This window comes from Pectinophora gossypiella, chromosome 21, assembly GCF_024362695.1.
Source record: "Pectinophora gossypiella chromosome 21, ilPecGoss1.1, whole genome shotgun sequence".
Lineage (NCBI taxonomy): Eukaryota > Metazoa > Arthropoda > Insecta > Lepidoptera > Gelechiidae > Pectinophora > Pectinophora gossypiella.
In genome coordinates, this window is record NC_065424.1 from 7,435,715 (window position 1) to 7,498,096 (window position 62,382).

Sequence of the window (62,382 nt, forward strand, 5' to 3'; positions counted from 1 at the left end):
TAATTGGTTCACCATCGCTAATTTAAGGGCGACGCTCTTGTCGGTGTAGCATTCTCCATGCTACTTTTTAGGGAAAAAAGCAGTGGTTTCTCTGTTGCCTTCCGCCCCGCAGTACTCTGTCTGACGCGAGTGGGATGGCGCATAGAGTAGTCACTTTCAAAGTCGTACTACGACTCCTGTCCTCCGCCTCTGAATAGTACTGACAATTACTGTTCCCCTCTGTCAGGTTCTAGGTTACAGTCCCTATGACCTGCCCCTTCCATCCTGAATTGCCGTACCGATGGCTCCCATCTCCGCCTTTGCAACATCCTAATTGGTTATATCTCCGTTAATATCGAAAGTAATGGGCGATGACACACATTTCCCATAGGAAGAAAGATGCATGAAACTTTCAACGCTCGCAAACAACACGCTAAAATAACACAGTTCGGTACTATAAATCAACACCACACCAGCAGGCCTAGCACGCTATGTAAGCGCAACGCGACGCGACGCGACCCTATTTTTCACTAAAAAGTAATGAAGAATGCTACAACGACAAGAGCGTGGCTCTGATGATGATGATTGCTTATACAGACAGCCAAGAAAATTAAAAAACAGATACGTATTTTCACATGAAATGAGAAAATTGATAGTATTTAACATCATTGTGTGTGAATTTCGACAAACATCCGTCTTGCTTTTTTGTAATTATTTAGTGGAAATTTTTATATGATGTTGTTGTCTTTTTTTTTGTGTGTGGCGCCCTTTTATAAGAAACTATTTCTATTCTAAATTGTGTGACACACTTAAGTATCGTATTCAAGTCGCGAGCAAGTGTATGCGTGAACGAGGAAACTTAAGTCGTCTATGGTATAGGTTTTCCTATAAATACCATAAAGTCGTCTATCAAATTTGATAACTTGCGCTTTGACATTCACTCGCTCTACTCGCGCAGATAGCGTGCTGGGCGTGCAGCTTAACAATCAATCAATCTATTGCATGGGTAATCCTGTCTATGTAAATGCGAGAAATAACGCGGACCTTCACCAATAGACTGCAAAAAATAATGCAATAACTGGATTGGGAGCGAATAAAAAACATAGAACGTGTTCAGTTTTATCTATCTACATAAACTGCCTATATACGTCCCACTGCTGGGCACAGGCCTCCCCTTAATCAACCGGAGGGGGTATAGAGCATACTCCACCACGCTGCTTCACTGCGGGTCGGTGGAGGTGTTTTTACGGCTAATAGCCGGGACCAACGGCTTAACGTGCCCTCCGAAGCACGGAATCATCTTACTTTTTCGGACAATCAGGTGATTCAAGCATGAAAAGTCCTTACCAAACAAAGGACAGTCTCACAAAGTGATTTCGACAATGTCCCCATCGGGAATCGAACCCGGACCTCCAGATCGTGAGCCTAACGCTCTAACCACTAGACCACGAAGGCTGTTCTCTATGTTTATCTATCTATCTACCTATCAATCATTTCCGCGTCATGTGGCTATTGGAGGCCTGCGATATTGGCGTTTCGCGCGCTATGCGTAACCAACGCGGTCAAATCCATAGGTAGATAACCACATAAACTATGCTTCGGCTATAAATCTTCATGTTAATGTGGATAAGGCAGTAAAAAACGGATAATTACTAGAGCAACACATGCAAAACATATGCCGCGGTGAATGGCCGAGTTTGCTCACACTCGCGAGATGGACGCACTAACAAATAAACAGAACTTTTTTATACATACATACTCCCTCCGGTTGGTTGAGGGGAGGCTTGTACCCAGCAGACGCGGTTGTGTGCAATTGCGTTCCCGTATCCCCGCCACACGGCGGCAAAGAGGAACACCGTTGGGTTTTAGTGGGTATACCGGGTGGCGACACCCGGGGAGTCCCACATAACCACGTCGTCCCCCCGGGCGGCGTGGTATGCGTAACGCATTTCCCAACGTCAAAAAAAAAAGGCTTGTACCCAGCAGTGGCACATATATACGTATAGGCTATTTATGTTATGTATGTTTATGTTTTTGCGCTTGTCACTTGTAGATCTATAAAAACTTTTGGTGTTCACTACTTGGTCGGATTCACTTGGTAAGACTCTTGGTAAGCTAATTTCTAAAACTATGTATAAGTACTTAATAATAAATAAATACTTAATAAATACTTAATAATTAGGTTGCCTGGAAGAGATTGCTACTTAGCAATAAGGCCGCCTATTGTACTAATTCTATTTCTCTTTTGTTTTGTATTTTGTTTTTTCCTGTTTGTGCAATAAAGTATTTGTTATGTTATGTTATGTTATGTAAAATTAAATGTATGCAAACAAACATACCCCACCTTAGTAATAGATCATTTAAATAGAAAAGTAAAAATATATGGTATTATTTTGTCTATGGCAATTCTGCAAGGATGGAGAAAATAAAAACAACGCAACCTGATTTATAGTGGTTTAATTTCCGAACGGCCTCTGTGGTCGAGTGGTTGAGCGTCGGGCTCACGATCCAGAGGCCCCGTGTTCGAATCCCGGTGGGGACACATCACGAAAATCACTTTGTGATCCCTAGTTTGGTTAGGACATTACAAGCTGATCACCTGATTGTCCGAAAGTAAGATGATCCGTGCTTTGGAACTACTTATTGATGTAAGTGAGTAATCGTTATATGAGCCATGTCAGGGTCCTTTGGCGGCTCAATAATAACCCTGACACCAGGGTTGCTGAGGTTGGTAATCCACCTCACAACCCACACGATAAAAGAAGAAGAATTTCCGTTATACAAAGTAATTCCTGCAAGAAAACACCATCAACCCATCAAAGGATATTGCTAATATTGACATCAAGTGCCATAGAATTCATCCTAGGGCATAAAACAGAGACTAGGCGTCCTGTCGTCGACCTAATCTAGACTAGAATCAGTTAATTATAGTACAATCAAAGGACAGACTAGTTTAGCAGCTGCACAGAGCGGTCGATGACCTTTACGAGAAGATTTTGATCTAGTGTCACACCACATTTAGATTGAACTGTCTTAAGGGGCCTCTACGTGTTGGCTTCGGCCCCACGCACGCCTTCCAAAAGTCCGGGCCTCCATAGGCCCGAGATATGAAAAAGACATACAATAATAATAATAATAAAACACTTTATTGCACACAAATTCACAAAACATTTAATTATTATTCTTATTATTTTTTTTTCTTATTTTTATTTAATGGCAGTAATAAAAAAAACAAGAAATCAGCTGCGTATCTTCTAGTGCATATCGCCGCCTAATACTGGCGCCGGGTCCAATCCCGGTACCGAACTTGCACCAATGATTTATTAATTTATCTTAAGTGCAGTTTTCACTAACACAGTTGGTTCGACCATTATACGGCTCACCACCTATAACGTTGGCCTGACAGAAAGCTCAGTGAGCTGCGGGTACTTAGTTCATCTTGCGAAGGATGTACCTCTAACTACCCCAATTGGGATTAATACAAGGAACAAAAATAAAATTGCTATCCAAAATTCTAGGCTAAGTAAATTAAATTCATCTTTTTTGGGGTTTTGTATACGTTTTTACAATAAAATACCAGACAGTATTTTGAATTTGTCAGAAAATAAATTTAAAACTCATGTGAAGCTTACTTTATGTAAAAAAGCTTCTATAAGATTAATGATTACTTACTTACCTAAATGATAAAAATGTCTGGTATTAATTGTGTCTCTCTAGTTATTAAATAACTTGTAATGTAAGTATACTACGTTGATTTAAAAGATGTGTTGCTGTTGCAGTTTCTTGTCGTTTCTTCTCTTCAGCCATAACACCTTGCGAAATGACGTAAGTAGATTCAAAAATGTTATATTGACCTTCAACAAGTTTATCTGTGATAATTACGTTGAATAAATGTTTCTGACCCTGATTCTGATATATATATAGGTATAACATATTAAGTAAATGAATGAATGAAGATGCGTGGACCAGCAGTGGGCCACGTCCCACCCACTTCCCACTCCCCTTGACCGTGGGCCTCGTGTCTCGGTTTTTGCACAATTTGTCGACCGAGCGCTCTGTCTGCGAATAACGGTGCTTTTGTTGTGTTGATGTAGATTGGCGCTAGTACAATAATACACTACAATGCAATACAATAAAATATAAAAAAACTCTTTACTGTACAAAAGAATCAAATAAAACAAGTGTTTAGACATAGGCTTATAGTCAAAAAGTAAAATAATTTATTTTTATTCCTCGTGTTTGATATGAAATATGTAGCAGCTACGTGAATTCACAGAAAATGGGCTTCTAAAGCCAAAAGTATTTCATTTAACGGAATGAAGATTTATTTTACATAAATCGATCAATCAAAGTAGATATTTAAATATTCAATTCCCCGTGGGGCTCGTGAAAGTAACTGAGTGTTGCCTGGTTGTCTCGATGTTCCCGACTATCAAAGGCCGTAGACAAGGTGTATAAGCTGACATGTCAAAGGTTGCCTGAAATAAATTGCTGCCGCCTGTTGTACTCTTTCTTTTTCTCTTTTGTTCTATAGTTTTGTATTTTCTGTGTGTCCAATAAAGTATTTGTTACGAATGACATGTTGTGTCGTCTTTGTAATCGTTTGCAACTTGGCCAAGTCCCCAGGGTTTCTAAGACCCGAGATATATGTCGCGATTTGCTGTAAATTAGTGTTAACTTTCAGTATCCCGCTTTTATTAAATTCGACGCAAGAACTGGGTACCTTACACCGCTGCCTACCCTTTTGAGGACATAGGCGTGATGCTATGTTAATGTTGCTACCTATGTCTTGTTAATGCCTAAAGTTTTTTTAAGTCATAAGTGTCTTGTGCTTTATGTCAAAAAGTAAGATAGGGGTAAAAAGCGTTTCGCTTTTTTCACCCCTATCTCGCTATTTGACACACAGCCCCAGGCAACACTAGTTGTTCCTCGTCACGAGCCAATCCTCAGCGGGCGTGCTACGACCACAGACTGCTGATCGTCAGTTTTGTTTCACCTTGCAACTCTTGCGCTCCATTTTCATTTTAATTACGTTTAAACGTGATTCTGATATACTTTTCCTAGTATAATATCAAGTACTTATTATCTACTTATCGTCGATTTATGGTGAAAACTACGTAAGCGTTTTCCACTTACGACTTTTCTTTTTAATTGTATAGCCTTCCAATTTCATTGGATAACAGACATAATATGCCAAAACATTGTAAGCTGATTTTATTAGAACCAAAAAACTGACATTTAAAAACAACAGAACTTAACGAATATGACAATATGTTTAAAAAAGAACAAAACTTGGGACGACCAAGGAGGCCGTGGTTAACACGTATACAGAGTGTTAGTGACATCGTAACGAATACTCAGTGGGATGATTCAGACCATGATTCTGAGTGGATATCAAGTGAAATTTCCTGTCGGAAAATTCATGAAAACTTTAGTGTTTTTTTAATTAGTTTCCGTTCCATACTTTTGCGACGGAAAATTCCACTTGATATCAACTCAGAATCATAGCCTGAATCATCCCTCCAAGTTTTCGTTACGATGTCTCTCTTTGTACGTATATAGTATACGCATTTACCATTGCGTTATCAAGTTAATCCCGATACTGGGGCGACATAAAGAACCACAATGACTACCTATACACAGTACAACAGTGACTGTTTTTTATCTCATTTTATAGCAATCTACACTGTCTAGGTCGGGCGGATGACCCTAAATGACTAAGTACTTAAACCTAACTGTTCAGGTAATCCACGGAATTTGCTAATGGCTGTGTAACAATGCCCGGTAAAATGTCGCCGCCATTTTGGTCGGCCATTTTGTCATTTGGAGCTGGCAATGGAAAATTTAAAGCGATTATCGTCACGCGAGCCTTTTTAAAATTATTTTCTAGTCCTTCCTTGCAAGTGGATAAAAAGTAAAAAATTAAAAAATGAATCAAATCAGTAATCGAAATCATTTATCCAACGTAATGAGGGACATTCCAATCGACGTTCCCCAAACACACGACAGATGGCGTTGTTCACTTTTAACGCGATAATTACCTATTTTCTCATTTTTCAAAATAGTAATGTAATGGCAGAAGCATATAAGTACTTATAAAACTAATTGTCGATACTTGGATCACATTATGTATAGAATGATGTTGCTACCTATATTGCTTCCCTTTATTTTGATCAGAATAATAATGTGTGGAAGTTTTAATTGTACCTTGGTGTAAAAAGGGCCATTATTTATACTCAAAAGTAAAGATAAAAGATGCATATGTCTGTTATTCATGAAATTAGAAGTTCCAACGCCATACCTATATCGTGTTTTTCCTCATTATCACGGATAAACTTGTTGAAGGTCAATGTAACATTTTTGAATTTACTTCTTATCGCAAGGCTGAGGAGAATAAATGGCAAGAAACTGCAACAGCAACACCTCTTTTAAATCAATGAGTATAACTAGAGGAACACATTAAATCTGGCCAGTGCCATCCAGGTATATTTTTATAGAACGTAGCCTGGAAATTCCCTTGTTAAATTCAGGACTTCCACAGATGTCGAACCAAGCGTTGTAACCGCTAGAATAATAAATATCGCTTAACAATGGACAGGTGTTTCGTTCATCTCTTGGTGGCTGAATAGCTTTTTTGTCCACATTTTGCGTTGTACCTTGTGTTATTCAAAGCATTGCAATTTTTTAAATAATAAAAGTTGCAGTACTTATAAATCCACCGTAGTTAAGGCTGCATCGGGCCCGATTGATCGGGTGTGCAAAATGTATGGTGAAACCGCGGCCTCTCCCACAACCCTCCATTACATCATTACACAACCCGACCCTGACTTAAAAAAAATATATAGGTATTTCGGGTGATAGCAATTGTTAGTAACAAAAGTCTTATATCTATGTTAGTAAAAATTATAATCAATTAATCAATTTGTTTTTTGTTTGTGTGTGTGTGTGTCGTATGTGTTTTACTGTCATTCATAAGTTAAAAAACAGGGTTTTTTTAAGTGACTTATTGTAGATTTGTACCTCGACTTGGGTTGAGTATTATTATATCGTACTTACTGGTTGAAGCAACGGCCTCTGTGATCCAGTGGTTTAGCGTTGGGGTCAAGATCCGGAGGTCTCGGGTTCGAATCTCGGTGGGGACGTATCACTAAAAATCACTTTGTGATCCCCAGTTTGGTTAGGACATTACAGTCTGATCACATGATTGTCCGAAAGTAAAGATCCGTGCTTCGGAAGGCACGTTGAGCCGTTGGTCCCTGTTAGTTTTTACTGATGTATGAATACCGATTTCAGGTGAGGTCTAGGACCTTGATGTCACCTCATCTAAGGATGGAGTCTACGGAGGTTCGAGCGAACATCTTACAATACGAGTTTTCTTATCGTGTGGGTTATGAGTTGGATTACCAGCCTCATCAACCCTGGTGTCAGGGTTATTATTGAGCCGCCAAAGGCCCCTGATATGACTCATACGAAAACACGGGAATACGGGTCCGGGTACTCATGAGAATACGGGTGTTACTGACTATTTTAGGGAATCTGGAAATGCATCTCTGTGTGTGGCCCAGTGTTGCCAAAGGCTGGCTGCTTGCCACCTGCTTAATTATAGCTAATGATGCTGAAAGATACTTCTGGTTTGACGTGTCAAGTTTAAAATGTCAAAATAGACCAATTTTTTAAGAGTTAAGATATTGAAACCAAAGACCTTGTATAGAATAGACGGATAATACACTTCTCATCAAAAAAATCGAAACACTTCCGTTTTCATTGTTTCTGTCCGAATTTAACACAAAAAAGAATTCATACGATGAAAAAAAATACATAAATGTATAGCTGGCAGTTTGGCCATTACAGTAATAAGCGAAAATTCTAAATTCAAAATTAGAATTTCATTTGTTTATCTTATAAACGAAATGAATCACTGTTTTGAGACAAATGTGTGTTTAGGGTTGGAGTACATTTAGCGTTTAAAAACTAAAAATTGGCGCCTATCCTTAAACTTTTTGTTTTTTATTTCAATACTGTGACTTTGGGACGTCTGAAAAAAGGTTTTTTTTCTAAAACGTATGGATACTTCGCCCACAGAAGCCGCCCAAGTTGTGGCATTGCTGGATTCTGTCCTTAGTCAGCGTGTTGTGGCTGCAAGACTGCATCTAAGCCTGTCATCTGTTCATAGAATCTATAAACGTTATCGGGAGACTGGTTTGTTCACGCGCCGTTCAGGATCTGGCAGGAATCGGGTCACTTCTGAGCGAGATGATCGATTTATTGTAACAACTTCTTTAAGAAATCGACGCCTTAACGCTTTTCAACTGCAGCAGCGGCTTCGTGTTGTACGAAGGGTGGCTGTAAGTGACTCTACAATTAGAAGAAGGTTGAAGGATCGTGGACTGGTACCGCATAAGCCAGCAAATGGGCCGAAATTAACTGCAGACCATCGAAGAGCGCGCCTTAACTTTGCACGTGAGCACCTAAATTGGTCATACCTACAGTGGAGCAAAGTTCTCTTTTCTGATGAGTGTAAAATTATGCTGTATGGTAACGACGGAAGGAACAAGGTCTACAGAAGAGACGGAGAACGCTATGCACAATGCTGCATTGAAGAAAAGGTCAGCTATGGTGGCGGTTCGTGGACGGTTTGGGGAGGAATCAGTGCCGACGGTAAGACAGAGCTTGCTTTCGTGTCTGGGCCACGTCTGCCTGCACTAAACTGTCATCGGTACGTCGAAGAGTGTCTCGAGCCTCATGTGATGCCCTATGCACATTTTATTGGCAACGGCTTCATATTCATGCACGACAATGCTAGGGCTCACACCGCGGGCGTCGTACGAGATTATCTTAACGAAGTCGATATCTCTATTATGGAATGGCCAGCAAGAAGCGCGGACATGAATCCCATTGAACATCTGTGGGATGAATTAAAGAGACGAATTCGAGCAAGAGATCCTGCCCCAGAAACACTTAGCCAGCTGCAAGATGCAATCCAAGAGGAATGGGACAATATACCACAGCATGTGATCGTGACTCTCATCCGATCGATGAAGAACCGTATGGAAGCAGTAATTAGAGCTCGGGGAGGGAATACAAGTTATTAAATAAACGTTTTTTAGCTTTTTTTTTCATTTACGTGTGTTGTTTTATCCATTTCCTTTATACTCCATACTTAATAAAAATGACTCATTTAACAAAATACGAAACCTATGAAAAATTCATTTAAATTTAGAACATTAACATTAAGATTTGATAAGCTCATATTACTCACTATTAAACGACATTTAACATTTATTCCTAAATGTACACATTTTTCTGATAATCCTGACAAAACGTAAACTTGCAAGGTGTTTCGATTTTTTTGATGAGAAGTGTATTTTAGAGTGACGATCAAACTATCACAGCTCTCTTTCTTCCCTATGGCAACAATCTCTGTGGAAAAAAGAAAAAAACATAGACAAACACCGCTGTCTAGAACGTCAGTGTTTACCGTTTTGAGATGTTGTGGTAGCCAGCTGGATACCAAACCTGCCGTTAGTTTTTTGGTGTTTTGGGACGTTATTTTAACTTTTTATTTAAAAAAATCTGGGAAATAGTTATTCATTATGAACCATGGCTTGCGAAGCTATTGGTTGTGAGAGTAGAATGGGTGTTATAATGGAGAACGATCAAATAATGTCTCACCATGGGTAAGTTATCGACCACATAATACATGTTTGTGTGCAAGAAATACATTACCTGGTCTGGTTTTTGTAAAGTTTATTGAGCCCTAAACACGATGCAGACGCATATTTTCAGCAAAGCCGTCACATTTGTACAAATAATTGATTTCACATTTTACGTTAATCAGCTTTGACAGATCATGTACCCAAACTATTATAAGTAGTGTTGTCCTTTGATGTCGATAACATAATATTATGTTTGAATGTAACATCTACATTCTACATGTTGCGTTATTCTATTCACGTTTAATTTATTTTTCGACCTGTTTCCGATTTGGATGAAGATTACATAAAGATATTGTATTTTCCAGATTTCCTAAATATCCTAATTTACGAAACAAGAAATTAAGAAACAATTAGATTCAGACCATGAAACGAGATGATTCTCTCTTCTGAAGGACGCCTTCTCCTTATTTAAGCCTGTGCTAATTACATTTCGATGTATCTTGCTTTCTATCGAGCAAGATACCAAACAAAAATATTACATAGAGATGCAGTACCAACAATATTCACTCACATGTCTCACATAAGGTGAGTTTAAGTTTAGTTATAAGTTTATAGATAAATTTGCAGCTATTTCGTTTTTGTATTCTACATTAGCATAGAAAAAATAATTCAATACAATACAAATATTCTCTATTGCACAAAATAATTAGTATGAATAACTATTTTGGTAATTACCTGTGATTATTCCTTCTATAAATAATTAGTATGAATAACTATTTTTGTAATTACCTGTGATTATTCCTTCTATGTGCAATGTGTAAACATGCAATGCTTGTGTATTTGTGTGCTCCACGTTAATATGTGCCATTCTTGCAGGTAAAGTTATAACGACCAGAGCCGACACTATACACTTCTAAAGAAAGTGAACAAGAGGAAATATTTTTTTTTATCACCAAAAGTCGGAATTGTTCAGTGCTTCGTAGTCATTGTATTCTAACTATATTGAATAAAAATCTTATAAAGAAGTATTTGCTTTTATTCTTTAATCGCATTGAGATAATCCCCGAAATATACTAGAAGGTCGTCTACTTCTTGTATCGAGAGCCGATTCGATTTCCGGTCAAGTCAATGAAAAACGTGTATTTAATTTTTATAAAAGGGTAGGTATGTGATTTATAGCAACCAAAGGGTGGCCGCAATGTCGTATTAAAATGATACTATAGTATATGTGGACTAGATGGACCGTCCTCGACCTCCTCGGCCATAACACCTTGCGAAATGACATAGATTCAAAAATGATAAATTGACCTTTAACAAGTTTGTCCATGATAATTACGTTGAATACGTGGTTCTGAATCTGTCACCGCAACGTACGGTTCTTCTTAGGTATCTTTCTATCAGGGTACAAACAGGTATCGTTTTAACTAATTCACTTGTGGTTCTACCCACCCAGGTATGGATACTAGGTCGTTATTTCTGTATTTAATTAATCATTCAATTTGTAATGTATATTTTTTTAGATCTTGGACTAACATGAAATATTTAGCCGATAATAATGTCGATAAAGACATGGAACGGCACTAGTGGTTCTGATACAAAAACATATACTATAGGTACGTTTCTATAACAAACCCGCTACGCGAGTACAAAAGACGTTACGACGATAGTATATTTATCTCTTTTTAACTTATGACGGCTCACATGAGTGCGAAAGACAAAACCTATGTTTTTCTTTCGTCTTAAATATGCTCCGTCTATTCTAAACAAGGTCTTTGATTGAAACACACATTGGCCCAGATTCTTTCTTTTCCAACGGATAAGAAAATGACAGGTATAACTTAAAATAAAATTAGTTGGCGTCTGCACCATTTACTTATTTATTATGGTGCATCAACAGATTTTTTTTTGACGTGACTTATTGTAGATTTGCCGCAAATGGCATTGACTACTTGGCCGGACAAAGGTGCATCAACAGCAGTACATACATAAACACCCAAAATAAAAGTTCCGATATGCCCGCCAATTATAGACGCACACAACACTGACTAAAATAATTATAAAAAATAGGAACTTAAGTTTACAAATTGAAAAGAAGAATAATTGAAAATAAAATTACATTACCTACATATTTACCTACACAAGTTATAGGTAAACATCGATATTCCTTTAAACTACACTGCGGTTGGTTGGTGGTATCTGCTTTCGCGGCACGGTAACGGCACCGCGCGCGGCGCGACTATTATCTACGGCTTCGACCAATAAACGCAGCGAATGCTATCTACGTTGATAGACGTCGAACGGCTATTGGCCGACCGTCGAAGCCCTCGATATAATAGGGTAGTTTCCAACTAGTCAAATCAGTTACTTTTTACTAAACGTCAAAACACGAAATTACTACGGAATTTGCATGAAAAAGCAAAATGTGCCGTCATATAAAAACGTGACAAAATGTCGCACTTATTATTACAATTTTCTTTATTAAAATTCATAAATTAGTTAAATAGAAAAAAGATAACGTTTTTTGTCAGTTTTACATCTGTCTTTATTTAGTAATCAGAGTTTCATATATTTTATCTTTGACCTAGGAAATTACCCAATTTGCGCCGCGCGTAGTGTGGATGTCATGCTGCAACTGCTGCTGCCCTGCTGGGCAAGTTGGCAGCTACTAGGTATCCATTTTATCGGCGTAGGTAAATCATTATAGGTACCTACAATCATGCTACATTATAACTTTCTAGTTATCAGTAAGTGTTTCTGAACAAAGCCGGGGACAGACGACAAACATTTCCTTGTTGACTACAGAACACCAAAAATGACAAAACATTAAAACTATCAATAACAAACAACAAAAAGAAAAATACTTTTCCTCGTTGCTTGCAGGATTATACTTCGTAGAAACACAAGTTGATAATTATCGGCTGAATAATACATTCTTCCATTGCCGTCGTCGGCCGTGCTTGAACTTGTGAATCATGGCCGCGGGGTTGCCAGCGCGAGGTGGGAAAATTACCCAGCTATTGATTTAGAGGGGGTTGCACTACGTGCATCGACCTTATAAAAAAAATATATACTTACTATAGGTAAATCTGTCAACTTTATGTGTGAAAGGCTGGAAGGATCCAGCGATGGTACTCTGGGTCTATTTATTTCCGTCTGGAAATTGAATATAATAAGTTCAATTTCCTCGCATAATAATTCATTTAGATTAATTAAATTAATTAAGTTTAGGTGTTAATCTTAGACAAATAAAGTCAATATTTAGCTAATGCGTCATTAAAACTGCAAAAATATCCTATTTATTATCTTTTTAAGATAAGTTAAGTAGGTTAAGTAGGTATGACTAATGAATGAACTTATTATTTATGACCTTACGCTAGTAGCATATAGGTAGGTACTATGTTTCAACTGGATATTTGCGTACTTACTAAGCTTTTTTGCGCTGATACTAACGACGTATTTAATGTAATCGACAAGCAGTGCTCTGAGATTTATCCTGTAATAATTTATTTATTTACTTGCCAATTTATTTTTATTCAGGGAGCTTATAGCATTATTTACACATTCAAAATCTTTATAATAAATAAAGGCTAATTAAGAAGATACCACAGACAGAAGCGTGCCATTAAGGATTAATTCTTCTTCTCTTCTTCTATCAGGTGGGTTATGCTTACCAACCTCATCTATCCTCATGGATATATTTTTGATATTAACTGCAATATTCTGAAACGATATTATTTAGACAATCCTTGTGGATAATCTATCAATCACGGCAGAACAGGACCTATATCTATTGACAAACACACAACTCCAACAACTTAGGTCAGTACCTAGATAAAAATATATTCCGTAATACAAAATACTACCAAATCATTAGTTAACAAACAAAAGCTAGTCGCAAACCAATTCTCCGCAACTTGCGGTAATTATTTAAAGCTGGCCACACACACCCCGAGCGGCATCGCGAGCTGTCGTCGTTCCTCTACTCCACTTCCCTCGGTGACCGCGCGCCGGGAACAGTCCAGTTCAGTTCTCGTCGAACCGTCGCTCCGGCCACTAGTTACTCGTAGTTCATAGGAAATAAACAGACAAAACCATGAGGGAAATAGTGCATCTTCAAGCTGGCCAATGCGGGAACCAGATTGGCGCCAAGGTAAGCAAGGACCCTTTGCCCTTCATTTACTTTTTTAATCCGTGTTTTAAAGTGACAGTTGATGTGCCATTCAAAATTCAAATCGCACTTTCCTTGTGCACTTAGCAGAAAAAAACATCTTTTGCATTTTTAATAAGGTGTTTTATCATTTACGGTAATTGTATGATGAAGTTTTAATTTATACCGCTTTTATTGTTTACCCGAGTTAGAAGATAAGTTAACTGTCACTCATCGGGTCTTCTTACTTTTTTATGGCATTTGCATTTGAATTTTCACCTCGTTAATTGTGCATTTTGATTTATCTTTAAATAATTACTTGTTACTTGTTAGCAGGTTTTTCTGATTTGTATCTACTATTGGTACATTTTTTTCTTTAAGACGTGTGTAGGTATATAGGTTTTGAAGATCTTTAGTCAGCTATAATGACATATCGCTGATCTAGAACTTCATTTTCGTGGAATTGCATTGTGTTGATTTAGTACAATAAGTAGTTCTTTATAATAATTCCAGTTGCTTGACAGCTTTTCAGGGTTCGTTAAAAGCTTGCACGACAAAATATCGAAGTTTGAGATTGGATGGATCGAATATTCTTTGTCTACTATCACAACTGCGATATACTTACCTACCGTTTATATATAACTTAAATTGACAAAGAGACAGATCTTGTAAATAAAAACCAGCAAATCATAGTTGCAATATTTTCGTCTGAAGACAACCTGCCGTGCCACAAAACAAAAAAAAATAAATAAAAAATTTCATGAAAAAGTTGACACGTAAAAGACCCAGACATTTTTTTTTTAAATCTTAGAAAGGCTTGCCAACCAGCTAGTGACTTTCATGTCGAATGGTAACTGTACCGGCGTGATTGTACGCTTTTTTGCTTTTTTATTGGAGCAAGGCAAATGATATGCTTTCTACAGCCGGCGCCTAGAACACTTAGTTTTCGGTTATTATTTTTTTAGTTCTCTTTCAAATTATACTTTAGTCTAGTAAATCTGTGTGTTTACGGTTTTAATTCAAATCATTTTAGGATTTAATTGATTCATTTGTTAAGTTCCCGTGGCTATAACGGGTTGGACAGATACATATTATTGTTAATGTTATGTTATAAATGCAAATCATATTTATCCCCTGTTCAGTTTAGGATTTTATGCAGGTATTTTGAATGTGCGATCGGGGTTTTTTTGAACAAATACAATAGACCCTGTCAGAGCCGACTCAAAATAATAGACCCGCAATCAAACTCGGGATACTTAGAGGCTGCATCCTTAAAGATGTCGAAGACTAGACAAGGTGGTTACCTTGTCTGATGGCCCAACTGGGCACTCAGGCCCTCAGCGCTCCCCATTTGTCCGGCCAAATAGTTAATCTGCGGCTCGTAGTTAACTCGCGTAAAATAAATAAATAAGAGACTTCTAATAAATTTTTTTTGACGTATCTTCGTTTTCCCGCATATGCCCGGACAAAGTATTGCCAACCCGGCGGCCATTAGAGCCATCGGCCCACTAGAGTCGATTAATTATTTCAAATACTTATAATCCCCTGAGACGACGCGCCGAGCTGAGGTTCGCGTCCAACTGGGCATCCACAGGCAAGTTAGGTATCTTAAATTTTGTCCCGAGTGAGCCTTCAGCGCTCCCCATTTGTCTGGCCAAGTAGTTAATACCACCTGCGGCAAATTAACAATAAGTCACGTCAAAACAGCGGCTACTTATTACAATTACACAATAGGGCTAGTTTCCAACTAGTCAAATCAGTTATTTTTTACTAAACGTCAAAACACGAAATTATCATGGATTTTGTAGGAAAAAGCACACTGTGACGTCATAGAAAAACATGATAAAATGTTGGACTTACGTTTTTCTTGATTAAAATTCATAAATTAAACTTGCCTATTGCATCCGATATCCAATTAATTAGTTTACTCTTGTAGCAGTAATGTAGTTTCTTGTAATGTTAATTAGTACGCTGAATGTTAGGTGTGAAAGCTTAACAGGGAATTTTACCAGAAATAGAAGAAACAATATTGCTAAGCTGGATTGGGAGCTAACATAAAACATGGGTGTTAAAAAGGCCACATTCAAGCAATCCATCTACGTAAAAAGCAATATTGCCATTGTACAACGACACATTTACGACAATAAATTTCATTTCATTTCATTACACTTACCTACTTTTTGTATGCGTTAATGTCAAATCCCAAAAGGTATTTATTTTTTAGATGAATTGCTTCAATGTGGCCTCTTTAGATCCCGAGATAACATGCCATACCACGAATCATAATATCCATTGTGTTAGGACTTTTTAGGGGGGTTATAAATGCCAAATAGCAATATATCTTTATGAGATTAATTGCTTCATTGTAGACTGTTTAGCCTCCCTGGTCACTTGTGGGTCTGTCCACTACCTTAGGGATTGCTGACGTGAAGTATAATACTCAATATGAGTGTATGTTAACTGAACAGCTATACTTACCAATCAGTTGAAAGTCTTCACTGTTAGCCGTCTGTCTGAAACGGTAAGTTAATTGAACGAAAGTTACCTAAATAAATTAGTTTAATAAGTACTACCGTTGCAGGAACAATCTCGCGATACTTTCGATAGCACTAAGAGATAATACTTAGTTAACAGATAGACATGTTGAAACCAGTTGAGAAATGTTATTAGATACAATTAAGTTATCATCGGTCGTTGACCTCGGGTTCAAGACAATGAAACGTCATTTCCGACCTAACGTGATTTTTATATTAAGCTATTATTATTACAAGAGCCGTGGAATTGTTTTCTAATTCATATTTTGAACATAAATGATTATCACGTGCTTAGCGGTGAAGGAAAACGTCGTGAAGAAAGCCACGAGTACCCAAGAAATGCGTTTCGGAGATATTTAATGTGATCTAACCTATATATATTGGTCTGGTTTTCCCTTCGACTGTTGAAAGGTCAGACAGGCAGTCGCTTATTTTAAAAACCGAACCCGTCAATTCTTCAGGGGGGTTTTAATGGCCACATTGAAGCAATTCATCTAAGAAAGCAATATTGCTATTTGACGTTTGTTTGCATTGCGCACCTACTTTTATATGCGCATATGTCAAATTGCAACATTGCTTTCTTAGATGAATTGCTTCGATGTGGCCATTTTAACCCCCAAGTTAACGCTAGGGAGATGATGAAATAAATAATGTGTGTTAAAAAGACCACATCGAAGCAATTAATTTTAAAAAAGCAATATTGCTATTTGACGTTTGTTTGCATTGCGCACTTACATTTATATGCGCAGATGTGTGTGGTGTTGTGTGATGTGTTGATGTTGTGTTGTTGAAATATTGTTTTTTTAGATGAATTGTTTCGATGTGGCCTTTTTAACCCAGATTCTAACACAGGTGATAGTTGCTACGTGCTACGATGGATATATTGAACCATATGAGTTTCTGGCTGTACAGTGCTATACCGTGATCATCAGAATCGTCATCTAATGATAATCGATGAATCGCGCCTGTCATTACCGACTATCAGCTGAAACGTTCGCGACCGTTACAACCGTTATTTTATCGTCAACTAGATAGGGTTGTCCAGTTTAATTTTGTTTACGATTTTATCGCAATCTGACAGCTAGAGGTGATGGGCTATTATTTTATTCTGGGTGCCATGGTTAACTTATTCGCCAAAAAAATTTTTTTATATTTATGCTATTGTTTGTTAGTATTTCTTACTATTATAACAATAATAATATTTAAATTACATTTTACAGGAATTTGCAGCGATGTTTACCAATTATTTTTCACTTATTTTTATATTTATACTAGGGAGGGTGCAGAAAAACAACAACTGTGTTACTTTGTTACATTATGTAGTTTTATTATTGGGAACGTTCACATTAAATTCAAACCTTTTCTTTTTTAAATTAAGATAAAAGATTTTTGACCTTATATTATTAAATCACGAAACATTTCAGTCTAATACATCTTTTTATGGTTAGGTTTACCACTTCGTTACCTAATTTTGATTTTATGAGATAAACTTTTGCAATAAAATAGAAAACAATAGCAGTTCAAGCATTTTATTTATGGAGGCCATTTATATATTAAAAATTATCAAAAAAAGTCAAAAATTTTAAAACATACTTAGATAGTTTTAGTTCTAAGTCTGAAAATGTCTCCATAAAAATGGGGGACAAAAAAGTAACGCAGTAGGTTAGTAAGTAACATAATGGTAAACTTTCCGCATCTATGGTGTTTAACTTACTAAAAACAATTAAAAACAGAATTCAATTAAATTGAAACCATAACAAATTAAACAAAACTCTCTTAGAATAAAATAAAATCAAAACTTCTCAAAAAAACAATATTAAACATACATTAGTTTCTGTCTGAGTCAAATATATTTAATGGGACATCAAATTCATTCAATTCGTTTTCAGCAAATTGAATTCTATAGTCTCTGCTTACCCCGGTGGGAAATAGGCATGAGTTTATGTATGTATGTCATCATCGTCATCAGCCTTACGACGTCCACTGCTGGGCATAGGCCTCCCCCAAGGATCTCCACGACTATCGGTCCTGCGCTGCCCGCATCCAGTGGCTTCCCGCGACCTTCACCAGATCGTCGGTCTACTTTGTAGCGGACCTATACTGAGCGTCGTCCGACACGTGGTCGCCATTCTAGAACCTTTCCGTCCCAGCGGCCATCGGTTCTCCTCGCTATGTGTCCTGCCCACTGCCACTTCAGCTTTGCAATTCGCCGAGCTATGTCGGTGACTTTAGTTCTCCTGTGGATCTCCTCATTTCTGATTTGATCGAGCAGGGAAATACCGAGCATAGCTCTCTCCATTGCCCGCTGAGCGACACCGAGCCTCCTCACGAGACCCATAATAAGCGGCCACGTCTCACTGCCGTAGGTCATCACTGGCAACACGCACTGGTCAAAGACTTTCCTCTTGAGACACTGAGGTATTTTGGACGAGAAGATATTCCGCAGCTTCCCGAACGCTGCCCATCCGAGTTGGATCCGACGAGAGATCTCTTTCTCGAAGTTGGACTAACCTAACTGGATTATTTGTCCTAGGTAAATGTACTGGTCTACAACTTCGAGTGTAACGTTCCCAACCTGAACTGGAGTGGGTGCGACATGGTCGTTGGACATAATTTTTGTCTTTGTCATGTTCGTGCTAAGACCCACTCGTTGGGATGCGTTACTGAGATGCTCGAGTATGGTGTTCAGGTCTTCCAGGGTCTCAGCCATTAGGACTATATCATCAGCAAATCGAAGGTGCGTCAGGTACTCGCCGTTGATGTTGATGCCAAATCCTTTCCAGTCCAGAAGCTTAAAAATATCCTCCAATGCAGCAGTGAACAGTTTCGGAGAGATGCCATCTCCCTGTCTCACTCCTCGCTGCAGTTGGATCGGATTAGAGCTCTGGTTCTGTTCTCGAACTGATAAAGTGGCATTTTGGTAGAGGTCCCTTAGCAATTCGATGTACCTATGGTCCACTTGGCACCTCTGAAGAGACTGCAACACCGCCCAGGTCTCGATCGAATCAAAGGCTTTCTCATAGTCCACAAACGCCAAGCAAAGTGGCAGATTATACTCTTCGGTCTTCTGTATAACCTGCCGCAGCGTATGGATGTGGTCTATGGTGCTAGAGCCTTTTCGGAAACCCGTTCGTTCGCTTCCCGTCTTAACGGCATTGATCACAGAGACATCATTGAATATGTGCTTTTTCGTCGACATGATAAAATCGATCTCGTTTTTATAATTTCCACTGGGACTTATCCAGGTCCATTTGCGGGTGCGGGCTTTCTGAAGAAGGAGTTCATCATATAGAGGTTCTACTTCTCCATAAAGTCCGCCAGCATCCGGCCTCTGGTGTTCCGGACCCCAAATCCAAATTGCCCTACTCTCAGCTCGTTACCACAACGCTTCCCCGACTGTGCATTAAAGTCCCCCATCACAATCGTGTAGTGGCTTTTATGGCTATGCATGGCTTTAGAAATCTCCTCATACATAGTCTCCACTTCGTCATCGTGGTGTCCCGAGGTCGGAGCGTATACCTGGATGACAGTCGGCGAATATCGAGATGATATTCTGAGTATCAGGCACGCTACCCTGCTCGAAACACTACCGATGGTCAACACGTTGTTGACTAGGGACTTGTGGACGATAAACTCGACACTCTGTAACGAAATAATTATAAATTAAATTATTAAAACTATTAAATTTGTAAATATTGAGCAAAAACTTTGAGTATTTCCACTGCGTTGCGATGGCTACAACTGCGTTACATTTCGCAGTAACACAGTGCATCGGTAACTCAGTTGTAGAAACCACGTGTATTCTAAAATAGCACTCATATGGTAATTCATTTTATAAAACAGATCGTGTACAATAAATATTTGCTCCTTTTTTTAAAGATATAACGGAAAAGATTATTCAATATTCAAAAAACTCACCTATCACAGCGGTCACGCAGCGGTCTCCCAATTAATACACGCACCTATCCCGCCGGCGTCCTCGCGACTGACTCGGCGAATTTCCAAGCCACGCACTCCCCCCGCGCCCCAATAATATTTGATTATATGTTATACGACTTTTGGCGCAAATGCATACAAAATTCTAATTTTAAGACTCAGTTTCGTATGGTAACATAGTGTTCGTAATTTTTTGGTTTGCCGCGGGGACACAATAAATATTTTGGAATAATTAAAAACTGATAAAGGAAAATAATATTTAGTATTGTTAAAGTAAAGATTAAATTACGTGTTATTACCGCAAATATTACATTTTAATAGCGTCTTGAAGAATTTTTAAGTAATGTGTGTTTATATGGAGTAAATATATGAGAGGGACAGTGGAATTTTGTAGGGAAACAACTGCGTTACTCAAAAGTACAACTTAGTTACCGTGTTTTTGGTTAAATTCAAATAATTTTGATAAAAACGTGGAACATAAAAGTACGAGTATAACATCAGAAATGTACCAATAGTGTAATTATTGAAAAAATAAATGTTTGCTTTATAAAAATCGTGTTTGAACGTGAGAGACAGGTTATGGGACCCAAAATAAAATAATAGCCCATATATGTTGGTAGCTCGATGTTGGTACTTTTTTTTATTACTATTTAAACTTTTTTCCTGTAGAAATGCTATTTCATTGTTAATGTTCTCAAGCTTTTTGACACAGTAAAATATTGAAACAGTCTACCATTGTAATAGAATAAAATGGAATCAGGAAGGAAAATACATAATTTTCCTTTAATAAAACATACCTATAAAATACTAGTCAGAAAACTCCCCTCAATCAACCAAGTGCATGTGCATGGAGCATACTCCATCGCGCTACTCTACTGCAGTTAAAAGTATATTGGCTAGAAGCCAAGCAAAGATCAAACTAAAAAAAATAATACTTAATCTAAAAGTGGTTGTAAGAAAAATGATACGTCAACTTGCAACACCCAACATTTATTATCCTGACAGCCCTAAGGAATTAAAAATAGAACGATTTGAAATATTTCAAACATGGAATCCATACGCGTACGTGACTCAAATCGTTAATTACCAGACAACGGTTTATCATAGTTTATTTTGTAAATAGTTTTCTAAAACAATATTAGATATCTTCAGGTGGGTTTTTTTAGGTAGATATATTTTTAGGTATCTTTTTAGGTGTTTTCTTCTTTTTTATTACCTACCTACTAAATAATTAGATTTCTATATCAATTAACCTGAATTCACGTCTATAATGATAATGTCAATGTCAACTGATAATGTGTTGCATGTAATTAGTTTAAGCAACTTTGTAAAAATATTTGTGGTTGAATAAACATCTTTTAATTTATTTATAATCCCTCACGGAGTAGGCAGAGACAACCCAATCTTGCCAGGAGACAAGTTCCGTTCCAATTTGGGCTTAATAGAATACTAAACTTATATCTAAATATTTTAACTCACTCACGGGTACTAATATATACACTTTGAAACCATGTCACATTAACTTTTTTGACAAATTAAACCGCAAGTCTCATTAAATGTCAAATATGATAGTGCGACAGGGTTCTAAAGTGGGTACATGATATTGCTCATGACTACGTAGTATTATTCCTTATTCTATGTCATGACTGTACGTTCGTATGCTAGGCACATGTCTCCCCTCAATCGACACCCCCTGCCACCCTTCATTAAGAAATATTATAATTTTAATTACCTACTTATAAATTGCAATGAAACAGGAAAATATCTGCATTCCATCCTAGTAAAATGTGTGCAGTTTATCCTGTTTTTGTATTAGGCAAAAAGTGTAATATTATATGTTCGTCTAACTAGTTTGCTTCGACTGATGAAATCGATGTCCATTGTTGTGTGTAACGACTAACATTATACTTAAATAATTAAATTTCACCGCTGTATACATTGAATTTAATGTAGAGGGGTTCTAAAAGGCCACATTAAAGCAGTTCATCTTATAAAACAATATTGCTCTGTTCCATATGCTGGAATTGCGCCTTTACTTTTGTACGCGCAAATGTTAAAAAGCCACATTAAGGCAATTCATCTAAAAACATAAATTGCTTTTGTATGAATTGCCCCAATGTGGCCTTATCCCGTAGTTACGTAAGCATTTTTCTTATGGCCGGCTTGCTTTCAGGTGTAACAAAAGGTCATTAAAAATTAAATAAAAATTACAGCAGTTTATCTGATTTTCGTAGGTACTCACTGAATCCACATAAACAAAGGACAATAGAGATGTAACAAATGGTAACTTTAGATAGCTTTAAAATCTCTTCCAACCTTTGCTTTTGTGTTTATATGAGTCTTCAACAACCAACTTAGATACAAATCCTACATTATAAATCCTAAAATATCCTTATTAAGGATCTCATTTGCGCGAAATAAGACGTCAAATGGCCAAATTAAGGTGTGCGACCATATTGGCGGACATAAGCAGGCCGGAAGTACGTTACTGGCGGGTATGGGACAATGACTGGCCAAGACCATGTCGCGGTTAGGGCTGCCTTCTAGTGCACAGTTCACAGTTTGATATACAACAGGCATAGGTGTGTAAGAGGTGTAAGTTAAATAATTTCAAATACATTACATTACACACACATTACACTACATACACATACTACACACACACACACACATACATACTACATTTACATACATACTACACTACTACTACACTATTATTCACATACACATAAACATAAACTGCCTATATACGTCCCACTGCTGGGCACAGGCCTCCCCTCAATCAACCGGAGGGGGTATGGAGCATACTCCACCACGCTGCTCCACTATTATTCACATACTACATTTTTATTAAATTTTATTTTTTCATTTATTTTTGTTTTTTTAAGCGAAATTTAAAAAAAATTCCTGAGTTTACGTTTTTCTGAGACAATATCTATGATAAGAATCATAGATAGTGTAAGAACACTAGGCAAAGCCTGTATCGAATTATGTTCACTCAATAGCTACACCTCATGTAAAAACTTAAAACAATATATACTTAAATTTACGTGTTATTCTTTATGTCTTTACGGTGCAGAGTAGTTGAGTTTGCTCCATACCCTCTACGACTGATAGAGGGGGTCGGTACTCAGCAAAACGTATAAATGCTGTTTTGTTCCGTTATTTTTCAGCAATGGTAATATAAAAAGTTGCAGTAGGTAGGACACAAAGATAGTACACAGCCTCAAGAGAAATATCAGGAAAAGGTGACTGCTGTCAGTTATTTTAAAAAGTAAAGTTGTGCAACCCTAGTACAGTACTGCAATATTTAATCAAGGTAGATTCAAAGCACGCACCTCGCCGCTTCCACGCGTGAATCATTTTGAATTTAGAATAGCACGAATGTAATTGATTTTTAACAGCCAATTTATTGAATAAATTATAATAGATTTCTTTGCATAAACATATTCGTACTCATTGTTTATAATTAAAATAAGAACATATTTAAATAACCAACAGTAACCGTCAGCTAGCACCGGCCATAATAAATCAACCCCTTAGGCTCTGTGTCCAAGGTCCGTGCTATCAGATATCAAATTAAAAAATAAACCCTGAATTGTCAATTTTGTTCTAGACAAGATAATAGGCATTAGTCATTTTTCAAGAAGCCTTCATGAATTACAAATTAAAAACAACAATGAAAAATTAATTCCCTTGGAGTCTGGAAAATACCGGATTAATTGGGTCTAGGCTTGTTGTATCCAATGCCAATAGTCTGGCTGAATGTTAGTCGATCCTTTGCCTGGTGCAGTGACAGACGTGTGTGAAGTTTCCTCATTCGAAATAATTGTTTTGTAAGTATTTTCCTGTTTCCTTCATCATTTTAAATTCGATTTTTAAAATTCGTGAGGGTCATTTTTGTAGGTGTTTCTAATTGTTTTCATATTGCGCGAGTTTCTCATACCATAGCGTTTTAAAAAGTATATTTTAAGGAAAAATATACGAAGATCGTGGTAAACACATTTTATCTATGTTGATACGTCAAACGCGTCACTAGTTCAACAACATGGCGGACAGACTAAACCGGACTAAACTCGCGCCATTTTAATTTGTTTGTCATACTTTAGCATAAGGAAAACCTTACACTGGATCTGCAGCTTACTATTATTATTATAACTACTAATTATACAAACACTTACAAAAAAGTTTCAATTAAATAAACGATCCAACGCCCACTACGGAAGCACTTTTAAAGACGCATTCACGTCATAACATATTCCCATAACAATGTATACGTCATATTTTTCCACAAGAACCTGATGTTTCGTCACAATTCATAATCAGAAACCATTGCAGAAATCAGAATCATTTATTCAACGTTATTATCATGAATAAACTTGTTGAAGGTCAATATAGGTAACATTTTTGAATTTACGTCATTTCGCAAGGTGTTATGGCTGAGGAGAAGAAATGACAAGAAACTGCAACAGCAACACATCTTTTAAATCAATGAGAGTATACATTACAAGTTATTTAATATCCAGAAGAACACATTTAATACCAGACATTTTTATCATTTAGGTAATCATTAATTTTACAATAAACTTTTTTACATAAAGTAAGCTTCACATGAGATTAAAATTTATTTTCTGACAAATTCAAAATATTATCTGGTATTTTATTGTCAAAACGAATACATAACCCCAAAAAAGATGAATTTAATTTACTTAATTTAGAATTTTGAATAGCAATTTTATTTTTATTCCTTGTATGTATGCCTTTCACAGTTTCTAGGAAGGATAGATACATTTTTACGTACGTGCTGTTCCTGCATGCATCTACATACCAATACTTATAGTTAATTATCCATTGTTTGTTTACTTCTTAGTAAAACATTGTCAATGTTCGTCAGATAAAAACATCATTCGTCATTTCATCATCAAATGTCCCGAGCACCTAATATGTTCCATTGGGCTCTTAAAACAACAAGGACTCTAAAAAGGCCACATTGAAGCAATTAGTCAACGGGAGACTTTCCAGGCTACGTTCCTCAAATATAATTTATATGGCGCTGTATACGTTCCTCAAAATCAATACTGCTCTGCTTTAATGTGGCCTTTTAACGAAGCATTTTTTTTGTTTTGCATAATGCTCTCATTAAAAAGGCCACATTAAAGTAATTCATCGAAAAAAGCTATTTGCTATTTGACATCGCTGACGTTGCGTACTTATGCGCCAATGACAAATTGCAATATTGCTTTTTTGATGAAATGCTTCAATATGACCTTCTAAGACCCTGTGTTTATGAGGTCGGTCTTTGGTCTCACAACCAAAACGAGATAAGAAGTGGCATTAGAAAAAGATAATAAGTCAAATAAGTTAAGCATGTTCTCATTACGTATCTATCTATTAATCTTACTATACCTACCATACTCCGTTGCATTTTCTTATCTAAAAAATCGTATAATAAATAAGACTAAATATGCCAACTCATCGCTCAGAAAACAATAAGATAACATAGATAAAATGAGTTTAGTCATCTGATCTCCACAGTACTATGATATTACTCAGTTTACTCAACTCAATATAACTCTGAATCATGAACTAAATTGCTTTTCCCAAGAACTACCTACTTTAGGAAATTGGTTTTTACTTTACTGAATCACTGATGTCTGCAAAATGTTGTTTATCTATCTGTTCAGGATAATATATAATAAATTGATATGACTAAATAAATCTTCTATCGTGTGGGTTGTGATGTGGATTACCTACCTACCCCATCAAACTGAGCCGCCAGGATTATTATAGGCTCGTGACATGACTCATGTAACGACTACATACTTACATCAGTAAGTAATAACTAAATAAATGGTAATGAAAGAAAACGTAGTCACGCCCATAATAGCTATTGGGGTGGCCAGAATAACAAGCCACACAACTTATAGCCGTCGTGTTCAACCTACGCTGATCACGATGTGCCGGCATTTCGTGATTTGCCTGGTTATCAATACCAGCCATTTCGTTAAAAGCATAACGTTTGTCGATTTAACCATATTAACGATAAGTATAATACATTAGAGATTATGGACTTCCATTTGCTTTGATCCTGACATGATTTTTTTTATTCTTCCACATTCACAGTCACACAGAAATCGCATCTTCCGTATGCGACACGGCGGTTTCATATAAAATTTTCCGGCCCAGAACGCTTGCGTTACCGCATCTGTGTGTATTGAGCTTAAGTTCTGTTGTACAAGGATAGTGTTTAACTTTCGATAGGGTGCTGGTTAAATAAGACAACAGCCTGTAGTTTCAGGAAACGCATATATTGTTTACAATCAAAGACCAAGTATTGTTACAATATTGCCATATAAGTAAATAATTATTTAAAAACTAAAATGTTGGAGTTGCCAACAGATAGGTAAATAATTATGACAATAGCAATAGCTGTGGGTAATGTCAGTCCTTTTTTTACTTAGTAATTCGAGATGAGTAGTATCTTGACGATGGTTTTTCGAGTTTTGAGTTTTTTGTAGTCAATTACTATGCAAATAAGCGAGTATTTTGCGCTTCTTTATTGCCTCACCTGCTATTGAAGTAGATTTTTAATTGTGCATTAAAAAAAGTGATGAATTTGGGCAGGAAATTAATATGCTTAGCAATTTAGCATATAGGCACCTAATAGTTAAAGTTTCAGGACCTTTAATAAAATAGTGCTTGAGTGTATGTATAGTCATAATATAATTTACAGTGAAAATAACGGCCTCCGTAGTCCAGTGGTTGAGCGTTGGGCTCACGATCCTGGGTTCGAATTTCGGTGGGGATGTATCACAAAAATCACTTTGTGATCCCTAGTTTGGTTAGGACATTACAGGCTGATCACCTAATTGTCCGAAAGTAAGACGATCCGTGCTTCGGAACGCACGTTAAGCTGTTGGTCCCGGTTACCACTTACTGCTGTAAGTACGTAGTTGCTACAAGAGTCATGTCAGGGGCCTTTGGCGGTTCAATAGTAACCCTGACACCAGGGTTGATGAAGTTGGTAGTCCACCTCACAACCCACACGATAGAAGAAGACAGTGAAAATGGTACCGATTCTGGCGGAGAAAATCTAATTTTATTTTAGTTTGATAGCTCTAAAGATGATGCCGTCTTTTTCTTTCGACAAGTCAAAGAAAGAGATAAAATCAGCTTTTGAGATATCATTAGTTTATGAAAGTCTCGGTTAACAGCTAGATATTCAATGCAAGCGTAATAGGACAGAACCATAAAAAACTAAAGAATCAAGTTCGAATAACTAACTGATAGTTACAACTTAATAATACGTGGATGACAAGCAAAATGCAACATATAAATCAAAAAACAATGCTAATTAAAAAGATATATTACACGGTAGACAAATTTTGAAATGATAAGTTTTAATTTTAATACACACTTCCTCTCTTCCCTTCGACGTTGCTGTGCCCACCAGGGTCCATGTTTTAGTTCTTATGCCTATGTAACACCCCATTGTACTACATGCAATGCAATAAATAATTGAGTATCATTTTTTCGTCGTCGCCAATAAAACATTTGTTTTATAGGTTATGTTAGTGCTGCTTGGACAAAACAACACATTATCAAAACTCCTAGACACTTACTTAATAACAATAAAGGACCAATCATAATAAAAGATTAATAAATAATAATAATAAAACCTAAAATCATAATTCGTATCATTAATATGCCTAATAAAAACTCGCCGAGACAATTCGCGCGCTACAGTTCATCGACCCTGTAATTGCTAATGGCGGGCCGGCGCCATTTTAGTTTTTGCCGCGATGACTGCGCTTGCAGTTTCCTTGTTCAGGTTTACGGCCTTAGATGTCTGTATTTTGTCTATTTTTAGACGATTAAAGCTGTAAAATGACTAGCATCATTGCTGTCCGCGTCCCTTAGGCTAGATGCACATAGAGACGGAAAAGCGGGCCGTGCATGTCCTCTGTGAACACGACTTTGTCTACACATGATTAAACACTTAAGTGGATAAAATTCAAGACGGGGAAGGGTTAGAATTAAGTGTAGGAATCGAATTACGGCTCCCTTCGTTTTGTATAATTGATACCGGTATATCTCGGTTTGTTTATCCCTTTTAATCAATCATATTTCGTTATAGGTAAAGTATAAACTCTCTTTCTATCAGTTCTCAACTTTTCATATTAGAACAAGAAGATGCTCTTTGTTTGATTTTCCATCATGATGAATCACAGAATAGGTTGAAACTTTCCAAACATGGGTAGGTAAGGTTCCTATTCGCTGTATCCAGCAGAATTATAGGTTATTTTACTCACAGAACAGGGGATCTAAAAAGGCCCCATTGGAGCAATTCCTCTAAAAATGAATACTGCAATTTGACATAATAAATTTAAGTGCGCAATGTCAACGAAATGTCGAATGTCAATATTGCTTTCTAGGCGAATTTTTAACCCCTCTGAAAAGGTCGATTTATATTTGAATAAAACGGCTATGGGGCGAACGTCAAAAAAATACCATGCAAATGTCAAAAGCTTGCAATGTAAACGTCAAATGGCTTATATATATATATATATAAAAAAAACTATTGTCCAATTTTTATCATCACAGACAGGTTTTCATACAAAACAACCCATGTTCCTTTAATCTGTTTAAACACATATCCAAATCTCTTACAACTACAATCTTGAGTAAGATTGCATCATGGCAACTTGACAAGTAAAAAACTTCCCAATCTCAACAACCGGGGAATAGACAAAACAAATGGTTCTAGTGCAGTCGACGTGCACTTAAAGAAACAAACAGAAAGATTATACCACTAAACGCATTAACCCGAGCTCCACATAGTGGCTCTTAAAAAACATTAACATGACTCATACATGGCACGACATACTAATTCACTACAGCACAAGTCATACACACTACCGGTCTATGCGACATACCTAGTCATTTGATAGTCAAACCACGTTTTTGCATCTATCATTGGCTGTATGTTGATAGTTTTATGCCGTGTTATGAATAGAAAAAAAAATCATTCGATCTCACTAACGTATTTCGGTAACATTTAACAGCATTCGAAGTAGCAGCATAATTATAATATCATTTCAACATTCAATTAGGTGGTTAGTAAGTAGTAGGACTTATTCAAAGGTTTCTTTGCATAGTTAAATATTCTCTGAATGTTAAGTAAAAGTTATAGAAAACTTAAAAAATGTACTTAGTTGTAAATTGAATTGAAAAACTAAGAAACACACGAAGAAATATCATGGTCGTTCTTCTTTTTATTTTGAGATTATTCTCCTATTTGATAAAATAAAACACGCCGTAGAAAGAAACTTCGGAAACGGATAGTTTTAGCGCCATTCTTAGGCGCCATTACAGTTTTTTAAAATAACAAAATGGTTTCCGTTTTTTTTCTACTCTCGGTAAGTGGCTGTGGAATGTTTACATTCAGCCAGTCGTAGTCGGTTATTTCAACACTGGCCCGGTACAATTTGTTTTTGTTTGATGTTTTTAAAATATGCGGGCTTACAGCGGGTGACTTGTTCTTTGTTTGGGTAAGTGGTAATTAAATAAATGTTTATTGAGTAATAATTGTACACGGGTGTAGTGTCACTAAAATAGGCATACTTACTTCTTAGATAGTTTGGTTTCAATATTATTGGTAATTGGGTAGTTTCCTAGGTCAAAGGTAAATTATGAAATTCTGATTAAGTACTAAATAAAGACAGATACTAAAAGTGACAAAAAACATTTTTTTTTTCTATTTAACTTATTTATGAAATTTAATAAAGAAATATGTAATTATAAGTGCGACGTTTTTTCACGTTTTCTATGACGTCACAGTGTGCTTTATACAAATTCCATAGTAATTTCAATTTCGTGTTTTGACGTTTAGTGAAAAGTAACTGATTTGACTAGTGTAACACGTTTTTTTTTACACTTCCCACTTGGCTGTATGGCATACAGGTGTGTGCCTACGCGCCGGGAAAAAGCTATGTTCGTTTGACATTTCGTTTACGCGATGACGATGGCAATTTAGTCCCGTCGCGATTATTTCTTTAAAGTGGTGTATAAGCCACATATATTATGAGGAAAGGATGGTGAAGTCTTCTGGTGAGTGTTTTGATGGTTATTATCGTGGAACGTTGGCAATTATGAGCTACATAATGTTCATGACAATGACCTAACCTCACGTTCTTTCTTTCAGTATAAAAACAATGGTTTAGTCCATCGACTAGGGGGAATGCTGTTATAATATCGTCCCACGTGATGTGGTGAGTGTTTTTACCTTTAATTCCGCGTCGTAACGGGGTTGACAGAGCTGTAACATGTCATTTTGTTACAGGGGTCAAAGTCCACCGGCAGAGTCCAGTGTTAAAGTTCTACTAGAATGATCAACTGTAAAGACTAACTTCAAAAATCAACTTCAAAGTCTTCCTTCAGGGTCTAGCTCCCCAGCCATGACTACCATTTGTGTTCATTGTCTGCTTTTGCCGTCAGGGTCAGTTCCTGCTGCGGTCATTAATGTACATAATTCCAGTTTGGTGTTAAAATCTCTGGATACCATCTAAATATCTCTTCTTCATGATTAATTTAACTTATTATGGATAGTGCTATGCTCTCAAGATGATTTTCTACTAATACATGGAGTATTTATCCTCAGTACATACTCCATGCCTTTTGTCAGGACCTGCCGTCCTGACACTTTACTTTTCCTCATAGGAATAATACTAAGTTAAGATATCATGTTATAGTAATAGATTTATTTCTTAATTTACATTAGGATGTATTGTAACCGACTGACTTTATATTGTTTTTAATGTGAAATTACTGAACCAATTATACCTTTGTTAAAAGTGAAATCTTTATTATTTCCAACACCTTGGCTTTGTTTGTAATAGGAGGGGATCTTCTATACGGCGCCCAACATTTTAATCTTATTCTCCCCCTATTCTCTGAGTTAGGTGCCTATTTCCACGCCCTGGGAAACTAATATCTCATTATAAGACAACATCCATAGGGGCAACTCACCCCAACATTGAAAAGTCTTACAGTAAGCGCCCAACGTTTGGCTCAGAAAAGCAAGGTTGGAAATTAGTAGGTATTTCACTTTCTTTGTTCTTTGTAACATAACCTAGTTATAAGCACATGGTGTAACTTTATAGCAAATAGGGTGTGTTTTCTTTTAATAGGTACACATTTATGATTTTACTTTTCTATTTATAAGTAGGTATGGTTTAAACTTGAAATTTAGCATATCTCCAGTTGTTGTTGCATAGGGACATAGTGATAATTTTATTGACAGGACCATAGTATCTCTCAGATTTCTTTTTCTTATTTTAAGCTGAGTTAGTTTACATAGGGCCATAGTCATATACTTTTAATATCACATAGGACTATAGTGACACAATTTCCTTTTCTAGTAATTTATACAATTATAAACATAGTGACTCAGAGCACATAGAAGTTTTTACATAGACATAGTAATAGACTGTGGGTTTTTATCTTATTTTATTTGTTAGTGGTTACATAGGAACATAGTATTCATAAATTTGATACATAGGACCATAGTAGCATGTAGATAAGTACCCTATAGGGGTGTTACTTATAATTTTTTTTTTCTTCATTACATTTTGTTAGTACTTAGAGTACTATAACTGTATTCACATACATTAGTGTCGTAACCATAGTTCTTCTTCACTTATCTGATATTCTGTTCTTACTTTGTTTACTCAGAATGGCGGAATTCAATGCTAATATTAACTTCTTGTTGAAAGATGAACTTATTTATGAACTTTCTATTCGGAATGTAAAGGTTGACCGGGATAATACTGTTGAGCAATTACGAAAATTATTTCGACAAACTTGTAAACAAGCCCGTCGCGGCAGTATAGTTGTACCATCTGAGGGTTTTGAGGGTGATCTTGATGATGAACATAAAACCTTAACATCAAAAATAAATGAAATCATCTCTTGTTTATCGAGTCCTGACAAATCTCCTTCGGCCCATCAGCGTATTCTAGGCCGTGCTCAGTATTTGCTATTGCGGTTGTCTCGCATAGAACGTCCGGCCGATGACCTTGGAAAATTGAAAACTTCTTTATTGTTATCATTGGCCAATAATGATATCACTTCCGATTCATCTTCAGATTCCGAGCATGAATTAAACCGTCCGTCGTGTATTAACAAATATAAAACTATTATTTCTCATGAAAAGAAATATAACCTCAACTCGTTGAATTTGAAATTTAAGGGTGATTCCTGTGTTCGCGCTTTCCTGGCTCGTTTGGAGGAGCTGTGTTCGGCACGGAACATTCTTGTTGATGATATTTACACTGGTTTTACTGACTTGGTGGATGGTCCCGCTTTATGCTGGTACCGCGCCAATAAATGTCGTTTTTCTAACTATAGTGAACTGGTTTCTGCTTTGAAATCAGATTTTGATTTACCTGACTACGACTTTCGTCTTCTTGAAGAGATTCGTTCGCGAACACAAGCAAAGGATGAATCCATTGTCATATATTTGTCCATCATACTAGGTATGATGTCTCGTTTGAGTAAAGAGCTTTCTGAAAGCGATAAACTCGACATCATCTTGCGGAATATTCGTCCTGAATATAGTAGGGAAATTCGGATGATTGATGTCACTACCATCCAACAATTACAACAGATAGGTAAACGTTTGGAATTGTCAAAACATAGGATTGACAACTTTATAGAACCAAATTTCTCTAAAAATTCCGTAGCTCCGGATTTCAACTTTAAATGCAAACCTAAATCCTCTAGGGATTTTTCTAAAAATATTCCTGTCGCTTCTGTTATTCGTTCTTCGACTTGCTTTCGCTGTGGTGGAACGAATCATTCCACTAATCGGTGTAATGCATCTAAGGAAGTAGTTTGTTTTAAATGTGGTAAGAAGGGGGTAAAGACTCCTCTTTGCCCAAATTGTAATTCTCATTCTAATTCAAAAAACTAGATTGCTTAGTCTCTCTGGGATCTGAATCCTGCAGGGAGGCGATATTTAATCCTAATTCTAAAGACTTTCGCCCTTATTTAACTGTTAAAGTCTATGGTATTAAAATTTCTGGTTTACTCGACTGTGGAGCCGCTTGTTCTATTTTAGGAAACAATGCTCATAAATTCTTTAAAAATCTTGGTATCCCATTGTGTAATTTAAAGTCCCCTGTATTTTTGAAAGTGGCGAGTGGTCACGAATACATTTGCCAATTTTACATGGATATTCCTATTGAATATAACAATGAGGTTAAGCTCATTCAATTTTACATTCAACCCGAAATCAAACTTCCATTACATTTCGGAATTAATTTCTGGAAATCATTTAACTTAGCCCCAGAAGTTCTGGCGTGTCTACCTGCAATAGAGCCTGTCGATTTATACAATGTAGCAAGTGTCAAAGAAAATGGCTTGCGCAATTTAGATTCTCTTTCGGATTTTCAAAAACAAGAAATTGATAATGTTAAACAACTTTTCTCTAATATTGATTCAGAGTTAGTCGGCCTGGGTCGTACTCATTTAATAGAACATGTTATAGAAACAGGTGATGCGAAACCCATAAAACAAAAATATTATCGTATTAGTCCTGAAAAACTTAAACTTCTAGACGGCGAGTTAAACCGAATGCTCCAACATGATATTGTTGAACCATCTTTCTCTCCTTGGAATTCTCCAGTAACCATGGTACCTAAAGCCAATGGTGAAATTCGTCTGTGTTTAGATAGTAGAAGGTTAAATTCAGTGTCAAAACCTGATGCCTATCCACTGCCATATATTAATTATATTATGGACAATCTTCGCGATGCTAAATACTTGACTTCTCTTGACTTGAGTGCTGCGTATCATCAGATTCCTCTCTCTACCTCTTCGAAAGAGAAAACTGCTTTCACGGTTCCTGGCCGTGGGCTATTTCATTACAAGGTCATGTGTTTTGGTCTTGTAGGAGCCTCCGCTACTATGCAAAGGCTAATGGATAATCTTTTCTCCTCTCAATTTGATAACAAAGTGTTTTGTTTCATTGACGACATCATTATCTGTACCAGTTCTTTTGAAGAACACGTGAAAATTCTAAAAGCGGTCTATGAAAAACTAAGATTCGCTAATCTCACTATTAACGTGAAAAAGTCATTTTTCTGCCGATCAGAACTTAAATATCTCGGTTTCGTAGTTGATCGATATGGTCTTAGGACCGATCCTTCTAAAGTAGATGTTATTGCAAATTTTCCAACGCCAACTGACGCGAAGTCAGTTAAACGTTTCTTGGGAATGGCGGGTTGGTACCGTCGTTTTATCCAAAATTTCTCTCATGTTGCTAGACCTTTGTCTCGACTTACTAGTAAGAAGGTACCTTTTACATGGTCTCCGGAAGCTGAAGAAGCTTTCACCCAACTTAAATCTGCTCTTATCTCGTCACCTATTCTACAATGTCCTGATTTCTCTCAGCCATTTTACATCCATACGGATGCTTCCTCGTTTGCTATTGGTGCTGTTTTAACTCAAAGGGTCGATGGTATTGATCACCCTATCGCTTATTGTAGCAGAATATTAAACGCCCAAGAAATCAATTACTCAGCGACAGAAAGAGAACTGTTAGCTGTGATTTATTCTCTGGAGTTATACCGTCCTTATGTTGAGGGTAGCAAATGTTATATTATAACCGATCATGCCTCGTTGCAATGGTTTCAGAATCTTAGTAATCCGAGTGGTCGTCTAAATAGATGGGCATGTCGTTTGAGTCAGTTCGATTTTGATATAATTCACAGGAAAGGTAAAGAACATGTGATACCTGATGCTTTGTCTAGAATCAAGATTGACTCAATTGAAATTGATCCCTACACTATTTCTGATCCTTGGTATATTAAAGTCTTTAACGGTTGTACTAAAAATCCTCGTCGTTATCCTAATTTCTCGGTAGTAAATGGTAAACTATGTCGTTTATCTAAAAATAAATATCATCTTATTTCTCAACACGATTGGAAAATCGTTGTTCCCCGTGAAAAATATGTAGAAGTTCTTCGAAAATATCATGATGAGCCTTCTTCCGGTCATTTCGGTGTGGCTAAGACCCACAAGAAAATTTCTTCCATATATTTCTGGCCTTCCTTATTTAAAGATGTAAAATCATATGTTGACAATTGTGAGGTATGTCGTTCATACAAGCCGGTCAATACTGCTAGGCCTGGTCTGATGGGTAACCCCCGTCAAGTTACTAAACCTTGGGAGGCTATATCATGCGATATATTAGGTCCTTTCCCTTCTTCTTATTCTCGCAATCAATACTTATTCGTGGTCTCTGATTATTTCAGTAAGTATGTTCTTTTATTTCCTTTGCGTAGTGCAACTTCTAAGGCCATTGTGAAATGTCTTGAGAAACATGTTTTTCTAGTCCATGGCGTATGTCGTATCCTGTATACCGACAACGGTCCTCAATTCACTTCTAAAGAATTTAGAGATTCTTTAACTTCATTCGGAGTACCTCATATATTTTATAATCCTCGATATCATCCTCAGTGTAATCAAACTGAACGCGTGAATCGTGATGTTGTTCGTGCCATTGCTTCCCTCGTGCGTTCTGATCATCGTAAATGGGATCAGAACATTCAGGAAATCCAGTGTGCGCTCAATACTTCGGTCCACGAAAGTACAAAATATACTGCCTTTTATCTAAATCATGGTAGAGAGATGGTCATCGATGGTGCTACTTATACACAAGATTCTTCACCTTGTGATGGGTCTACCATAGTAGTAGATACCCAAACTTTTGCTTCTCGGTTGCCGCGTATGGCTGAAGTCTTCAAGAAAGTTGAATGTCACCTTAAAAAGGCATATCAACACAATGTAAAATATTATAATCTTAGGAAGCGTCCTTTGGAATTGCGGGAAGGTCAAATTATTTATAAAAGATGTTTTCCTTTGTCCAGCGCTCCCAAGCACTTTTCTGCTAAACTAGCCCCTAAGTTTGAAAAATGTGTAGTGCATAAAAAGCTAGGTAATGTAGTTTATTCATTGAAAACCTTAGAAGGTAAACCTTTGGGTTCCTTCCACATTAAAGATCTTGTTGTTCGAGGTCCTAGTGAGGAAGTTTAGGTCTTCTCTCACTTTCAAGGTTGTGTTCTAAGGACATTACCTGTTAAGTGGTCATCCCTATAGGAAGGTGATCCATTTGATGAGGTTTCCCTCGTTCGAGTAATATCCGTAGGCCTTGTTTATGCATTTGGTGTGTGTTTGATTGTCACCCAAATGACGCCAAGGATATTCACTCTTATATATAAAAAGAAGATAGATTAAGTTTTTTAAGTACTTAAGTAGTTTTTACTTGGAATAAGTTTAGTGTCATGGCCATGACTAAGTATAACGTATGCATAAGGTTTAGTCTATTATTTTAAATTTAAAAGTTAGGTAGGTGTTCCTTTGCCATGACTAAGTATAACGTATGCATAAGGTTTAGTCTATTATTTTAAATTTAAAAGTTAGGTAGGTTTTCCTTTGCCATGACTAAGTAAAACGTATGCATAAGGTTTAGTCTGTTATTTTAAATTTAAAAGTTAGGTAGGTCTTCCTTTAACTTGACTATGTTCAAGATATTTGTATGTTTATTTAAGGTTAAGCAGTGTTAGATTTAAGTCTTAGAGTTGTCGTCTGACACCACCAGGGTGTTTCTTTGATTTGTTTCAAACATATGTTGCCTATGTGCAATGTGTTTTCTTGGGAGAATCCCAAATTTTAACTCAGGTAAGCACGAGGCTAGTGCGGAATGTACTAATCTTTTCCCCTTGGGCTACATGAGATGTGTTTTTAAGTTTGATACATGGTGATCATGTTTGTTTCTTTCCATCCTTTTACCTTTGTAAGGTAAATGTACGTTCATAACAAGTTAACTCATCTGGAGTCGCTTGTTATTTCTCTTTCGTTACTAGAGTGTAGCGAAAAATTTTATTTAAAAATTTTAAATTTTTAAATAAAATTTTTCTTCCTCAACTAAAACGGAACTGTAACACGTTTTTTTTTACACTTCCCACTTGGCTGTATGGCATACAGGTGTGTGCCTACGCGCCGGGAAAAAGTTATGTTCGTTTGACATTTCGTTTACGCGATGACGATGGCAATTTAGTCCCGTCGCGATTATTTCTTTAAAGTGGTGTATAAGCCACATATATTATGAGGAAAGGATGGTGAAGTCTTCTGGTGAGTGTTTTGATGGTTATTATCGTGGAACGTTGGCAATTATGAGCTACATAATGTTCATGACAATGACCTAACCTCACGTTCTTTCTTTCAGTATAAAAACAATGGTTTAGTCCATCGACTAGGGGGAATGCTGTTATAATATCGTCCCACGTGATGTGGTGAGTGTTTTTACCTTTAATTCCGCGTCGTAACGGGGTTGACAGAGCTGTAACATGTCATTTTGTTACAGGGGTCAAAGTCCACCGGCAGAGTCCAGTGTTAAAGTTCTACTAGAATGATCAACTGTAAAGACTAACTTCAAAAATCAACTTCAAAGTCTTCCTTCAGGGTCTAGCTCCCCAGCCATGACTACCATTTGTGTTCATTGTCTGCTTTTGCCGTCAGGGTCAGTTCCTGCTGCGGTCATTAATGTACATAATTCCAGTTTGGTGTTAAAATCTCTGGATACCATCTAAATATCTCTTCTTCATGATTAATTTAACTTATTATGGATAGTGCTATGCTCTCAAGATGATTTTCTACTAATACATGGAGTATTTATCCTCAGTACATACTCCATGCCTTTTGTCAGGACCTGCCGTCCTGACACTTTACTTTTCCTCATAGGAATAATACTAAGTTAAGATATCATGTTATAGTAATAGATTTATTTCTTAATTTACATTAGGATGGTTTGTAACCGACTGACTTCATATTATTTCATTGTGAAATTGTTGAACCAAATATACCATTGTTAAAAGTGAAATCTTTATTATTTCCAATACCTTGGCTTTGTTTGTAATAGGAGGGGATCTTCTATACGGCGCCCAACATTTTAATCTTATTCTCCCCCTATTCTCTGAGTTAGGTGCCTATTTCCACGCCCTGGGAAACTAATATCTCATTATAAGACAACCTCTATAGGGGCAACTCACACCCCAACATTGTAAAGTCTTACACTAGTTAGAAACTAACCTATTGTTCTGTTGTGTGGGAGTAATTTATCATAAAGAGTAGGTAAGAGTAGAGAAATTACCAGTCGATTTAATTATGTTAAGTACTTAGATACTTTTCTAGATTATCCGTAAAGCTAAAATCTAATAAAACCAGCGTTACTTTGCAGGAATGCATTATAGTCAGTAACCTTAACTTATTAGAGTATTTTGTTAGCTGTTGCACAGAGAAACTTATTCAAATTCAAAAATATCTTTATTCATAGTAACATATTTACACTTTGAATCGTCAATTTTTACATAATTAAGGTCTCATCCGCCTAAAACTACTGCAGCTTCTCACAACCTGTATAGCCGGGGAAAAGAAGCTACAAGAAAAACCTCTGCACAGGGCCCTAGACGTTCTTTTTTAAAAAAAATAAACAAAATATTTTTATACAATTGAGTAATTTAGCTGCCTAATATCAGTTCTCAGACAGTTAATCCCATGCATTCATATCTTCTAAATAATCACTAACTTTATAATAACCTTTTATGTAAAGGTTATAACGGTTTTGTTCTTTGTTGAAGCCTCAAAATAGCTCTCAATCACTCGTAGGTACTTTATAGGTATGTTAAACGTCCATCAACAAGACATCTGGTATTCAGCCGAGTATAGTATACTTCCTCTCATCATTCTATTGGTACTTGCCTAAGACAACGTTTGTTTTAGGGCTGCATCATCAGGGGCGTTAAAATGGCCACATCGAAGCAATTCATCTAAGAAAGCAATATTGCAAATTGACATTTGCGCATATAAAAGTAAGTGCGCAATGCAAACAAATGTCAAATAGCAATATTGCTTTCTTAGATGAATTGCTTTGATGTGGCCATTTTAACCCCCCTGTTCCTCATAAGGGTTGAACTACGTCTGGCCGCGCATCGCACTTTCCTATGTCTTCTGACACTCAGAAACGTCATTGGCCCCGATTCCTGCAGACACGTAATTTTATTTTAAGTTATACCTGTCATTTTCTTATCCACCGAAAAGGAACGGGATGGATGATTGACAATTTGTTAATTTTATATAGATAAACACATTAATTTGGTCTACAGACATACATAATGCAACTCGTTTGACGTGTGCTGTCAACTTAATTCTGTCGGGATATTGGCCAATATTACATTTTGTAAAGATTTTTTAAATTTCGGGGTGAAATTGACGTGATGATAAGAAAATAATATAAAATAAAATTAGATGGTGTATTCTGGAATCAGCTAGAGCGAGATAAAGAGACCGACCGACTGGTCACATTGTTTCCACATCATTTATTTCCTGGGCCAATTTTTCTAGTCTAAATTTTATTTTCTGGTTTACATTTTATAAATTAACAAATAATAGCTTAAATTAAAATATGAAAATAAAATAAAAATGAAAACAATAATCATTGTAGTCGAATTGCATAGCTTAAGTTGAACAGAGACACCAATGTTATGCCAGAGGTTTACCGTTTACGTTATTCTGCGTTTATTTGTACATTTTACTTCATCATCATCAGCCGTACGACGCCCACTGCTGAGCATAGGCCTCCCCCAAGGATCTCCACGACGATCGGTCCTGCGCTGCCCGCATCCAGCGGCTTCCCGCGATCGTCGGTCCACCTTGTAGCGGGTCTACCCACTGAGCGTTGTCCGACACGTGGTCGCCATTCTAGAACCTACATTTAATTTACATTTTACTTATTCTTAGCTTATGCTCAGTATAAAATATTAAAATGGTGTATTTGTAAGGCCCCGGCCGTAAATGTCTGGCGCCCTTTTTAAACCTCACGTCGACAGCCCTACATAAGTATTTGTAAGACACTTGTCTACGTCATTTATAGCCCATAAAACGCTGCTTTGAGTTGGAGCTGGAGAATATTGACAGATCATATCCTTTTAGAATAAAGGAAGTATTTGGGATTTGGAATGTCGACAAATAACTCCTTTCAAAATCGTTAAGGATAAGTATTGCCAAATGTCGCGTCTTCCTCTCGTAATAAGTTTGGAGTCTAAAAAGGACATATTTTTAGACGTGACTTATTGTAGATTTGCCGCAGATGGCATTAACTACTTGGCCAGACAAATGGGGAACGCTGAAGGCTCTCACCCGGTTCAACGTTTAAGACAATAAGCCTGAGGGTGCCCAGTTCTAAAAAGGACAGATTGACACAATTTATCAAGGAAATGGTCTCAATTTTTATCCGGAATGAAATTACTTAATTGAAATAAATTGAGTTTTTGTTAAAGAGATTCACATCAGAATGGTATTTTTCAAAAACGCGCTTATGTAGTTTTCAATGGCGTCGATATATAACTGGTGGAATTCTTTAAATAAAAATATTAAACCAATCCCGATCCCTGCCTCTTAAAAGACTCTTTGTGTGGAACTGGCCAACGGGTAGGGTTACAGTTTATAAATGGCGACGATCCAAAATAAGATGCGCTGCAGTCGCATGCGCCTGTCAGCGACCGCACTGCAATAAGGAAAAATAAAATCTATTCTATTTTCAAAATACTAAGCTCTGGGAGACGTGAGGACTAAAAAGGAAGTTCGTGTCTTGATACTTTGAAAGAGGGATTTACTGATATACTTAGTTTTGTTAGCGAGTAATCTGTATTTAAGGCGGCTCATAAAAGCCAGAGGGGTGTTCATAATTCAGTTTCTATCATGACAGATAGATCCTATCCTATGGTTGGCTAAAATATCTATGAATTTATAGGAATTGCAAGTTTCGGCCAATCACAGGATTATTTCTTGATTATATAGAAAAAAGAAAATGCTTTTTGTTAGTTTTAGATGTGTCTTTATTAAGTAAATACATTTTCTTAATTTGTTTTTCACCTAGGATATAATACCCAATTCTAGCTCAAAGATTTCACGGGTCGTCGATTGTCAAGCACTCGTCAATGCTTTCACGGACTGCTTTCACTGAATTTACGTAGATTGACAGATTGACTTTCACCTTATTAGGTTTACAATTTCAGAATCGAGAAGTAACTTATTGTTCTCCTTAACTGTTTTAAGAGTGAACTGCAAAACTAATTACCTACTTAGGTTGGATTTGCATGCAAAAAAAGACTTAATTTATTCTTCAATATTACAATTTTTTTATAAATAATAAAGTATTCGGATATAAATACTGAAAAATAAGAATAAAAACAACACCAGCTTTTTATAAATAGAATAGCTTCCAGCGCGCCACTGAGGCAGAGCGCCCAAAACGCTGGCAGCTAAAACAATAAAAAATAATAAGATACTTAGATAGTGGCAGAAGGCAAGAGGGAAACCACTGCTCTATTTTTCCCTACAAAGTAGCATGAAGGATGCGACACCTACAAGAACGTGGCTCTTAAATTAGTTATGATGACTTAATTACTTAGTGTAACTATAGTAAAAATTCTTGAATTATGCGTTAGCTTCTCAGTCCCGTAGGTATCTTTTGGTTTTCATTTTTATTGTAATAAAGTGTAGTTTAGGTGTAGTGTAAGTGTAGTGTGCGGGGTGTAAAGCACTTAGTTTTACAGGCCAGTGTAGTTACGATGAACAACGCAGACATAAAATCTAGTTCAATTCAAAAGAACTTTAACAATAACAAACAGAGCATAGAGCGATCAATAGAACTGAATATTAAAAGTCCAATTTCAAAAGTCTAGACTAGAGTGAAAGCATGATCGATCCGAATTCCGGTAATTTGACCGGTACCGGTGCGGTCTACCGGTGATTCAATGACCGGTAGGCGTTGCTACGGCTTCCCTAATTACTTTTACGAACTGCGACATGGGGTTAGAACTGTGCTTGACCGGGAAAGGGTGACAGGTAAGATTGATTCGCGCTAAAATATTTTTTTTTTTAGCTACCCATTGCAATACAATACAATACAAATACACTTTATTGCACCAAAATAAAAAGAAATAATTACAAAAAGAATCTTAACTAAGTACATGGGAAATGGCGGCCTTATCGCTTAAAACGATTTCTTGCAGACAACCATAAGGCGAGGAAAAATGTAAAAAATAAAATAATTGAAAGACAAAAAAGAAACGATTGCAATAAGTACATATTTTTCTTAAATCGTGCAACTTCCCTATATAATAAAAACTACGGGGTATATTCCTCAGCTGGTATTTGGCAGAAAAGAATTAGCAAGTTTATTTGGTAGAACGTTTGCCTCTCACTTTGAGGTCGCAAGTTCGAATCTAGCACAGACCTAAACCAATGATTGTCGAATTTGTTTTCGAATTCATGTTTGGATCATACTTAAATGATTATCACGTGCTCAGCGGTGAAGGAAAACATCGTGAGGAAACCCACATTCTCGAGAAATGCATTTTCGGAGGTATGTGACCTAACCTGTATCGGGCTGGTTTTCCCTTCGCGGGTTGGAAGGTCAGACAGGCGGTCGCTTTAAAAAACCGGACCTATCAAATCTTCAAGTTAGGTAAGCGGACCCTGTGAATAACGGGATAATGCTAGGGAGATGATGATTAGGTTCTTAATAAAATATGACCCCGGCCAAGTACGGTCACGAGTACTAAAATGTATACAATTTGCATCCATGTCACATTAACTTTTTTGACAATTTAAACCGTAAGCCTCATTGAATGTCAAATATGATAGTGCGACAGGGTTCTAAAGTGGGCAAATCTACTAAAGCCATATAAAAAAATGACTTAAAATAATATTCCTTACGCGGCCTTTTATTACAATAATAATTCTACTTATATCTCCAAGTCGCATCTCAAACATCATAAGCCTCAAGACATGTTGATATGTTAATTGAGGCGATGCCCGTATCACACGAGCAATCGTATTCAATCCATTGTCATTTGATTGAACCAATTGATTCAATTGACGGCTGAAGATGTAAATACAAGACAATCAAATAATCAATGGGGTTAATATCTTATGTTAATCTTAAAAAGTCGAAATGCTTTCGTATGATTCAATTCAATTCATTTATTTGCGAATAACCAATGTGTACACCAGGGTGGATGAGGCTGGTATTCCACCTCACAACCCACACGGATAAGAAGAAAACCAATATATACATGAGATGTAAATTAATATAAGACATAATCATTATATTTAAAGTTACAATATTAGATTACATTGACTATATAAAAACATAGATCAGATTCAGATTTGATGTTCAGTACTTACTTAGTTCTTCTCTTCTTTCGTGTGAGCTGTAAGGGCAATGACCGATCTTATCAACCCTGCTGTCAGGGTTACCATTGAGCCGCCGAAGGCCCTGATGTAACGACTACATATTTACCTATCTAAATAGCTGTCAGGACCAAATATTTAATGTGCCCTCCGAAGAACTTATCAATCATTACTTTCGGACAATCGGGTGATCAGTCTGTACTTAACAAACTAGGGATCACAAAGTGATTTTTGTGTTTCTCCGCCGGGAATCGAACTCGGGACCTCCGGATCTTAAGCGCAATGCTCAAGTACTGATTTTGTATAACTTGAGCGAATCAACTTGCCACCCTGGACACTTCATACAAAACACCTCATTTCACACAGACACTACACATTGACGTTATCGTACACGCGCATCTGTGTGTGTGACGTCTGGCGCTCATACGATTGAAGACTAAAGTAAGACTGAGGGGGGGTTAAGGTAAACGTAACTCAGCCGCTGGTGGGGAGCGGAGAGTGGCCGTTCTATACGTAGTATTATTTCTTACTCTACGCTATGGGTGAGAGCACTCAGCGCTTCCCATTTGTCTGGCTATGTACTGAACTGAATGTCATTAGAAGCAAATAAAAATGAGTCACACCATAAAAATACACGCGACTGTAATCTACTCTAATCTACAGTATGTTAACCCCAATGCGACAAATTCAACCCACATGGAACACTGAACTGTACATGAATAATTCGTTTGGACTGAACAGTTTTTTTTTGACGTGACTTATTGTAGATTTGCCGCAGATGGCATTAACTACTTGGCGGGACAAATGGGGAGCGCTGAAGGCTGTCACCCGGTATAACGTTTAAGACAACAGGCCTGAGGGTGCCCAGTTGGGCAACAGTCATAGAGTAATATTGTGTATAGAACGGTAACTCCCCGCCCCTCACCAATTCGCTTCGGGCGCCGAGCTAGATTTTCCTCACCCCCTCTAGGTTTTACTTTATGTAACACCCAGAAGTGGTGAGGTATAGATTTATCTAGCTGCGAATTGTTGCGGGGCGGACAGTTACCGTTCATACATAATATCTCTCTTTATTTAAAAACTGCGCTCTTGTCGGTGGAGTAATCGCCATTCCTCTATTCTTCCCGCCAAATCCTTCACCTCCTGATACGGACAGGACCTGCACCTTCTCTTTTATTTGTTTCATAAATATTCTTCTAGGTCTATCCCTTCCTCTTTTCCCTTAAATTTTTCCTTCTATGATGTTTGTCATAAATGAATCGTGTCGTATCGTACCCCGGAGCACAATAAAGAATAATACATAATCCACCTTTCAAATAAAAAATAAGCCAGGGATGAACGTGGGTTTAAGTATTTGACAGCCTAGATAGTGTTTCGTTCAGATCCATCATTATCTCCATACCGTTATCCCGTTATCACAGGGTCCGCTTACCTAATCTGAAGATTTTACAGGTCTGGTTGACAGGAGCGACTGCCTGTCTGACCTACCAACTCGCGAAGGGAAAACCAGCCCAATACAGCTGAGGCACCACAGAAATGCATTTCTTTGGTATGCGGGTTTCCTCACGATGTTTTCCCTTCATTTGATAACCATTTTCGAAAATCATAGGTTAATCATAGGCCCGTGCTGGATTCGAACTTGCGACCTTACAGTGAGAGTCAAGCTTTCTTCCGACTGGGTTACCACGGCTGGCTGTTTCGTTCAGATACAATACAATATTCATCATCATACTGTCCAGTCCGCACGCGATAGGTCAGCTCGATTCAACATCGGACATTGGATTTGTTACTCTTATCGATTCATTTTCCGAATACTTTCCGACACTAACCCGAGGTTAATGAACTGGGGGGTTAAAAGGGCCACATCAAAGCAGTTCATCTAAAAAAGCAATATTGCTATTTGACAGTTGTGTGCATTGCGCACTTTCTTTTAATATATATGCATAACATAACATAACAAACATAAATAGCCTATATACGTCCCACTGCTGGGCACAGGCCTCCTCTCAATCAACCGGAGAGGGTTATATATATGCGCAAATGTCAAATAGCAATATTGCTTTTTTAGATGAATTGCTTGGATGTGGCCTTTTTAACCCCCCAGTAGGGCTAACACACGCAACGTGGTAAAATTTTAACATGGTCATTTTATAGAATCTGACGAAATAATTATATCGTTTTGTCGATTGGTGCTAATATGTGAACCCAAATAAGTCATGTCGTTCTTTCAAAATACAAACTAAATCACGTGCCACGCATGTTAGGGGAAAATACAAATTTATCGATTTCGACAAAGTTATTGAATCGATCGATAGTTTTATCACGTTGCACATGTTGTTGAAACTGTAGAAAATGGACCTTATTATTACTGCTATCGTTATTAGGGTCGTATGATCACAATGCAATATTATTAATAAGGTCGATTTTTCTAAACTTCGTCGGCAATAATGTATACTGCATCCACCAATACAATACATACACCTACCAATTACATACCAATATAGTAATCTATTCTATTTGCATATATATTTTTATTTATACTAACAATTATGATTTAACCCCTTGGCATACTAGATACTACTGATTTTCATAATCATAATCATTTATTTGTGAAACATGTGTAACATAACAATGATCTTACAATTTATATTTTGAGTTTCAACATGTCCAGCCTGATCGGCATACAAATATTTAACACAAAAATGTCTATTTAGATGCTTATAAAAAATATCAATAATAATAAAATACATTAAAATAAATCGGAAACACATTTATAAAATATTAATATTAAACAAAGCAACGTCAACAAAGTAGTAATAATTCAATAATAATAATGTCAAATATTAGAATAACAATAGTAAAAAAATATTCAATTCCCAATTCAGTATCTGTCATTTAAATATGAATTAATGCTATAATAACATTTATTTACCAAATGTTCATACAATTTCCGTTTGAAAAGTATTATATTATCAATTTTATGTATACTTAAAGGCAGATGATTATAAATCTTAGCACACATATTTAATATACTTTTACTGAATAGAGCACTTTTGCTAAGATGTGAAATATGGATTTTACCTTCATAACGTTTACTTCTGACTTTTTCGAACATGTCAAGGTTAGTTTTTACAAATATAGAAACTTCTAGAACATATAAACTAGATAGAGTTAACAGGTTCAGCCTCTTAAAGTAGGGTTCACAAGTATCAGTAGGCTTTAAACCACAGACAGATCGAAGACATTTTTTTTGTGCAACAAAAGCATCTCCCCTATCCGTGGACATGCCCCAAAATATTAAACCATATCTGAGGATTGATTCTACGTGTGCTCGATATGATATTAAGACCGTCGATTGATTTGCAACCTTTGATAGTTGTTTTAACGCAAAAGAATATCGACTAAGGCGGTCACTTACACTTATTATGTGAGCTTTCCAGTTTGTTTGCGAGTCTATATTAACTCCTAAAAAGCGAGTTTCATCAATTTCTTCTATTATTTCAGAATTATATTGAATATTAAGTTCCGTATTTGGTTGCTTTCTATTGTAAAAACGCATATATTTAGTTTTTTGTACATTCAGATGTAGGTTATTTGAATTCAACCATTGAGATATTTTATTTAGTGTCTCGTTGATGTCAACTTCGAGCAATTTCTCAGCTGGGTTTGAGAAGATTACAGTACTATCATCTGCATAAAGTATGATGTCCCTGTCAATGGAAGTCGGAAAGTCGTTAAAATATATTAAAAACAGAAGTGGACCAAGTATGCTTCCCTGCGGCACACCAGCAGAAACCTTTCTGTACTCTGAAAGATATTTTGATTCTTGTTTTGTCATATTATACTTTGTTAACTTTACTATTTATTTTTTCATTTTTAAACAATTCACGGCACGGTTTTTTGTTGGCACGTTCAATTCATTTATTACCAATTGATAATAATTTATTACTAATAATTTAAGTAATTTGGGTACTGGCGGAATATCAGTGTTGGTGAGAGTGGATACTCCTACCATACTCTTAGCAACAATATGCTGAGTCAGTCCCATTTCCCTAGGCAGTGTTAGCTACAAGTCACAAATTGTTAATCTTAATTTATGTACATGCTTTTGTAACCTTCACTGTTTTGGGAATAAAGTTATTCTATTCTATTCTAATGTTGTCTATGGTGTGATCGTGGTTTTACCGTTGTATCTCCACGGTATTCCGTTAATCAGCATACGACCCTACAATAACGATCGTAGTTCAGTAATAATAAGGTAATCAGAAATCAGAATCATTTATTCAACGTTATTACCAGGGATAAACTTGTTGAAGGTCAATTAAACATTTTGGAATTTACGTCATTTCGCAAGGTGTTATGGCTGAGGAGAAGAAATGACAAGAAATTGCAACAGCAACAAATCTTTTAAATCAATGAGGGTTGCATTATAAGTTATTTAATAACTAGAGGAACACATTCAATAGGTACCAGACATTTTTATCATTTAGGTGATCATTAATCTTATAAGCTTTTTTACATAAAGTAAGCTTCACATGAGCTTTAAATTTATTTTCTGACAAATTTAAAATATTATCTAATATTTTATTGTAAAAACCCCAAAAATGATGAATTTAATTTACTTAATCTAGAATTTTGAATAGCAATTTTATTTTTATTTCTTGTATTGTACCTAAGTATGTTTTCACAGTTTCTCGGAAGGAGAATTTATGTTTTAATCCTAAATCATGATTGACGAATGTTGGATAGATCCCTCTTGAATGTTTTAAGTTTACGAATACCTCTAACCAGGCAAATAGGGCAAGTTGAGACATGTACGGCGTACGGACATGTTTCCTCTCCTCTGGGTATGGAGCACACGTTAGGGTTTTACGGTTATGAGTCACAAAAATGGGTTTACGAGCAGTTATGTGCCGTACGGAATGTTCCCACGTTGGGAACGGTCTCTGCAGTAAAAGGACGCAAAACTTATGTAAACAAGGCTTTATTACCTGACCTAACCTTTAGGCAGATAAGACCAGAGTACAATAAATAACATTTTGAAAAAGAAAAAAGGTCCTTACTATTAATTAACCTAGAATAAGGAATAATACTACGTATAGAACGGTAACTCTCCGCTCCCCACCAGCGACTGAGCTAGGTTTACCTCACCCCCTCGGTATAATAAGTTTTTTCTTTTTAATTATATATATGGGTTCTATATAAAAGTCTAATCTATCTGTACTAAATTTCATCAAAATCGGTTGAGTAGTTTTGGCGTGAGCCAAAACGAGCGAACAGACAGACAGTTTCACATGATACTATTAGTAGGGTTGACTATGACTTAACTAACCTATTCCTACCTTTGTCCTCAGTTCTGGGAGATAATCTCTGAGGAGCACGGTATCGACCCCGCCGGCGTGTACCGCGGTACCAGCGACTTGCAGCTCGAGAGGATCTCTGTATACTACAATGAGGCCTCTGGTCAGTATATTAATAAATAAAAAAATAAAAAATCTCCAGTAGGTATTCTCCAGTACAATATCGAAATTGTGGACCTCCCAGTAAGCAATTTAATATGCTCGTGTCGGGAGATATATTTACTCCATATTTAGGTACATTACAGTCTGTGCTTCGGAAGGCACGTTAATTCGTCGGTCTCGGTTACTACTTACTATAAGGTGCAAAATTCCAATCAGTTTCTTGCAAAGTAATAAATTAACTGGTTGCACTTAGGACCTCCTGGTTACATGTCGTTTCTGTAATAGGCCTAGATTATTTGAACTAGATTATCCCCGAAAAGAGTTAACACAAATTAGAAGATTACCGTCTCGGGCCAATGGCCCCGTAAACCATACTTAACAGGTCATTCGCCATAATTGTTATAACGTCATAATCATTGTGACAATAACGGTATAATTGGATGATAGCGCGAATTCAAAGGATTAAGGTCCATCTGTGGGTTGTTTAAAAATCAAAAATGTGCTTATGAGTAACAGAAATGATGCAAAATAAGTTTTAACAAATTGAATGGAGGTTCTCAAACTAGACGGAGCCTGTATCTTGGGAAACCGTTGGTAATTACAAGTAAGTTTGTGTTAGTTCACATTTTAGGTGTCTAGGGAAAAAATATTGTATGGTATACTCAGATAGACAGATTAAAAGAACATAAATTATTAGATGACTTTTTTTGGTTGATTGGTATTCCACCTTACAAGCCACACGATAAGAATAAGATTAGATGGGCAGAGACCGTTCAGGCTACGCTCGACGCTACGACGCTAAAATCAAAGAAACCTACGGAATTTGGACAGATTTTTACTAGTTTTTCACGTTTGCAGTATTTTTACATTTGTATGGTATTTTTTTCAGTGGTGCATGCCCGGTCTGACACCCGGATCTTAACCGCCCTTTTCTACTCCTTATTTTTCGTAAAAAATTTGGCGTAAAATCCATCCAATATAACATAACATCCTCTCGGCCACTACAGTGCAGTACCGACCACCTGCGCAGGCGCATTGCACGCTCGACCGCACTAACTGTCGCGGTACTGTTATATCTCGCCACCGATCATTAAGTACTCTGACTTTATCACTGCGAATATCATACACTTATTTTAACACTATTTGAGCAAAAAAGTATCTGTTATGAAGCTTTTATGGCAGACTGGGGGAAAGAGAAGGATATAATTAGCACAGATTTACTATGGTGTACAGCCATGTCATGACTTCATGAGCATTACCATGCTTCCCCTTTAAACCCTGTCACATTAACGTATTCGGAATTTTAGTAAGATTTACACTTCAATTTGTCAAAAAGTTAATGTGACATGGTACTAAAGTGTTTGTACACCTCGCGGCGAGTTGTCCCGTTGATTACTTACGTAAGTACCTTCTGTTTTTCACAACTGTGAACAGAAGTCTTTGCGAAAAGTTTATCGCTGAATATAGAACAGCGTTATTCATTAAATACTGTGGGATATAGCATATTTTTTACGTTACTCACGGTATCATTTATGTACCAAAAGTCGCGGTTGGAAAGTTTCTAGTAGGATTATTTATCTTGACCGTAGTAAGTGGAATTCCGAGGTATGTGCCTACCCCGTGAAATAGGCGTGACGTAACACACACAAAATTTAATTATTTTTATTTTTAAAATATTCCTTCAAATTATAATAACATTTGTTTATAAGCCATTTCGTTAGGTTAATTTACTACGATTTTGACACACCTTCGCTTCCACCACTCTCGTTAAATACTTCATGCATGTGTAAATATGTATATCGTTGTTGTCAACAGTTGCGACGAAGGAGAGCGGCGGGAAGTACGTCCCCCGCGCCATCCTGCTCGACCTTGAGCCGGGCACCATGGACGCCGTGCGCTCCGGCGGCTACGGCCAGCTCTTCCGCCCAGACAACTTCGTCTTCGGCCAGTCCGGCGCCGGCAACAACTGGGCCAAGGTACGAAAAGGCCAAGGACCGCAATCGTGATAATTCCTGTAAACACCATCCAATTTTATTTTAAGTTATATCTGTCATTTTCTTATCCGCCGAAAAGGAAAGGGACGAGTAATCGATAAGCATAATATTTATAGAACACACATCAATTTTAAGCACAAATCTGACACAACCTATAAAAAAATTGCATTGGCTAATAACCCGACAGAATTATGTTGACAGCACACGTCAAACGGTTTGCATACCAGCGAGATACCTTTTACGCCCGGGTTATTCATTCTTTACTCATTCTTCCTAAAATTAAGAGCTGTCAATCATCCGTCCCTTTCCGTGTCGGCGGGTAAGAAAATGACAGGTATAACTTAAAGTAAAATTAGGTGTCTGCAGGAATCACGTCCATTATAACACTGCACCCCTCAATACGGTTTCAATAGGCTAGTTTAGAACTAGTCAAATCAGTAGACAAACGTGATAGGTGGTAAGCCGTATCGCCGTCTATAATGGCCAACTGATTGATAACTGCATCATCAGCCCATTAACGTCCCCACTGCTGGGGCACGGCCCTTCCTTATGGATGGATAGAGAGATCGGGCCTTAAACCATCACGCGGGCCCAGTGCGGATTAACGACTGCTTAACGTGCCTTCCGAATCACGGAGGAGCTCGAGATGAAAGCTTTTTTTTTGTGGTCACCCATCCTATGACCGGCCTTTGCGAAAGGTGCTTAACTTCAACAATCGCAGACCGAGCGCGTTTACCGCTGCGCCACGGAGCTCCTGATAACTGCACTTAAGATAAATTAATAATTCATTGGTGTAAATCCAAGGTGTCAGGATCAGTGTCATTTTTTACTGATGTGTGATATGTTTCTTTGCAGGGACACTACACCGAGGGCGCGGAGCTAGTAGACGCGGTCCTCGACGTCGTCCGCAAGGAGTGCGAGAACTGCGACTGCCTCCAGGGCTTCCAACTCACACACTCGCTCGGCGGCGGTACCGGCTCCGGCATGGGCACCCTCCTTATCTCCAAAATCAGAGAAGAGTACCCCGACAGAATCATGAACACATACTCAGTCGTCCCCTCGCCCAAAGTGTCAGATACAGTAGTAGAACCTTACAACGCTGTGCTGTCAATCCACCAGCTAGTCGAAAATACCGATGAGACATACTGCATAGACAACGAAGCCCTATACGACATCTGCTACAGAACCCTGAAGGTGCCCAATCCGACGTACGGAGATCTGAACCACTTAGTATCGTTGACTATGTCCGGAGTAACAACTTGTTTGAGGTTCCCTGGTCAGCTGAACGCCGATTTGAGGAAGTTAGCAGTGAATATGGTGCCTTTCCCGCGTCTGCACTTCTTCATGCCTGGGTTCGCGCCACTCACGTCTCGCGGCAGTCAGCAGTACCGCGCACTCACCGTGCCCGAGCTCACCCAGCAGATGTTCGACGCCAAGAACATGATGGCCGCCTGCGACCCCCGCCACGGTCGCTACCTCACCGTCGCCGCCATCTTCCGTGGCCGCATGTCCATGAAGGAGGTCGACGAGCAGATGCTGTCGATTCAAAACAAGAACAGCAGCTTCTTCGTGGAATGGATCCCGAACAACGTCAAAACCGCCGTCTGCGATATCCCTCCAAAGGGTCTGAAGATGTCGTCGACCTTCATTGGGAACACGACGGCGATTCAGGAGTTGTTCAAGCGTATTTCTGAGCAGTTCACCGCTATGTTCAGACGCAAGGCGTTCTTGCATTGGTACACTGGTGAGGGTATGGATGAGATGGAGTTTAGCGAGGCGGAGAGCAACGTCAACGACCTGGTGTCCGAGTACCAGCAGTACCAGGAGGCTACGGCTGAGGATGACACGGAGTTTGACCAGGAGGACATGGAGGAGCTGCAGCAGGACGAGCAACACGATTAGATGAGACTGATGCCCTGGTCGGTCTACATGCAATACTTAGAACTAGACTCAACAAGTATTGACACTGCTACTATATTCGTGGATGGACAGTCAGCGTGTAAACCGAACCATTTTATTTCTTGATACAATCTCGAATTTTTTACCAATAATGATAATATTTCAATTCGATTAAGTATATTAGTAATACCGAATCAATGAATTTTAAATCGACTGTTAGATCGCGAGTAAAGCACGAACTTATTTTTGTGCAAGTTCGTATAAACTTGTATGGAAATCTTTAAAGATTGGTTCTCTTTACGCCCGCAGGGCGGCGCTGTTCGTACTTCCATACATTTATATACGAACTTATACGATAGGTGGTAATATATTCGTGCTTTTGCTATAGATCTCGCATTTAAGTTCGTCAATGTACAATTGATGAGCTATCGAAGTGCAAATAACATACATAGTATTATACTCGTGTTTTTAAAAAGATTTTTTACCAAAAAATTTAAAATCAGAAGCTATTTAATAAGGAACGTACCAATCCGTGCATTTCTTAGCTTAAGTTATTGTATTGTATGCTTTTATATACTAATTTATAAATAAATGTTTTTAAACAATACATGGGTCTTTTCCTGTAGATAAAAAGTCAATTTTCCTTCTCAGCACACTTAATATAACATAATCATCACTTATTTAAGAGCCACGCTCTTGTCGGTGTAGCATTCTCCATGCTACTTTTTTAGAGAAAAATAGGGCAGTGGTTTCCCTCTTGCCTTCCGCCCCGCAGTACTCTGTCTGACGCGTGTGGGGTGGAGCCCGGAGTACTAGTGGGGTTGGTGCTCACATCATTGCAATAAGATATATTGACTCAAATATGTATAAATCGTCACCACCGTGAAAAAAGAGGGTCACCAGGTCGCAGCGCAGACAACCTCAGTCTATCTCCGTAGAGAATTAGATAAAATTGCAGTGTCCACCCATGACCCAGTCTGTCGCCCAGGGGGAGTAATTGCCTCCCATGAATCCTGGATGGTGGGAAATAGGCGTGAGTTTATACACATCAGTCTCTCTTTATTTAAGAGCTGCGCTCTTGTCGGTGGAGTAATCGCCACATAAGTATGTATGTGTACATTGCATACATAAGTATGTATGCAAAATAAAAAACCGTATTAATAGACAAATATTTAATTTTCCTCATAACGTTTCTACTTCATAAGACTTATCATTAATTAACTACGTATGGCTACGTACTGTATTTACATTGATGAACACAACATTATGTTCCGACAGTATTTAACAAACATGGACGGTATGTGTTATTTGTATATCATAATAAAATCGATTAATAAAGATATAAAACCCCACCACCATAATGTTTATTCCACGGAGTAGAAGTTGGAGACGCGAATTTTATATGAGAACTGCTGTCGCCGGTTCAACCCCACTCTCTTTTACTACTTCTCCTGCAAACAGATAACTGCTAAGATAGCTGTTTCTGAAATTACGTAGCACATAGCCACTACTGGCAATGTGTATTTTATGTAAAAGGCTGCAATTTTATCATTATAAAATAGCCGATCATACTAAAGTTTTTAGCTTTCCTGTGATAAGGAGGTATCTCCTTGCATGATAGACGATATTTGGCTTTTCGCCTAGCAGATTATAATACACAAGACGACCTTTTAATATACTATCGCGGCGCTCTGTGGGTCGTAAAGTTTACGGACGAGTGTAGTGCAAAGTTGAAGTATGAACTATTTTCTCATACTTGTATGGCGCGCTCTCTCTCTAACTTGTATCTGTGCCCAGTTAATGGCAATAGCCTCACCCACTATTGCATTGGACTTAAACATAGCTGGCGAAGAGTGGCTGTCTTTACTATACACCTCTGCCTTCTTCACTTGCTATGTTATGTGAAAAAAAATGCATTTACTATTTTAAAGAACAAACCGTCCAATTTGAAAAATCTATCGAATTAACATATCAGACTCACTTGAATAAATGTACAACATCGGCGTTTGGGATCGTGTGAAATATTTTAGTTTCGTAAGAGTATAAGGGGTTAAAAAGGCCACATTGAAGCTATTTCACATTTACGCATAAAAAAATAAGAACGTAATGTCAGCAAATGTCGAGGATACTAGAAGCTCAAATGTAGGCGGTAGCACTGTTCAGTGTTCCATCATTTTGACAGTTCTCCATACTGTCTAGTTAAAATTAGCGATAAATTGCTATATATAAAATGTGGAGTAACGTGTATCTCGTCTGAAGGATGAGTTACGAAAAGAAAAGCAACCATTCTATTGCAGTTTTGATTGAAAATAAGTTTTTCCAAGTTTTCTTCTTTCCGATCTTTAGGGAATAAATATAACACTATGTTTTTGCAGTTAAACTCTGCGCAAAGGGTTATAGTGTACAAATATAACCAAAAAAATATGTCTGTTTACTCAAATAGTATGGGGAACTGTCAATAATTTAAGAACACTCAACAGTAGCGACACCTGGGACCTGTTTAATAAAACTTACAATTGTAAATTACAATGAAAATTTGATGTACATTGCGTAGTGTGTGATCACAAATATTTTGCAGTTTCAAATTAGCTACGTAATGAACACCAAATTGTCGTTGTAATTTACAATTGTAAGTTTTATTAAACAGGCCCCTGGTGGGAGAAATATGCAGTTTTTATCCATGATGCTTCATAGTAGTTTTGCTTCTTTTTAGCCCCCAACTTACAACACGCTGGTAAAAGGACACTAAAGTTTTTCTATTACATTTATATTAAAAGAAAAGGGTGCAATTTTTAACTTACCGGTGGCGTCATGAGCGCATTAGAACCCTGTCGCACTAACATATTTGACATTTAGTGACCCTTCCAGATCAATTTATCAAATAAGTAAATGTGACATGGTACTAAAGTGTACATTCATAACACACAGCGCATTAGTGACACCGTAACGAATACTAAGGGGATGATTCGGCTCATGATTCCGAGTTAATATCAAGTGGAATTTTCCGTCGCAAATATTGTGTTTATTAACATTATTTTGGGGCGGAAGGCAAGAGGGAAACTGCGCTGTTTTTCTCTAAAAAGTAGCATAGAGAATGCTACACCGACAAGAGCGTGGCTCTTAACTTAGTGATCAGGAAAATTGTTTTGAAGGAAAATTCCACTTGATATACAACTCACACCGTACTAAATAGAAAAACATACCAAAAATGCGCAAACAAAATTACGCCTAATTATGCGTAGGCTAAGCCTCTAAAGTATAAAACATTTAGGAATCGCATATGCTTTTATTCCATATTCCTATTGGTGTAAGTATCTAGAATTATTGTCATTTTCAATTATTATGAGTATTTCGAAACGCAAGGAACCGATATAAATGCGTGTAGCTCATAATATTCACAAATATAAAATAAACCAACTTACAAAGAAAAAGTGTTGACATAATTTAATGTGGGACTTTCCAATCGACGTTCCCCAAACACACGACAGATGGCGTTGTTGACTTTTAACGTGATAATTTAATTACCTATTTTCTCATTACTGGTGTACATAATTATTCCAAAATGTAACGTAATTGCAGAAGCATATATAAAATTAATTGTTGCTTGATATTTCGATGACATTACGTATAGAATGATGTTGCTACCTATATTGCTTCTCTTTATTTTGATCAGAATAATAATGGGTGGAAGTTGTAATTGAATATATATGTAATAAAAAGGGTCATCATTTATTTGGGCACTATTAGTCTGAAATAAAAGATTTTTTTTTTATACCCAAAAACAAAGATAAAAGATGCATCCATGAAAATAGAACGCCATCTATCGTGTTTTTGGGGAACGCCGATTGGAAAGTCCCACATTAACAAAGGCATAATCAAGTGTTGTACTTACTTACTAATAATTTATTATTATTTTACAGTGTCACATCAACAAGTGTAGATATAATTAAAACCCATAGAGATTCATATCTTTTTTTTGTTATAGTGCCAAATATTGTTTGAAACGGTTAAAGGTAACAATTTCAAAATGCATTCATATAACTTTCACAGACACGAAGCTCGTTTAGAAAGCTCGGTGAGGTGTATGTACAGTCATGAGCAATACAATGTACCCACTTTAGGACTCTGTCGCACTAACATATTTGACATTTAGTGAGACTTACAGTTCAATTTGTCAAAAAAGTTAATGTGACATGGTACCAAAGTGTATACATATTAATGCTCGTGACCGTACTAAGTTCATCTTCTCTCCGATCTTTAGGGAACAAATATAACACTTATTATGCAGTTAAACGCTGCGCAAAGGGTTATAGTGTACAAATATGACCAAAACAATAAGTTTGTTTACTCAAATAGAAAACAAACATATTAAAACCATAATAACGGGTTCTTACCGCGTTTAAATCAGGGATATGAGACTCCCGATATTTCGACACTGTTGCAAGTGCCATGATCACGGGATGACACTGATCACACACACGCACACGCACACGCACACAGTCATCAAATACATAAACAAGCGGCAAAGAAAGAGGGTAGACAGATATGTCTGCTCTTAGAAAATTAGGGATCTACCTACTCCACTCCAATCTCATCAGTAATCCCGTGATCATGGCACTTGCAACAGTGTCGAAATATCGGGAGTCTCATATCCCTGATTTAAATGCGGTAAGAACCCGTTATTATGTGTTTTAATTATGATAATAACCGCGTAAACCTAAAACAATGAACAAACAAACGTATTGTTTTGGTTAATAGTAAACAAAACAGATTTACCTCTGACTACCGCAAATGGAATATAGTCGCTTATGTTATGTTAATATGACTTTTAAATGGTGAAGCCGCCATCTGCTGATAAAGTGCCTGATAGGCTATCTACCAGATAATATGCGTTTTAACATTGTTACATTTCACCTAAGCCTCGCAAACAAAATTATAGAACTCATATTAGTATGGACAAATACTTAAGAGAAACTGCTTATTTTAAGGACACATTATGGCAACATTACAAAATAACTTCACTGTAAGGTTAGGTTTCCATCAAAGCGGAGGAAGATACGAATATATATGTATCGAACATCGCAGCGCGCGAGAAAGCGAGAGAGATGACGCTCTGTCACACTCGTTCGCGGTAATCTAACTTCCATTCAGTCAAATCAGTCACTTTTTGCTAAACGTCAAAACACGAAACTATACCAGGGGTATCGAAAAGCACACTGTGACGTAACAGGAAAACGTTATAAAATACCGGATTTGTTATAACTGTTTTTTTTTTAATTAATATTCAAAATAAGTTCATAGAAAAAAGTTTTACGTCACTTTGGGATCTGTCTTTATTTAGTAATCAGAATTTTTTAATTTATTTTAGACCTTGGATACCACCCAGTTGGTCCATTCCTCCACATCTACTTGTCTCTCCACTCCGTTTTGGTGGAAACCCACCTTAATCAATCGGTATAATTCCGCCTATAAAAACCATAAAAAAGATCTACGCTATTGTGAGCAATAGGGTAGTTTTCAACTAGTCAAATCAGTTACTTTTTATTAAAAATCAAAACACGAAATTCCTGTGGCATATTATTACATTTCTCCTTATTAAAGTTCATAAATAATTTAAATCGAGAAAAGAAAACGTTTTAGTCACCTTTAGATCTGTCTTTATTTAGTAATCAGAATTTTATAATTTATCTTTTTTATAATTTGATGAAGCTTGTGCGGATTTTATTATGTATGAATCTACGAATAAATAATATTATTCGTAGGTATGAATTGAATATGCTTTCCCTAATTTTATTTTTTTAATATGCATGTTGGTACTGACGAAGCCTGTGGTGGATTTACATTCTGTTTTTTATTATTATTGTTTCTGAGTAAATAAATATATCTTTTGTAAAAAAAAATCTTTGACCTAGGAAACTACCCAATTATGATGCTTGGTCTATCGGAGTGAAACGTCATTACTATTTGAACCTAAGTATATACAAACCTAGACTATATAATACAATACACATTAAGTCTACATTACAATACTATTCGGCACTTCGATATTGGCCCTGATTCCTGCAGACACCTCCTAATTTTATTTTAAGTTATACATGTCATTTTCTTATCCACAGAGAAGGAAAGAGATAGATAATTGACAGCTGTTAATTTAAAACGAGTGGGTAAATGATTGAATAACCCGAGCGAATAAAATAGGCATCTCGCTGATACGCAACCCGATTGACGTGTGTTGTCAAATTTGGTCGGGTTATTCGCTAATGTAAAATTTTAAGAGGGTCGTTAAAATCTTTGCATAAAATTATAAATTTTATGCCTGTCGATTACCCGTCCCTTTCCTTTTCGACGGATAAGAAAATGACAGGTATAACTTAAAATAAAATTAGATGGTGTTTACAGGAATCAGCACCATTTAAGTAACTACGCATAATTTTAATTATGTCTATCCTATGTCGCGGCCATTTTGGTTATTTTGACATTTCAAGTACAGAAAACAATATGGCGTATGTTTTTAATGTTCGGGCGCCTTTTAATTATTAGTATTATTGAATGTTTTAATTTAAGTGCATAATAATTTACTTTTATTGCAATGTACTAAAAAGACAAAACGACCAAAATAGGCCATTAATTACATCATTAAATTAATTTAATTTTTGTAAAAAATAAAAATAATTTTAAATGCTTCAAAATGGCAACAAATCCATTACAGATATGCAAAAAATTAAATAATATGTAATAAAAGTAAAATACCAATGAAGATCCTAAAGCCATAATCATAGAAAAAATAAAAATACAAATTAGCCTAAACCTATATAAAGCTTATTATATCGGCTATAAATAGGAAGCAGCGTATGCTATGTTATTATTTATTATAATAATGGTTTTTATAGACATAATAATAGAAACCGCTCAAATGGGAGTCGCTATTGTGACCGGAGTTTGTTAACCCAGAGATGTTAAAATTGTCATCTGTTGTGTATATTCAAAATAAATATTACATCATCCCTCGCGTCAACCGCGCCGCGAGTGTCTCGTATATATCTCGATATTGGCTTTGACCAATAACGGTACGACATCTATCCACGTACATAGCATCCGCTGCATCTATTGGTCGAAACCTTTGACATCGATCACTGAAGGAGCGTGGTGGAATAAGCTGCAGCGCTTCATCTGTTTCTATTATTACGTCACTATTTCTAAACCCGCTGCCAAAATATAGCTATGTACATTGATATACAACTACCGTGTTTCGAAGGGCACGTTAAGCCGTTGGTCCCGGCTATTAGCCGTAAAAATACCTCCACCAACCCGCAATGATGCAGCGTGGTGGAGTATGCTCTACCTCCTCCGGTTGATTGAGAGGCCTGTGCCCAGCTATGGAACACATATAGGCTGTTTATATTTGTTATATAAGTACTGTACCGAACCGTAGATAGTTAGCAAACTATCTACGCTAAGAGTGTATTTAAAATTGACATAACCATTTTGGTGGATTTTACTGCCAATAAAAACAATGCTTTTTTTTTTACTATGATTGGATGCACAATGGGAGTAGTTAAATGAAATACTCAGTCCTTCTTTTCTTGCTGTTGATAACGGCTCTACCTTATGGGTTTTTTTTAAATGTTATTCTGGTGCTAATTCCTGTAAATACCATCTAATTTTATTTCAAGTTATATCTGTCATTTTCTTATCCGCCGAAAAGGAAAGGGACGGGTAATCGACAAGCATAAAATTTATGGAACACACGTCAAATTTAAGCACAAATCTAAACCAACCGTCTAAAAATTTTACATCAGTCAATATTACTTACTTACAATACTAATTACAATATTAATTACTATGGGAAAACACCCGAAATAAATGATTTTTATTTTATTTATTATTTTTAATAACCCGACACAGTTAAATAGACAGCACGTCAAACGGATTGCATACCAGTGACGTACCTTTTTGTTTTGCCCGGGTTATTAATTCATTTACTCATTCTTCCTAAAATTAAGAGCTGTGAATCATCCGTCCCTTTCCTTTTCGACGGATATGAAAATGACGGATGTAACTTAAAATAAAATTAGGCGGTGTCTGCAGGAATCGGGGCCATTGGTAACCTTTTATATTTTAATAAATACTATAACTCCACGACGGTGGTCGACCGCCTTAACGAGCTTAGTCTGTTCGGCCCTCTCCCCGCGTGTGCCCCTCACCTCGCTCGGCAATTCTCCAATTCAATTCAATTCTCAATTATTTATTGCATTCCAGGTAGTACAATGGGGTGTTACATAGGCATAGGAACTATAACATGGACCCTGTAGGGCACAGCGACGTTGAAGGGAAAGGAGGAAGTGTGTGTTAAAATTAAAACTTATCATTGAAAAAATTGTCTACAGTATAATAACTCTTTTGAATTAGCATTGTTTTTAGATTTTTTATAAATAAATTAGTTTTAGTTTCATCCCTTAAGTACGAGAAGAGCTTATATGATACCAATAGCGCGCGGGCGTGCGGTCCGCGGCTTCAGTCAGTCGCAATACTACGCACTACCGGATGCACGCGTCGCGCGCTTTATTTGTATATTTTCCAACGCACACGCCTAATCGTCTACACTTGCCTTGCTAATTTTTTGTACTTGTTTAACGCGCTCTTGTCCGTTAATCGCACACTACGAAGAGTTCACATCGCTATTTGTGAACTAACTTGTAGTCGCACTATTTGAGCGTGCACGTTTCTGTTTGTGCGTGTTCTACGGCAGTTGTATACCAATGCCAATTTATCGTAATAGTCAGTTAGACTCAAACACTATAAAAATGTTCAGTAAACAAAGGAGCACTTGTAAGGCACAACATCTACATAATCTTAGGCCATTGACAGGGGTGAGCGTTAATTGGCATAATGTAATCTTTATAATATAAATCCGCATAACATTTGGCATTACGGAAATGCGCATAATGGTAATTTAGCCTAATAATAAAACACCTCCACCATCTGATTGTCCGAAATAGTAAGATGATTCCGTGCTTCGGAGGGCACGTTAAGCCGTTGGTCCCGGCTATTAGCCGATAAACACACTACCACCGACCCGCATTGGAGCGTGGTGGAGTATGCTCCGTACCCCCTCCGGTTGATTGAGGGGAGGCCTGTGCCCAGCAGTGGGACGTATATAGGCTGTTTATGTATATATGTAATAAAATAACACAATATATAATGTACATAACAATACATCTTCATAATTAAGATTCGCATAACATTATTTAGTAAAACTTTATCTTCTTCTATCGTGTGGGTTGTTAGGTGGAGTACCAACCTCAAAAGAAGAAGAGTAAAACTGTTTAACCTATTAGATATGGTGATAACTGCCAGAAAATGTCAGACCTATATTTAGACCTAATTGTCTGAAAAAGTAAGATTGTTACGTGCTTCCGAAAGCGTGGGTTCTGAGTTACTAGCCCAAATACCTTC

At 37.0% G+C, this 62,382-nt stretch overlaps 1 protein-coding gene across 2 annotated transcripts; it reads left to right on the top strand.

The window, feature by feature from the left end:
• Positions 1–13,607: 13,607 nt before the first annotated feature.
• Positions 13,608–53,533, top strand: LOC126376588 (tubulin beta chain-like). Of its 2 annotated transcripts, none has more exons than XM_050024076.1 (4): positions 13,608–13,785; positions 48,926–49,034; positions 50,849–51,009; positions 51,883–53,533. In XM_050024076.1, exons 1-4 carry the CDS (start codon positions 13,729–13,731, stop codon positions 52,927–52,929), a joined length of 1,374 nt encoding a protein of 457 aa, XP_049880033.1. In that variant the 5' UTR covers positions 13,608–13,728; the 3' UTR covers positions 52,930–53,533. The 2 variants fall into 2 exon arrangements, with proteins under 2 accessions (XP_049880033.1, XP_049880034.1); XM_050024077.1 differs by lacking the exon at positions 13,608–13,785 and adding an exon at positions 23,966–24,088.
• The last annotated feature ends 8,849 nt before the right edge of the window (positions 53,534–62,382 follow it).

Excerpts from the sequence above, each read along its gene's own strand:
- LOC126376588 (XM_050024076.1), top strand. The coding sequence starts at position 13,729 with ATGAGGGAAATAGTGCATCTTCAAGCTGGCCAATGCGGGAACCAGATT. Across the intron at positions 49,035-50,848 it reads ATACTACAATGAGGCCTCTG|TTGCGACGAAGGAGAGCGGC; the intron begins GTCAGTATATTA and ends TGTTGTCAACAG. Across the intron at positions 51,010-51,882 it reads CCGGCAACAACTGGGCCAAG|GGACACTACACCGAGGGCGC; the intron begins GTACGAAAAGGC and ends GTTTCTTTGCAG.